Genomic DNA, 70,796 nt, shown 5'->3' with positions numbered 1-70,796 from the left:
GCAATATAGAAAGCTTTATATAGATTACCTAGGATATAAGGGTTACAAATAGAAAAGTCAAGTTTTCAACCCTGGAAATTAGTAGTGAGTAACAGAAAACAAAAACAAAAACAAAAAAACCAAGAAAAAAAAAAATAAAGGCAGATATCAATGAAACAGAGGGGAAAAGAAGGTAATAAAAACACAAGGTGGTTCTTCGAAAAGATTAGCAGGACTCAACGGTAAAAGATTAAAAGAAAATACAAAATAAAACGCATAAACACATATTTTCTAAAAAATTAAATCTAGATGAAATGGGTCTTCCTAGAAAAGTAGAAAATACCAAGATTAGTATGACAAATAATGATCTTGAACAGATTAACATAGATTTAAATACACTGAATTGGTAAAGATTTCCCCTTGAACAACTAGCTTAGATAATCTTTCAGGTAAATTCAATCCAACTTTCGGTAATAACTCCTGTCTTCTATTAATTATTCTAGAAAATAGAAAAGAGTGATAGATGCCTCGCTCATTTCATGAGGTTTCTAGTCTTTATTCCACAACCACATGAGAACAAAACAGGAATAGTCTAATTTCACTCGTAAACATAGATGCAAAAATTCCAAGTACTGTACTGGCTAACCAAATCCAACAGTGTATTAAAAAAATAAAATGTTCAAGTATAGTTTATCTCAGGAAGATTCAACATCTGAAAACCTAATCCACAATTTACCATATGAGTAGCCTAAAGGAGAAAAAGAACTCCGAGCAAGAAACCACCATAATTGACATAGAAAATGCAGTTGATAAAATTCATCATCTATTTATGATAAAAACTCATAGCAAACTAGGAAGAAGAAAGTTTTGGTTTTTTTTTAACATGATAAACTTATGTGCCAAAGGCCCTCAGCAAACATTGGAGTAACACAGAAATTGTAGGTACATGACCTTTAAGAGCCAACATATCGAAAATGCTCATCATCGCCTCATACTAGCATTGCCTCCACACAGTTTGTATCAACTACCACTCCAGCTGTTTAATGTAGTATTAGAAATCCAAGACTGTAAGAAAAAAAACAAAAGCAAAAGCCTAAAATTGGAAGTAACTCTTACTTGCAAACGATACAATCATTACTCAGAAAAATCAACAAACTATGAGAACTAAAAAAAGACCTTAAGAGGTCAGGCAGAAGATCCGCGCACAAAAATCAATACTGCCACTTCTCTACATAAAAACTGTAGCTAACTAAAAAATTAAAATAACAAACCATTACATATGTAGAAATTAATTTTAAAAATCTTTTCACTGAAGTACTAAAACTACATACAGAAAAGCACACAAATCAGAAGTTTACAGCTCAGAGAATTTTCACAAACTGAACACATCTGTATAAGCAGCACCCTGAGAACCCTATTCCTACCCTTCCCATTGATCAAGGTCAGATATGATCATGACATCTAACAACAGATTAGTTCTGCACTTGAACATTTATATTAAACTTTGTATTAACTGTTTTTGAACTTTATATAAATAAATTCATATAGTGTGTATACTTTCTAAAAAAATCAAGAAGGAAAGAAAACAAAAAATGGACGAGTATGATATGTATTTGTGAGACATTCCCCCCTTTTTCCTTCTAAAAAGGAAACTATTTTCATTACTATAAATTGTTATTATTAGGGTAATACCTTACAAAAAAGCCTATTAGCTGCAATTCTAAAAGACTTCAAAGAGTCTGAACTTCAGTTCTTTGTCTATCATTTTTTACAAACTGGAAATGTAATGTCTAGCAGTATCTGCATTTCAGATTTCACAAGAAAAAACCATTTTTGAAATCTTGTATTATTAAGGTTTTACTTTCCTTCATGAATTAATTCCAGAGTTATCACAAGAACAGTAAGAGAACAGAAATAGATTTAATAAAATAAAGTGTCCCTTAGACTAGAGCTGCTCTAGTTACAGATTGAGGAGGGGCAATACCTTGAAATTATGAAGGGACAGAAGCATGTAGATCTTTAGTTGCCCACAAAGAATCAAATGAAGTGATATCTTAAGATCTAATATTCCGTCTACATCACAGCTCTGTCTCCCATGCCCAGAATTTTTGAGATAGTAACTGGAAAAGGAAATCCTATTCATGATTGATTACTATGTTTCCAATGTGAGGATATCTGATGCCAAACTTCTTAGCAGTTCTAGATACCGCAGCGCACTGGGTACACTTCACAATCACCTGCAGTGGTTTGCTGGTTGGTTGTCTAGTTGGATGGTATCGATACTATTATCTACTCCCTCCCTCTCGATGTAGATCTCTAAGTCAGCAGCTCTGGAGGTGAGGATTTGATACAAATCCATGTTTTAAGATTTTCCAAAGCAGTTCCAGCCACAGCCAAACTTGAAAACCACTAATATAGCAAACAAAACAGTTGTCTGACTAAAGATCTCATTTCACATTATCACACACCTGGGAGCCAAATTTTATTTTAAGCCACAGAACAGATGCCCATTTGAAAAATCATTGGTCACAATTTAAGATGGTGGATGAAGCACAATTTACTTAAGAACCCTGAAGTAGGGGATGCCTGGGTGGCTCAGTCAAGTGGCCGACTTCAGCTCAGGTCATGATCTTGCAATCCGTGAGTTCAAGCTCTGCATTGAGCTCTGTGCTGGCAGCTCAGAGCCTGGAGCCTGCTTCAGATTTTGTGTCTCCCTCTCTCTGTCCCTCCCCGACTCATGCTCTGTCTCTCTCACTCTCAAAAATAAACATTAAAAAAAAAAAAAAAAAAGAACACTGAATACAAGTCACAAGACCTGTTTTGATGTCACCTTTGTTACTTACTGTGCAACACTGGACAAGTTAGTTTTCATGGAAAAATAATACTTGTTCTGCATTCCTCATAAGATCATTATATCCATAAATGAAAGAGTTAGCAGTAAAGCCATCTAAAATGTAAGTGAGATGCTAAATTTACCCAGAATCATTTGATTCTTTGCAGTTCCTGCCAACTATATTGACAGATTCCAAATGCTAACTGTCTGAAATTGAAAGCAAGCCCTCTCTTTATTCAATTTAAGTAGCTAACTAGCGAACTCCTGTTGTGTGTGAAAAGACTAAAGCAGCTCTGCCTCTATCATTAAAAACTTCTTGGGGTGCCCAGGTGGCTCAGTTGGTTAAGTGTCCAACTTCGGCTCAGGTCATGTTCTCACAGTTCCTGAGTTCAAGTCCCGTGTTGGGCTCTGTGCTGACAGCTCAGAGCCTGGAGCCTGCTTCGGATTCTGTGTCTCCCTCTCTCTCTGCCCCTCCCCCACTCATGCTCTGTGTCTCTCTCTCAAAAATAAACAAACGTTAAAAAAAAAAAACCAAAAAAACTTCTTGCCCTTCAACTCTCTCAAATAATTCCCTCCAAGCTGAGTTCTAATCACATCAAGAAGCAACAAAAGTACTCAGTTTGTGGGGAACTAGTCTGTTTTCTCGCTAAGCAAATATACCGTGAAATACAAACCTCGGCCACAGTACTACGAATACGATCCACCACCTGCTCGAAGTCCACCAGGCTGAAGAGTGGCTGCTGCTTGAGCCGATGAAGTTCTGCAGCAAAGGTGTCCTCCTGGTTCTTCAAAATGGATCCTGCAAAACAGGAAGGCACCTTCAAAGGAAGGCAGAGAGCGGTGGGACAGGCAAGGATTTACAATCCGGTCAGACTCTTCTCAAGTAAGCCTATAATGGTGCTGCAAACTCGGTACCTAAACTTTACCAGCCACTCACTCTGACCGAGCATTCTTTGGGGCCACGCAGTATGAAAAAGGGCCTTTGAAGACGATATATTGACCAATGAGAGTCTTACCTTTCCTAGTCAGGTTTACATTTTGGTTCTCAAACATCTGGACAGATTCTCCAACAAACAGGATTTTTTCAGCAACCCTCACTGGAATGTAGGATGGCAAAATCTCCACTCGTAGGGAAAACTGTTTTAGAGATGGTGCCAGCATGTTCTCTTCCTCTATCAGGCGCTACTCCAGGAAATAATCCGTAGCAGACATGATGTATGAAGAAGAGGAAAGCAAGAAAACATCACTAATTCTCCCAACCCATGACTTATATTTTCTAGGACTTTAAAATGAAGTCTGAATGCCTAAATCTGAATGCCTAAATTACCACTAGAGAGATGATTACATTTCCATTTTCAGATAGTGAGAGAACATGGTGGAAATCACTGTGGTTGTTTTTAACATGAGGATTTTAGTCCTCACTCTGCCTTTACTATGTAAAACCCTGTGCAGTAGGTCAGGAATTCTGCTTCCTTACCTGTAGGGACTTTATCGTCTTGTACATATGCTTGCTCTGCCCACCTCTTTTTTTTTTTTTTAATGTTTATTTTTGACAGAGAGGGGGGGGCGAGGGACAGAGAGAGAGAGAGAGAGAGAGAGAGGAAGACACAGAATCTGAAGCAGGCTCCAGGCTCTGAGCTGTCAGCACAGAGCCCAACATGGGAGTCGAACACATGAACTGTGAAATCATGACCTGAGCCAAAGTCAGATGCTTAACAGACTGAGCCACTCAGGCACCCCTCAGCTCTTTACTAGTATATAACCCAAGTCATTTAGCCAAGTGGTTCTCCAACTGTAGCTCTTGGTCCAGCAGCATCAGCTGGAAACTTCTTACTTGGAAACTCTGTTAGAAATGCAAATTTTCAAGCCCCTCCCCAGATCTAGGACAGCCTGGCAGATGAGGCCTAGACATCCATCAGTGTTTTAATAAGCTCTCCAGCTAACTCTGACACATACAGACTTGCTTTGGACTTGATCCTTATCCTCCAGCTCCCAGCAGGAACTCTGGGCTCCACAATCCTGACTTTGAGCTCTGCTGTTTACCCTTTCTGGTTTGTGCTCCAGTCCCCTGAGGACTGCCCAGACTCTCTTTTCCTCTTGTTCTCCTCACTCTTCTTAGACAATCACATCTTCTTCTGTCACTGAATTGATCATTATAACAGGTATTTCTAGTCTTTTTACATCATAGGACTCTGCATTATAAACGCTATGGAACTTTGAGACAGTTATACAAACGTACATTTCACAGAACCTCCTGAAGCCACCCAGGGGCCCCAGGTTAAAAACATCTATATGCTGATGACTCCTTAATCTTTATCTTCAAGCTAGACTGTTCTCATGAGCTCCAAGCTCAGCCCACTGAACATTTCCTGCAAGTACCTCAAACTCAACACGTCCAATACTGGAACCATCTTCTTTCCCCCGGTATTTGCCATATACATTCCTTATCATCTCTGCCTGCCTAGCCACTGAAGGCAGAAACTTAGGTATCATTCTTGACTCTTCCTTCTGGACTCCTATCCAAACACTAAAGCCTACCCATTCCACCTGCTAAGTCTCTCTCAAGCCTCTCTATTCTTTTCCATATTTACTGTTACTACCCTCAGTTTAGGCCACTATTATCTTTCACTTGAGTGTCCCCAACATTCTCCTAACTGACCTCCCTGTTGCTAGTCTTAATTTTTTTTAATGTTTATTTATTTACACAGAAAGAGAGAGAGTGAGAGAGAAAGAGCATGAGCAGGGGAGGGGCAGAGAGAGAGGGAGGGAGAGAATCCCAAGCAGGCTCTGCACCATCAGCGCAGACCCTGATGCAGGGCTTGATTTCATAAACCATGAGCTCATGACCTGAGCTGAGATCAAGAGTTGGACGCTCAAAGGACTGAGCCACCCAGGCGACCCTTGATTTTTTAAAAAACAATTTCCCCACACAGTGTCCAGAGTCATCTATCATAAAGTCTCATTGTGTTGACCTCTTGCTGAAAATTCTTCACTAGCTCCAAGCTCTTTTGAGGTTCAAGTCTAAATACCTTCCCATTGATGACAAGGGCTTTCATGATCTTACCTCAACAGTTTCATCGATTACTACTTCCCCCCTCCCCTCCATTGTCCCTTGTACTTTGTATTTCAGCTTTTACTTGACCATTTCAATTGTATTACTGGTTCCTCAAATAAGCCAGGTCTTTCATGGTCTCTGTACTTTGTACACATCCTTCCCTCTGCCTAGAACGTTTCTTAACCTCTCCTTCCAAACTCTGCAATTTAGACATACATTCCACTGAAAAGCCTTCTCTAGCTACTCTAAGTTCTGAGAATACCCATTCTTGCTCTTTCCAGAGCACTTTGTACACTTTAATGTCACTGTTTATTTTTCTAGGTCTTTCACTAAACAATAAGCTCCTTAAGCATAGGGTCTGCTACCTTTTTTTTTTTTTTTTTTAATTTTTTTTTTTACCGTTTATTTATTTTTGCGACAGAGAGAGACAGAGCATGAATGTGGGAGGGTCAGAGAGAGAGGGAGACACAGAATCTGAAACAGGCTCCAGGCTCTGAGCTGTCAGCACAGAACCCGACGCGGGGCTCGAACTCACGGACTGCGAGATCATGACCTGAGCCGAAGTCGGACGCTTAACCGACTGAGCCACCCAGGCGCCCCAGCTACCTTTTATTCATCTACTCAGTTAAACACCCAGTAACTCTCCTAGAACAGTGCCTGGCCTATAACAGGCATTCAATAAAATGCTGTAGCAGGATAAACGAATGAATAAATAGATCGATGGATGAATAAAGACAATATAGGACTTTTAGTACTCTAATGGAAACTCTAAGCTGCACTTAAAAGCTATAGGGTAACTACACAACTACCTGAAAAGACTCATTAACCTCATAAATGCATATACTGGGACAAGGGGAAACAAAGGAATCTCACAAATATATTTTCTATTTTGTAGTCTCCCATTAAGTTAGGTATTAAGAATGCAGTTAAGATAAAGCCAAGTTCAAGTGTTTATGTCTAAAGAATTTCTGAAAGGTGCTTCGACTCTGATGAGCTGGGGACAAGGGTAGAAATCTCCAAAAGGTCATCTAGCTGACAACTTCTCTGACTCGGGCAGGAGTACGCCAGACTTCTTGCCATGTTCTCACCAAGTCCTGGAGTTCTCTCAACTGTTTTCCTGTCAGTCCCCCAATGCCCAGATCCTCCTCGTCCTCTTCTGGCTGGGCACTGACATTCCCAGAAGAAGGACCCTGTTTGATAAAGAACTCTTCGTGCTGGTCCAGGAGGAGTCCATGGAGCATCCAGGCTGAGAGCTGCTTATACATGACCCCATGACACACGGCCAGGATCCTGAGTGGAGAGAAAAGCAGGAGCCTTAGAAGTCCACTTCGCAGACACTGAAGCCTACATCTGCACGGAGACCATGCTCTAAACTGCGACAGGACAAACAGAGGTCTGATGACTCAGAAGGGAAATGACCAATTAGGCTAAAAATAATTGTGCTATTTTAATTTAAATGTTTGTGGATGAACTCAGCGATTAAATTTCCACACTTGTAGCCTACATGCTGAAGTCTGAATGTTCAGTAAGTGTTCTGCTGGGTTTTTAGAAGAGGCACATTTTCTTTCCTCCTTTTGTGTGGAGGAGTTCCAAAACTAAGGATTCTTGTTAAAATTAAATGTGCTTATAAGAGTCTGGCTAACACAGTATTAAATTTGTTTTATTTTTGTTGGAGTCACATATGGAGAGTAGATGCACTATGCGAGAGGCAGGTATATCTCCTACAATCCTATAATCCTTCAAGATGCAGAAAGGTTGTTGGAGAATGGGACATTCTCATGGTCTTAAAGGATCACTCCCCAGATAACATCTTAGTTACAAAGAGGAAAATGTGCCTGTGTTTTTTTTTTTTTTAATGTTTACTTATTTTTGAGAGAAAGAGTGAGCGAGAGTGTGTGAATGGGGGAGGGACAGAGAAGTAAAGAGGGAGACTGAGAATCCAAAGCAGGCTCTGCACCATCAGCAGAAGGCCGATGCAGGGCTTGAACTCATGAGCTGTGAGATCATGACCTGAGCTGAAGTTGGACGCTTAACTGAATGAGCCACCCAGGCACCCTGAAAATGTTCCTCTAAAATGGACTGGTTAGGACTCTTAAAATGTCAATGTCATCAAAAGATTAAAAAGGCAAGGAAGGGCACTGTTCCAAATTAAAGGGGACTAAAAAGAGGTGGCTGCAAAAAGCCACAGGAAAAGGCAGACTCCATCCGGGAATGCAAAAAAGAACAAGGGTAAAAGACTTTTGGGGGACAACTGGAGAAATTCAGATTTATTTTTGGATAATATATTGTTGAATTAACATTAACTTTTTGGGCTATAATATGGTATTGAGGTTATATAAACCAATTGAAGTTATATAAGCCTTTTTTCTAAAGAGATACAAGCTGAAGTATTTACAAGTTAAGCATTGTATCTGTGATTACTCTCAAATGATTTAGCACACATGGTGTCCATGTGTGTATGTTTATATATATTTACATATATATATATATTTCACAGTCCATACAGAGGGGAAAAAGAAAAAGAAATCAAATGTGGCCAAATGTTAACAACTGGTGAAACTGAAGGATATAGTGTTTACTATACTGTTCTTTCAAATTTTTGTAGATCTGAAAAATTTCAAAATAACTTGGGGAGAAATGAAAAGAGCTTGAGTCTGCTATTTATAATAAGCTAACTGAATGGAATCTATCATTAAAAAATCAAATCAGGTGGAGGGGGGTGCCTGGGTGGCTCAGTCAGTTAAGCTTCCTACTTTGGCTTAGGTCATGATCTCACAGTTCCTAAGTTCGAGCCCCGCATCGGGTTCTGTGCTGACAGCTCAGAGCCTGAAGCCTGCCTCGGATTCTGTGTCTCCTTCTCTCTGCCACTCCCCCACTCATGCTGGTCTCTGTCTCTCAAAAATAAATAAACATTAAAAAAATAGTTAAAAAATCAAAATTTACATTTAGTACATTCGAGTACTTGGTCTATAAAATTTGGTCTTGCAAATATATAACAAATATGCACTTAATCACAGGATCTATGTAAGATTTTATATTCCATGCATAAAACTATGTATATGTATAGAGAAACCGTAGAGAATATATATACAGTGAAAGTAATATTGGGTATCTCAAAGATTAGAAAATCTATTTCTTCTCTTTACAGGTCTGTATTTTCTACAATCAAAATACAATTCTTTTATTAGGAAAAAAAAAAGGCCCAATAATAGAGAATTAAGTCCCTGAAGCATGTTCTGGGAAGTTTCCTTTTGCAGATTTTGACAGTGTTTATATTTATAATATTTTTAATTTTAATTTTACCTTTATAGACCATCAAGTGAATATACCTTTATTTAGCTTTCTTCTGCTGCTGGTAGTTTCCTAACGTCCTGATAAAACAGACAACATTCCAGTGAATGTTTCTGCATATGGTTATTTTCTTCTTTTGAATAGGTGTTAGGATAAAATTCCTAAGAATGGCATAATGGGATTATAAACATTTTTAAGGATCTTGATATAAAATGCCAGCTACTCAAAACACACACAGTTTAGGTATAGCGACATTATCTGACACATGTAATAGAAATTCTCCAAGGATAATGATATCCCCAAATTAAAGAGCACTGCTTCAAGGTCATCTAGGTGACTAGATTCTAGCTTTGATCCTCAACACTTCCTAACATTCTTTTTGCAGTTTCTGAGCCATCATACATGGGTCTTTTCTATCCTGGTCTTAACTTTTCCCAGAGGGAAACCTGAGATGACCTGAAAATGAAACAAGTGCAAAGTCAAGTCACTTGATCACCCAACCCTGCCCCCAATTAAGCCATGACTTACTTTTCTAGTGCACTTCGAACAGGGGGCAAACCTCCGCAGCTGTGTTTGTATACCGTTTCCAGGATTTGACAACCATGAATCTGTGCAAAATACAACCTTGTCAAACTGGATTCCATTTTAACAGTTCGCATAGGACAAACTCATATTCGGTATTCAATCCAGAGAGCACATCCAGCAGATAATGAGGCTAAAGATCTACAGAGAATTCTAATTTTGACTCTAATTCCAAAGTGTGCAGGGGCGGTTTTCCCAACACCACAAAGCAATTCTTTAACACCGGCTGGGTGTCCTACAATTCAACTCAATTCTGACACTACCAGAACATCATCAAATTCCACAGGTGAAGGGGTCAGTCCCACAAGACCTCCCCTCCACTTCTAACACCAATCTCAAGCCCAGGGCTGACTGGCTGATAAAATCAGAGGTTCCCACAACCCTTTCCTTGGATTCCATTAGCTTGCTAGAGCAGCCCACAGAACTCAGAAAATCTTAGTCACTAGATTACCTGTTTATTAAAAAGCATACTAAAGATATGAATCAACAGCCAGACGAAGAGATGCATAGTGTGAGGTTCCAAACAAAGGAGCTTCTGTCCCCGTAGAGCGTGGGCCCAGCATTGTAGCCAGAAGTGTTCTGGTTCAGCGACCTACAAGTTCTCTGAAACCAGCCCTTTCAGATTTTTATGGAGGCTTCACTTCATGGGCACAATTGATTAAATCACTTACTGCTGATGACTGAACTCAACCTCCAGCCCCTTTCCTCTCCGCAGAGGTCAGGGGTATGAAGGTCCCAATCCTCCAATCAAATGCTTGTTTCCCCTGGCAACCAGCCAATCCTTAGGTGCTTTCCAAAAGTCACTTAATTACCATAGACTCAGGTGTGGCTAATTATGAATACCAAGACACCTTTATCATTCTTATCACTTAGGAAATGCCAAAGGTTTTAGAAACTACGTGCCAGAAAGGGGATGAAGATGAAATATATATAATTTTTTATTTTTTTTTTGAGAAAGAGCACTAGCAGGGGAGGGGCAGAGGGAGAGTCTCACGACTGTGAGACCATGACCTGAGTGGAAATCAAGAGTCTGGCGCTTAACCACTGAGCCACCCAGGGGCCACCCTATATTTATTATAGATCACAGTATCACAACAGTTATTCTATAAAATATGGACCTCCACTCTACTTACTCTTCCCCACCCCATCCATATGCCCCCAGCAGCAGCAGCAGCAGCACCAGGGAGTTTGTAAGAAATGGAAATTCTTGGGACCAACTCCAGGCTTACTGAATCAGAATCCCTGTGGCAGGGCCCAGCCACATGGTTTTAACCATCTATTCCAGGTGATTCTACTGCACTAGAGAAACCAGAATCATTCAGAGTTAAAATTCCAAGCTAAGAAGAAAGCTCTTTATTTCAGATTAAGGCCTAACTCATGCTCTAAGGTATACAGTTTTCAAAAAAATCTGCTGCTTCTTTCTATGTCCTTCTGTCTCTCTTTTTAAAACTCCTTTATTGAGGTATAATTTATATACCATAAAATACACCCAGAATTAAGTGTACCGCTCAACAACTTTTAGTAAATTTTACAGTGTGTACAACCATCGCCGTAATCTAGTTTTATAACATTTCCATCACTCTAAAGGAATCCCTTTGTGTCTGTTTGCTATCATCCCAGTTCTCACCCCGGCCCATGCTCTTGACCACCTCATGTTTGAACTCTGTAGAGGCAGAACACACTGGCTTCTCTACCACCACCTTGGCAAGAAGGAAGGTTTGCCCATCTCCAACCCCCCTACTCAGTTTCTACTCTCCTTCCTGTGGTCAGTGGAATCTGAAAGTCAACTGAGATGTGCAGCTAAGCATGCAACCCTTACACTACCTCCACGTACCTAGAAGGTCCTCTCCAACCCAGGGGGCGGGGGTGGGGGGTGGGGGGACAGTTTAGGGGAGCGGTTAAGAGCATAGTTTTTCGAGTCAGAGCCGGGTTTAGATCCCAGCCCTACTATTTCCTACCATCCATGTGACCCTAAGCACATTCCCTAACCTACCTGACCCCTTAGAAAACTGAATGTAATGAAGTACGTGAAACACTTAGCATAGTGCCTGGTGTACAGTAAGTGCACAATAAAAGCTGAATATTAATTGATGAGGGTAATCAGCTTTGAAGGGCCAAACAGCACCTCCCTCACTGGCTTTGCTGGCTCCTAATGAACACAGCACAGTGAAAACTTCTACACTTATACAGCAAAAAAATGAAGCGGCAACCTGGCAAATTAAGTAGTTAGCTAGTTATATTTATCAAGGTGAAGACTCCTAATAAGCTAAGGCACAATTACAACAGTTTAAAAACAAAACAGGGTTAAACATATTTAATCCATTTGTCTTTTCTCATCCAATTATGGACTTGCAGATTCTTCTTCTAATGTGAAATCTCAAAGCATTTATCCCTCAATTATTAACTCCACTCAGAAAAGACATTCTTCTGGTATTGGGGACCCTGACTTTTCAGTGCATGTAATAAAAACTTGTGGTAATAGGCGTATTTAATAAAAGAAACATCTGGGTTTTACCCAGTGATCTAATTCTTGGAAAAGAATTAGCACCCTAACCTAAATGTATTATTCTTTCTGAAGATTAACTTTCTGCTTCTTAAGATCCATATCCAACAATCCCAAATCCTTAATGCAAAATGCTCTCACTTTCAAATATCACCCGTAGCATTTTTCTCTTACCAGACAGAATCCTCTTACCAGGGTACATCTATTAACATCACCCCCACCCTCTGGATCAGGAGGTGCTTAAGGGCAGAGCGACAGCTTATTTTTTGCATTTAGCATGATACCCAAGCAGACATTATTAAAAAAAAACAATAAATAAATAAAAACTACTAAAGATTATGGTCTTCAAAAAAGAATGTAAGGTGAAATTAATTATGACTATATCCCTGGCACTTCCCACAGCAAAGATAAAAAAGGAAAGTTCTTACCTTCTGACTTTTAATTTGTTCTACCACAACCATGACAGAGGGGAAAAGGAGCTGGAACTGCAAAGTGGAGAATAATTAGGAGAATAATTAATGAGAACTGGCTCAGGAAATGCTTTTGTTTCTAAATAGTCCCACATCACATAAAGATGGCAATAGCACAGAACAGCCAAGATTCAGTATCTGAGGGCAAGCTGATATGGGGGTTGGCTACAAAGGGAGAATGGCAGATAGAAGCAGTTTCTATTTCTGAGGCTAACATAATTGTTAATATTGAAGTCAACATAGAGTGTTAATATCAGATATTAGATTTTAACTAAATTTGGAGCTTTCCAAACAGCTCTGATCTAGGAAAGCATACAACATATAAAATGCGTAGCTCTGAATCCAGAAGGAATGTCTTAATGTCTTAAGTTAGATTTTTTTTTTAAGTTTTTATTTATCTATTTTTGAGAGAGAGACAGAGAGCAGGGGAGGGGCAGAGAGAGAGAGAGAGAGAGAGAGAGAGAGAGACAGAGAAAGAATCCCAAACAGGCTCTGCATTGTCAGCACAGAGCCCAATACAGGGCTCAAACTCACAAACCGTGAGATCATGACCTGAGCCAAAACCAAGAGCCGGATGTTTAACTGACTGAGCTACCCAGGAGCCCCAAGTTAGATTATTTTTTTAATTCCTCATTTTTTCTTTAAGATTTTTTTATGGTTAAGTAATCCCTCTGCCCAATATGGGGCTCACACTCACAACCCCAAGATCAAGAGTCACATGTTCCACTGAATGAGCCAGCCATGAACCCTGTAAGTTAGATTATTCTAACAATATCAACAGATTTCAAGGCATTTTGTTATTTTTTTTTTTTTTTTAACATTTATTTATTTTTGAGACAGACAGAGACAGAGCATGAACAGGGGAGGGGCAGAGAGAGAGGGAGACACAGAATCTGAAACAGGCTCCAGGCTCTGAGCTGTCAGCACAGAGCCCGACGCGGGGCTCGAACTCACGGACCGTGAGATCATGACCTGAGCCGGAGTCGGACACTTAACCGACCAAGCCACCCAGGCGCCCCGGCATTTTGTTATTTGGACAGCATACCTGATCCAAGGAGTAATTGACATGTGATATGGACAGATGGGGGTCAGCCAGGAACTGCAACAAAAAACACTGTGATTAAGGCTCCATATGAGACATCTCGAATCTATTTGATCTCTGAAAACTAGATGGGAATCTGAGAATAGGCTCAGTGTTAATTTTAGGCTATGGAGAATTGATAGTTTATGGATTATTAATTCTGATTTTTCAGGTGAGAAAAAAACAGGGGCTCTGATTCCTTTGCCATGATCTGCACACCACTTTGATCACGGCTTGGGCAATCACAGAGTACACCCTACCCCCTAGCCACGAAGAAAACAGCTCTCTCTTAGCTATCTGACCACATCCAAGGGTATTTCAAATTCAGGAATGTGCCCTAATCTGCTGTCCCAGAGACGTTGTTCCCAAATCTCCTCTCTCACCTCTTGTTCCAAATCAAGCAGTGCTTGGCGATAAGGCTGCAAAACTGAATCCAGTCCTGTGCAGAACGCCCTTAGGTAGATTCCATGTAACCCACCTTGGCCCTGCTGAGATGGATGGTGATCCTGAAATCAAACAAAGAGAATTAAACCTCACAGCTCAGACTCTAAAACCTGAGGAAGACATTATCCCTTAATAGTATTATTGTTTTTGCTTAAATAATTCCACATCAAAGCAGTGCTTCGGTGAGAGGAAAGCCTGACTAGAGAGGCCGATTTTGAGTTCTGACCTTTTAAGATGTGATAACATTTTAATTTCCCAAGCATCCTACATGTTACAAACAACCAGGTAGAACCTCATATTGGGGCACCTGGGTAGCTCAGTCGGTTAAATGTCCAACTTCAGCTCAGGTCATGATATCACAGTTTGTGGGTTTGAGCCCCGCATCAGGCTCTGTGCTGACAGCTCAGAGCCTGGAACCTGCTTTGGAATCTGTGACTCCCTCTTTCTCTGCCCCTCTCCAGCTCATGCTATGTCTCTGTCTCTCAAAAAATAAATGTTAAAAAAAAAAAAAAAGAACCTCATATTGTCAGTGAAGGTTTTCTACAACTAACCTTATCACTTCCAGCTGAAATCCCTTTGGTGGCTTCCCATTGCCCCAGAATAACATCTCCACTCCCCTACGTGGCATACAATGATTTCTACATTCGGGCCCTAAACTCTCTCTCTAAAATTATCTTTTACTGCTTCCAACTTCACATTCTCATTTCCAAACTACCCACAGCTCACCAAATGTGCCTTGCTTCTATTTCTCACCCCCACGAATGTGGATGTGTTCCACTTATAACCTTGTACTCATCTTTGTGACAAATGCCTACTCTTCCTACAGGACCCAACTCAAGCATCTCTTCTCTCAAAGCCCTTCCTAACTCTCCCTAGGAAACGAATCGCTCCCTCTTTGTTGATTTCATAACATCTCTATGTAGTGCCTGAATTGTTCTTTTGTTTATATGCCCTCCTCTCATGACCAAGAACTTCATGAAGGCAGGACCCACACTTTATTCATCTTTGTATTTCAGCTCCTAGCACAGTTCTTTGAACACAAGGTAAATATTTAGTGAATAAATAAAATCACCTCAATCCTCCTTCTAAAATCCCTTCTCCTGCCTGGCCTGGTAATTCATCAGGAGCATGAATCTGATAGTCAACATGGGGAGTGATAAGACTCTCACTAAGAGCCAATTTACAAATATGGCTTGTCTTTCAGGAAACCTGCAGTTTTTTCTAAGAGCCTCTTGTAGTTTTACCGGGGCAACTGCAGAGGGAGTGGACTAGAGACCACGATGATTGGCCTCTCTGGCTGCATACTGATTTGGGTGATCAGGCTCTGGTGACGTAGACACAATAGCAGAATTCCACAACAAATGGGGTAGGAAGCTTGGACTCAGGGGTTAAAAGGCACAGTGTAGTCAGGGGATGCCACAAAGGATACTAGCAGTTCCTGAAGATAAAGGTTCACAGCTATAATAAGACCAGCATAGGCATGGGATGAAATGGAACAGACTGGCTTACAAGTAGCCAATTTTATTTTGATCTTATGGCATTCCAGAGAACTGAATGTCTTCATTTATCACTAAATGAAAGAGAAATTAAGTATGCTTTTTACTGTTCCAAAAAAAGAGGCACTACAGCTATCTTTAGAATTCAGGAAAGTAAGAATTCACATATTATATAAAATCCATATAGTCACACGAATACAGGGCAGATTTTTTTTTCTATTAAATGTTATATACAAAAAATTAAAATGAGGCCTTTTCATAATGTGTGTGCGTGTGTGTGTGTATAGGTTCCAACTCTGATAATTCATGTGCCCTCTTTAATATTGATTTTATAGCATTGATTAGATTTTCACCTCACATTTAGCTTATGTTTGCAAAAACCAATTTGAGAGAATCAGAATCCCTGTCCCAGAGATGAAAATACAAGGCATTATTCTCCAACTCCTGTGCCCTACAGATGGCCACCAAAGGCCTGACAACCAACTTATATAACAGAGGGTACTGACCTTATTTCAGGAAACTTTCCTTTTCCTTTCTAGAAGTCCCTGCCTTCCTCCTCAACCAGAATCATGGTTTTAAGTGGGAAATAGTCGTCACTGAATGAGTCATACAATTCAGCAATCTTTTTACTTACCACGGACAGAATTACAGACAGTTAAAAACGAAGGGGAACTTTAAAATCTCTCCTTAAAAAAATATGAGTGCTAACACTTTGCATGAATTACCTTATTTATTTTTTCTGACACTATGAGATAGGCACTATTATCCCTATTTGATAGGTAAGTAACTGAGCTCTAGTTTCTGAGCATTAGGTTACCGCCAGGCAGACTATGGCCAGTCAGTGATAGAGCAGGACACAAATCCTTGACCTCTACACCATTAATTACAATTAACCCACCAATTAATGGGTAATATATATTAAGTGCTTGCTATGTGCCAAGCACCTTCTCTGATTTAACTCTTTTATTTACAAATGACAAAAGTGAAACACAAAGATTTTAGTTGATCGCCTCCGTGCGACTAAGGTAGTTAGAAGCAAAAGAGGAAACAGATCTGAAATGATGCTTTATGATCTCACCTCTGGAACTGGAACTCTGGTCCAGCTCAAACTGATTTAATTCAGGTCTCCTAAAACACAGGCAAAGCATATTTCCTCTTATACTAATCTGCCTAAATTGGTCCCTGTGTATATTTTCTCCCTTGTTTGAGCTAGTTACCTAGCCCTCGCTTGAATAATTCCAATGATGAGACATTCATAACATCTTGAGACTTATTTCACATCAAAGTTTGGATTCACTGAAAACTTGACATAGCTCCTGACCTCTGGAGGTGTCCATTCCCTGACAACAGCAGCCTACCTGCTGCTGCACATGGCCCGTGTACTGTTCAATGAACTCGGTGAAGCGAATATAGTCTGTGCCCAGCCGGCAGAGTCGATTCAGGACGCTGGTTTCACTGGGATGGAGAAATGGGAAGTCCTGTGACACCTGCAGGAAGAGGAACAGTCTAAAAACATTGATGCCTGCCTATCTTTGAGGTGCTTCAAATACTTAATACTACTTTTTATTTCCCTTCTCAAGATGCCCATTTAAGCTTGGTAAATTCCAAACTGCTACAAAGGTGTTGTTCCCCATCCTGACCTAATTAGTTGTTGACTGAAATAGGTAGTAACACATGGTAAAGAATTCAAACACTATCAAATGTTGTACATTACAAATAAGTCAGTCGGGGCACTTGGGTGGCTCAGTTGGTTAAAGTGTCCAATTCTTGATTTGGGCTCAGGTCAACCTCCCCACCAGCAGCTACTATTACCTGTTTCTCATGCAATCTTCTAGGCATGGCCTATCAGGATTTGGAGTTTTGGACGTGATTTCAATGGTCTCCAGTGATACTGCTCAAATTGGGATCTGCAGACTTCAGGGGTTTCTCATATTCTTAAGATCTGCAAATTCTCTATAAATTTTTTTTAATTCTTTTTAATGTTTACTTATTTTTGAGAGGGAGAGGCAGAGGATGAGCAGGGAAGGGGCAGAGAAAGAGAGGGAGACAGAATCCGAAGCAGGCTCCAGGCTGAGAGCTATCAGCACAGAGCCTGATGCAGGACTTGAACTCATGAATTGTGAGATCATGACCTGAGCTGAAGTCAGACACATAACCGACTGAGCCACCCAGGTATCCCTCTTTATAAAATTTTAAATTTTATTTTCATTTCAATTAAAATGTAAAATTAATGTAACATGCTATAATCTATAAAAGCACCTCATAACTGGACATATAAAGGTAGTGTTCATATTTTCACTTATATTTGGTATTTCATTTCACTGGGTATTTTTAATTAAAGGCCATAATATAACCTACTATGCTATATAAAGTTTCACAGCATTTCAAAAATAGAAAAAAAAGTTGTAGGAGAATGAATTTATTCAACCCATTTTTTTTTAAGTTTACTTCTTTATTTTGAGAGGAGAGAGAGAATGTGAGTGGGGCAGGAGCAGAGAGAGGAGACAGAGAATCCCAAGCAGGCTCTGCCCTGTCAGCATAGAGCCTGACGCAAGGCTCAATGTCAACAACAGTGAGATCATGATCTGAGACGAAATCAAGAGTTGGATGCTTAACTGAGACACCCAGGTACCTCTCAACCCCAATTTTTCACAAACTGTGAAATATCCATACCATAAAACTTACCATTTTAGCCATCTTTAGATGTACAGTTTTGTGGCATTAAGTGCATTTATTTACACCTTGTGCATCTATCACCACCATCCACCCCCAGTTAACTTTCCCAAACTGAAACTCTGTAGCCATTATTCCTCCCACTTCCCCAACCCCTTGCAACCACCCTTCTATTTCTTGTTTCTATACTTCTGACCAATCTAAGTACTTTCAAAGATTGGAAATAGAATATCTGTCTTTTTATTACTGGCTTTTTCACTTAGCATAGTGTCTCCAAGTTTCATCCATGTTGTAGCATGTAAGAGAATTTCCTTCCTTTTTTTTTTTTTTCCTTCCTTTTTAAGACTGAAAAATATTGCACTGTATGTTTGTGCCACATTTTGTTTATCCAAATCATCTGTCAAGGGACATGTGAGTTGCTTTTACCCTTGTATTTTTACCTTGGCTATTGTGAATACTAATACTATAAACATGGGTATACAAATATTTGTTTAAGTCCCTTCTTTAACTTCTTCTGAGTGTATACCTAGAAGTGAAATTGTTGTTGGATCATCTGGTAACTCTGTGTTTAATTTTTTTGAGGAGTTACCACATCGTCTTCCACAGGCCTGAACCATTTTACATTCCCACCAGTAATATACAAGGGTTCTAATTTCTCCACAACCTCACCAACGCTTGCTATTTTGTTTTTTTGATAAAAGTCATTCTAATGGGTAAGAAGTAGTATCTCATTGTGCTTTTGATTTTCATTTCCCTAATGATCAGCTATATTGATAATCTTTTCATTTGTTTATTGGCCATTGTGTATCTTCCCTGGAGCTTCGACCAACTTTTAATGAACACATACTTATCAAAGGCACAGTGTTAACATATCTAGTTTAAATAGGGAACAAAATCAGAAGTAGTTACTATCCCCAAAGAACTTAACATACTGCATATTTATATTGCGAGTACTGTATTCTGTGGATGCCATCTTTTTTTAAAGTTTTATTTATTTAGGTAATCTCTATACCCCACGTGGGGCTCTAAGTAACAACCCCGAGATCAAGGGTAACATGCTCTTCTAACTGAGCCAGCCAGGTGCGCCCGTGGATGCCATCTGTACATAACAATAAAAGCAGTAATAAATAGGCAAAGAAGAATTTTTCTGTTACTGAATCCACAATAATTTGTTTAGGAATCCACTTAACACAGATTTTAATATCACTGCTAACCATATCTTCCAGTTAATAACTTATGAGGTAACATGACTTAAATGCTTAAGAATCTGTCTTTGGAGGGTGCCTGGGTGGCTCAGTCAGCTAAGTGCCCTACTTGGGTTCAGGTCATGATCTCAAGGTTTGTGAGTTTGAGCCCCACATCAGGCTCTGTGCTGACAGCTCAGAGTCCTGAGCTTGTTTCAGATTCTGTGTCTTCCTCTCTCTCTGCTCCTCCCCTGCTCTCACTCTGTCTCTCTCTCAAAAAAAAAAAAAAAAAAAAAAAAAAAAAAAAAAAAAAAAAATTAAAAAAAATTTACAATGTCTTTGGGAGGCCAGCCTAACTATTCTGTTAGTGCTATGTGTCCCTTCAGGCTGGATCTATAGCCCCCAGTAAAGCCTTGCCTGTGCCTTTAGGAAAAAAAAAAAAAAAAGAAGTCACCATGAGTTGCCTCATAACTTGCTTGAAATCTTAGGCAAGTTATAATACCTGCCTGTGCCTCAGTTTTCATACCCATAACATGGAGATAACAATTGTGAAGGTTAAATGTTAATGCATGTAAAGCCATGCACATAGCAAGTGCTTGATACACGTAAGCAATTTTTTATTATTACTTTTTAAAAAATATTTTTATGTTTATTTTTATTTTTGAGAGAGAGAGAGAGAGACACAGCATGAGTGGGGGAGGAGCAGAGAGAGAGGGAGACACAGAACCTGAGGCAGGCTCCAGGCTTGGAGTTGTCAGCACAGAGCCTGATGAGGAGCTCAAACTCACAGTGAACTCACAGACCGCAATATCATGACCTGAGCCGAAGTCAGACGCTTAACCAACTGATCCATCCAGGTGCCCCAGTAATTTTTTATTATTAACACAGATCTACCCAGTTATCAAGTGATGCTCCCATTAAAACTGGAATTCTAAGCAGTGCTTTGGTGGCAGAGTTTTACAAAAGTTCAAGGTCTAATTATTCTGAAACAGCAAACAATACCTTGAATTTATTGGTACCATCTGGTGCAACCTACTTACATGAACAGGCATTCTCCATACTAGACTTACTGAAGTCAAAACAGAATATGCAGCCACATCTGCAGCTGTCATACTATTATTAAACTCAATGTTGGGGATTTAGTTTCAGCACAACAATAGTTATGTCACATTAGATCACTGGTTCTCAGAGGCAATTTTTCCCCATTTGGTAAATATCTGCAGATATTTTTTATTGCTACAACTCAAGGGGTACTACTGGCATCTAGTGGGTGGAGGCCATGAATGCTGCTTAACACCCTATAATGCACAGGCAGGACACAACCCCCAACAAAGAATTATCCAGCCCGAAATGTCAACAATGAGAAAGAAACCAGGCTGAGAAACCGTGCATTAGATTAACGTCATTTTGAGTGCATCCATTTGGTAGTTTTGTTTACTTTGTAAAAATATTTGGTTTTACAGGTTTTTTTTTAAGAGCAACAAATTGAGTTTACACTCAAATAAATTCGAGCTTATACTTAGGTTAAGGTGTACGCATATTCAGTATTACAATAAAATGAATTTTGTCAACATTAGGCATTCATGACCATTTTTCCCTTTATTCAAATGTGAAAACACTGCAGAATGTATCAATATTTTCTGTTTTTAGTAGTCTTCTTTTCTTCCACAAATATCTGAACACCTACCAAGTGGCAGATACTGTGCTGGCTACATAGATGAAGAAAACCACTGTAGTCTTCGCTGCTATGGGCAACCTATGTGGGAGAAAGACTATACACAGGTAAAAACTAATATAAACTGTGATAAGTCCTATAAGGGAAATAAGTTGCTGTAAGGGAGAATAATGGCACTTATGCCTTAGGGAGGATACTTAAAGAGATGGTCAGAGAACATTTTTCTGGGGTGACTTTGAAGCTGACACCTTAAGAAGGAAAATATCCAGGGGCACCTGGGTGGCTCACTCTGTTAAGCATCCGACTTCAGCTCAGGCTCTTACCTACGGTTCATGAGTTTGAGCCCCGCATCGAGCTCTGTGCTGACAGCTCAGAGCCTGGAGCCTGCTTCAGATTTTGTGTCTCCCTCTCTCTCTGACCCTCCCCACTCTCTCTCTCTCTCTCTCAAAAATAAATAATAAGTATTAAAAAAAAAATTTTTTATAAGGAAAATGGAGACTTGAGACTTTTTTATAAAAAAGAAAGGAAGGCAACTATCCTTCCTATACTTTATCTTTTTACTTCAGTCAAGCACCCACAAATACTTCCTATACAGTTTCTTCCTTTATGCCTGCCATTGTTAGTTTTATAGGGGAAAATAAATAACAAGAGGAATCTGATGTATAGGTTTTATAGAGGAATGTAATTTTTCTGCTCTTCTGCAGCCTATACTGGCAATTCTTATAGGAATAGGCATGACTTTTTCTTAAAGTTTTTATTTAAATTCCAGTTAGTTAACATAAAGTGTAATACTAGTTTCAGGTGTACAATATAAGGACACCCAGTGCTCATCACAAGGGCACTCCATAATCCCCATCACCTATTTAGCCCATCTCCCCACTTCTCTTCCCTCTGGTAACTATCACTTTGTTCTCCATAGTTCAGAATCTGTTGCTTGGTTTGGAATAGGCATGACTGTGATATGACAGAGTTAGACTCAAATCTTGCCATTACCAGGACTAGCCGCCACAAGTTCTCTGAGCTTCAATTTGCTTTTTTGTAAATAAGGGCTAACAATACCTAAGTTACTAAGTTATTGAGAGGACTGGATAATAAAAAAAAAAGCAGAAAAGAGTGGTTCAGACACCATAGCCAAGCAGGCCTGAGGTTCAAGACCAAGCTCGCTAATTACTAGCTACCAGATACAGGAAGTTGATCTGTGAAATGGAGATAGGTGATCCTGCAGATTGAATGAGATAATGCATACAGTACCTAGCCCTTCCTCCTTAAACATTTCTGGTTACGTGAAAGCCTCCCTTCCAAATTCTCCTAGTGGAGAAATTTCCAGCGAAAGGAGTAATGAGGGAAACACTCTCATTCATTTTTCAGACAACAAAAGTAGCTGACCTCTTACTATGTTAGGCGCTACGTATTTGGACGAGCTTTCAAAACTCACTTTAAAGCACTGCAAATGGGTGCGTGAAAATGGGTGAAACTCGCCTTACATCCAGTTCCCCAGCAACACGCGCTCAGACACCTCAACCTTAGGCCCGGTCGCGAGCTCCCTCCCCGTCCCGAAGGCGGGGCCCTCCGGCACCCGCCTTCCATCCGCCAGCCTGGGCCCAGCCCTCTCCAGAAGCAGTACCGCGCGCAAAGGCCCCCTCCCGCACTTCCCCCATTACCAGTCTAGGGACACGCCTCCGAATCGCCTCAGCCTCTGCAAGCTCCACCCCCCGCCCTCGCAAACTCCGCCCCCGGGCATTGGCTTGGGTACGCCCATTATGCGCTCGCGAGTTCCCGCGCTCTGAGTCCGACGGTACCTGGAGGCCACTCCGCTTGTTCCACGTGAAAATGGACCCTGGGTATCCGCTCAGAGCCAAGAGTAGTTCGTGGATCATTCCCGCGGCGGATCTCGAGTCTTTATATCCGTCGCCCCCTCCTGCAGCGCCCCTCCAGAGGACCACGGAGGCGAATGCTGCGTTCTGTGCAAGCGCCCAGGCCCCTGGGACAGGCTGTTCGTCCTGAATCCCAAGTGGCAGGACAACTGCGGGAAGAGTGGAAGGGAAAGGGTACGGGATAGGCACGCCGCGTCCCGGAAGTGTGCCGCGCTCGGCTGGGCTCACTCACTCGCTGCTGCAGGGGCTCTGCTGGAGGAGTCTCCGTAGTTGCCCTTGCGCATGCGCCCGAGGCGCCCGAGGCGCCCGTTCGGACTTCCGGTTTGAGAGCTGGACTGGGAGGCTGCAGAGCCGGGTTGGGGCCCGACCCTAAGAGGGTGAGGCAGGCCCGGGGGCAGAAATGCAAGTGGGTTGAGGGTCAGCCCCGAGAGGGAGACGCCCCCACGGGTAGTCGGAGGGTGCTCTCAGGGCGCCTTGGCCTGGTCGGAGGCCTCTGGAGGGACTGTACCACAGCTCCGAGAGTGACCTGGCCGGAGAGAGCGAAGACAAAGAGGCCGGAATCCCGCACCCGCCGCTCTTTGAGCTGAGCCCCACTCCCGCGAACCTCGCAGCCCTCCGAGCCCCTGGCCAGCAACCGAACTCGTCATCAGAAGACCCACTACTACTGCCCTCTCGGACTCCCTGTCTCCACCAACTGTGTGTGACTCCCTACGCCCACCGGCCCTTCTTCAGGAACCAAAACCAGTCCTCCCAATGCGCGAGGTTTCCCGTCAATAATTCCCGAACAGTTGCTGATCGTTTACTTCTGCTGTGAGGGAAAACAAAGACCAGTATTCAGTACTTGATTTTTGTCCCGGGTGGGAACTGGTAGTTGTGGAGTCTGAGGGGGCGGGGAGGATGTAAAGGGCCTCTGGAAGGACTTGCAGAGGTACTGGGAGAGATCAGCTGCGACCCGCTGGACAGGGGCTTTTTGTTGCCTTCAGCAGGATGGTGACTTGCCTTTAGATCCTCTCAAGCTCCAGGTTTCCCATATGGTTCAAACTCAGTTTGCAACATTGGTCAGGGGAGCTAAATGGGATCAGATTTGGGGGGAGGTGGAAGAAGAGCAGACAGTACTTTATTCTCTGCTGCTTCCCCGGGGCTGCTGTGGAAGTCACCCGGAAATGCAGCCTTTGAAAGGTCTCTTTCCTTCATGTTCAGTTTTGGCTTGCTATCCTGAAGTTGGTGCTACCTCAGATGGCCATGTGGAGTATATGGGAAAGCAGGCCAGCTCTTGGCGAGACTTTAGACCTATGAGTATATTTCTTCTGATAGTGCCATCTCTCTCTACCCTAGGAAGAAACTCTTCTTACAGTGAGAGACTCATCTGCAGGTGATTCTCCAAGGACATGGGAAAATAGGTGTAAGCCCTCGAACCCTTAAGTGGAGGGGAGCTGCTTTCTGCTGTGAATGATGGCCAAACCCACTCTGAGAGGGAATGGCCCTAACTCTGAGACCTTCCGACAGCGCTTCAGGAGATTTCACTACCAGGAGGTAGCTGGGCCCCGGGAGGCTTTCAGCCAACTCTGGGAACTTTGCTGTCGTTGGCTAAGGCCGGAGGTGCGCACCAAGGAGCAGATTGTAGAATTGTTGGTGCTAGAGCAGTTCCTGACCATCTTACCTGGGGAGATCCAGGATTGGGTACAGGAGCAATGTCCAGAAAGTGGAGAGGAGGCAGTGGCTCTGGTGGAAGATTTAGAAAGAGAGCCTGGAAGACCTGGAAGTTCGGTGAGAAGGGAGGGGGAATTCTAAAGTGTGTGACTGGGAAGGGGCAAGGATAAAGGGCCCAATTAAGATATAGGCAGGTTTAAAGAGGGGCACAATCTCCTTTGGTGATGCTCATTCTTCTGGTCCTGGAACAGGTAACTTTTTCAGATAGAACTTGTCTGGAGATGCTACCTGGGTGTACCTTTGCTACCCTGTCACAATGAGTTATTCATGGTTTAACGGTGTTTTTACTTATGAGGGAAGAAAGGGGAAGTATTTTTTAGCTTGTAGTTGGGTTTACTAATTTCATCTTTTCCTTCTGGAGTTCCAGCTGCTCTAAGCTCATGGAGTAAGAAAGACCCTTGTTCACTGTTAAACCCTCTCCCCTTCCCCCCAACCCTAGCCATGTCCCAAGAGGATGAGCTCTTTTGGGGTATTAAATAATCTCCTCTGGGAGTGCCCCTCATTATAACCTTGCAGTGACAATTAATGGGGGTTGTTTCTAGGTCACAGTCTCTGTGAAGGGGCAGGAAGTGCGCTTGGAGAAGATGACACCCCTGAAATCATCACGAGAGTTATTAAGTGTTCGGCAGGAGTCAGTGGAACCCCAGCCCAGGGGTGTAACCAAGAAAGAGAGGGCAAGAAGCCCAGACCTGAGACCACAGGAGCAGATGAATCCAAAGGAGAAGCTCAGACCTTTTCAAAGGAGCGGTGAGGAGTAGATTCATATGGGAGGATAGGATGCCATTCTAAATTGGGAAGTAGGGTTGGGAATAGTGAGTGGGAAAGGGATTTTAGGAATTGAGTTGAAATTGTAGAGTATGCAGTTGTTGGAGACCTCCTGAAGGTATGTAGTTTAGCCCTCTGTTATAGTATTCTCATATTTCTTCTTGACGAATCTGCCAGAGGATGGCTCCCCAATTTTTTTCAGAATTGGAACTATTTTATTTCCTCTTGGCAATGATGATACTAGGTCAGTATTTTCTAGATAAAAATTCTTTTCTATACTTGAAGGCACAGCCTCCTTTCAGTCATTTTCCTTCTCCAAATTAAACTGTATATTATTTCCTTAAGCTCTTCCCCAGAAGTGCCATTCTTTAAACTTACTAAGTTTTTGTTATTCTCCCTTGGAACCTTTAAGTCTTCCAAATATTATGTTAATTGTGGAGAACTAAATTATATTATTCCAGGGAGGGGCCTGGTAGGTACAGGCAGAATAGGAATTTTACTTCTGAATTTCACTACCTTCTCTTTCAGTATAGCTCAACTAATTATTTGGTGATCATTGTTTACTTGGTAACTCCCAGGACTCTTACAGCTTTCCCATTGTCTTTGTGGCTAGTGCTTATTGTTGTACCTGATTTTGTAGAACTCGTTTTTCTTCTTTATACTTGGTTGAACTCCATTTTTTTGTTTTTTGTTTTTTTAATCATTTAACTTGAAGTTGTTTTGAATTTTGATCTTATCGTCTAAGATGCTAGCCTTCTCAGCAGTTTGTAAGGGCCTGTTTAGTAATTCAGATGCAATTCTACATAGAGACTTGCAGAATTAATCAGTTATTGAACACCTACATGTATTCTAATGCCTTGCAAGGTACTCTGCAATAAGCAAAGGTGCCTATTCTCAAAGAGCTTATGGTGTGATTGAAAGCAAATATGTGTTCAACTTAACTGTATTGAAACCATGCCAGACAATGACTTGTTACTCAAGTTGTGTGAGTACAATAGGGGTTTGGCAGAGTGGGCGATGAGGGAGGGCAGTAGGGAAGGCTCATGGGGGGCTTTGGCAAATATAGCTTCTCATAGAATGGGTTCCATTTGGATAGGAGGGACTTAAAGGAAAGGCACAAAGTGATGAATAAATGTATGCTGCATTCTGGAGGGGAGTCTGATATGAATGGATAGTGCGTGGTAGGCATTCAGGTTAAGGTTCAACAGTATAGTGTTTGAACTGAGGAAGCAAGAACCTGGAGTCAGGCAGGACAGTGACTGTTGCAGTTATCTGGGTGTGAGAGGATAAGGAGTCTAGACTTGGATGGTGGCCGGAGGAACAGAGGACATACTAAAGTGAAAAACTTTTAGAACTTGGTGATAGTGTGAAGGAAATGGATGAGTTGAAGTCCCACCCGCCCCCCTTCACGCCTGCTCCTCTCTCTCTTGAAATCACTCTTGAGTTTAGTTTTCTAGCCCCAAGCAGAGAACTTACAGGAGACAGGAGGTGCCTGTTCCCAGCAGTGCCAAGACCTGCCTGTAAGTGGTGAGGAAGGCTAGGGAGCAACATGGAGCATAACTGTTTGCTCTGAACACGCAAACAGAACCTTTTCCTCTCTTGTCACCTGCACTGGAAAATATTCTCATTATTTGAGGTTTTGTGTACTTTCTCCAACCCACTGAACTTTCTGAAAACACTTCCTTAGACACTTTCTTTATAAAAGCCTCTTGGATTAAAAAAAAAAAAGGCAGATCTGAACTCAGAGGTGTTTTTATGATCAATCCAAATTATGATATCCTTTGTTTGCTTCCCTGCAAGCAGGATTTCCATTTCCTAAATCCGGTGTGGTCTCCAGATTGGAGCAAGGAGAGCCATTGGTCCCTGCTCTGGGCTCCAAGGAGAAGGAACTTTCAAGAGGCAGTCACACAGGAGATATGCATGCTGATCTGTTATCATCCAAGAGAGAGAGAAGGACCTGGGTGGAACAGGATCACTGGGGCTTTGAGGATGAGAAGGTAGCAGGTGTGCACTGGGGCTATGAAGAGACCAGAACTCTCCTTGCAATTCTCAGTCAGACTGAGTTTTATGAGGCTCTCCGAAACTGTCACCGAAACAGCCAAGTGTATGGAGCTGTGGCTGAGCGGCTCCGGGAGTTTGGCTTCCTTCGGACCCTTGAACAATGTCGGACCAAGTTCAAAGGTCTCCAGAAGAGTTATAGGAAAGTCAAGAGTGGTCACCCACCTGAGACCTGCCCCTTCTTTGAAGAGATGGAAGCCCTGATGAGTGCCCAGGTTATTGCCTTGCCCAGTAATGGCTTGGAAGAGAGAGCCTGTTACTCTGGCCTGGTGGGCAGTGATGCTGAGACTGAGGAGCCAGGGCAGGGGGGTTGGCAGCATGAGGGAGCAGAAGAGGCCATGGCTGAAGAGTCTGACAGTGATGAAATGGTCCAGGAAGCCACCCCTCAAGACCCCGACAACTTGACTGCACCTGTTCTTTTTCGAAGCCCAAGTGGTAAGAAGTTTTCCTTTAGGGGGTTCTGTGGTTAGATCTGAGGAGTTATGGGACTGAATGTGCAGTCAGCAGGTTTAATGTCACCTGTCGGCTTTGTCACTTAAACAGAACAAAGAGGTACCTTCTCAGTTCTATCTGTATTTCATTCTCTTTTGTGGGAAAATTAGATAATAGTAAGTAGGGAATAATTTTAGATATTTTAAAGAAGTACACTTAGAAAATTCTAGAGAGCTCTTAAAAAGAATATCATTCCTGGGGCCCCTGGCTGGCTCAGTCAGTGGCGCATGTGGACTCTTCATCTTGGGGTCATGAGTTCAAGCCCCACATTGGGCATGGAGCCTACTTTAAAAAAAAAAAAAGTATCATTTCTTCCATTTCCTTATTAAAATGTATTTTTTTTCCTGATTATAAAATAATTTACTGCTGAGAAAAACCCAGAACTATATTAGCTTTAAGGAGAATATTTACTGAGCACCTTACACAAACTGGTGTTTTATCTTTTATTTCCCCACTTCTCAATGTCAATTTATTATGTGTTCCTTTCTACATAGCCTAGCCTAGAGAAGGACTGCCTGAAGTTAGAAACGTTTTCTAAGACTCCTCTATGAGATTTGCAACACACATAGTAAGAAATCTTGTTTTAACACTTTGTTGAAATATTATTTGCCTATGGAACTGTTTTTAAGTGTTATTTATTACTGTTGATATAAGTTATATAACTATGTTGTTATGGAAAGAGCACCGAAATATGAGTCAGGAGGCCTTGTTTCTAATCTTGACCACTCATCACCTAGGCGACCTTAGTTATCTGACCATTTCAAAGTTTGTTTCCTCACATGTAAAATGGGGCATGGCAGCAGGACTACATCTGTAAAATTGCAGTTTCACTGTGAAGTGATTTTTTTCCTTTCATTTTTCTACTATATGTGTTACTTTGTGTTCTACTCTTGTCTTCCTATCTTCCACTTTTTCCTTTCTCAGAATCTTTCATTCTTTTTGTCACTGGAGTAAGTGCAGGTAAACCACAGATGTGGCACATGTGCTAGCTGCTATTTTCATTATCTTTGTTCTTTTCATCTTTTTCCACTTTTTCTGTTTTTCAATTCTTTCCCCCACTCCTTTACCTGCAGTAAGCGGAGGATAATGGAAGCAATGTCCTCTCCAGTTGGCTGGCCAGTGGGAGGAAGACTCTGTGAATCTCCTTTCCCTCTACCGTGGGGACCTTCAGGGAGCAGAGTCTGTAATCATACTGAAGTAATATTAGCCCAAGGCAGGGCGGGGGGGGGGGGGGGGGGGGGGGGGAGTGCAGCACTAGTAAATGTTCAGGACAGGAGATGCTGTCTGCGCTGCTTCCTTCTTTCTGGCTTCCAACCAGTCCTTCAGTCTTAAGGATAATAAGGTGCATTACTATCAGGTCTTCTCTTGTACCCTTCAGGTCTTTGCTGTTACTGGGCTTGCATTTTTGAGACCGTGGCAAATGAAGAAGGGTCCTAATAGGGATTACGCAAGTGTGAAAGTGTGAAAGAGACTGTTCTTTGGGGTCTTGAGTCATTCTTTGGAAAACTTAATTCATAAGGAAGTAGAGCTGGTGGAAAAAGAATGATCTGAGAAGTTAGGGATGACTCATGACAGTGATTGACTGGGTCTTATTCCTTTGACCAGTTATTTTCTAGTTAGGATCAGAATTCCAGAGAATCCCCATACTAGAAGAATGGGGAAAGGCATCCTGTACTCTTGACTCAGTGTATGTAATGACTGTTTCAGTGATCTGGTGGAAAGGTTTGTTTGTTTAACAGAGAGGGAGAGAGAGAGAGAGAGAGAGAGAGAGAGAGAGAGAGAAAATCCCATGCTGACAGTGCAGAGTGGGAAGCAGGGCTCAAGCTCACAAACCGTAAGATCATGACCTGAACTGTAGTCGGGTGCTTAACTGACTGAGCCACCCAGGCATCCTCCTTTTTTAATGGCTAAACAGAATGTAGGAATAAAGGTCCCTGTGAAATTGCTATACAATATAGAGAAGCAAAACATTCTATAATGAGTTTGTATAGATTTGGGAAACATGAAGTGTTTTTATTTTTTCACCTAGAAGCCCAAGCTTAGGTGATTTTTCATCATGCACTTGATAGGGCTGAGGAATTAAGGCTATAAAGCCTGCATTAAGTGGTGCTGAAATTTCTTTTCTGGTGGCAGGTGTACACTGGGGTTATGAAGAGACGAAGACTTACCTTGCAATTCTTAGTGAGACTCAGTTCTACGAAGCCCTCCAGAACTGTCACCGCAACAGCCAGTTGTATGGAGCAGTGGCTGAGCGGTTATGGGAATATGGATTCCTTAGGACACCAGAGCAGTGTCGGACCAAGTTTAAAAGCCTACAAACCAGCTATCGGAAAGTCAAGAATGGCCAAGCACCAGAGACCTGTCCATTCTTTGAAGAAATGGATGCTTTGGTGAGTGCCAGGGTTGTTGCCCCATCCAGTGATGGCCAGGAAGAGGAGACAGCCTCTTGCCCCATCCAGGAGGTCAATGAGACTGAAGCTGAGAAGCAAGCTGAGGTGGCAGAAGAGACCATAGAAGAAGATTCTGAGGATGATGAAGAGGATACTGAGGTACCCTTAGAGGTTGTCATGACCCGTGCTCCAGTCTTATTCCAGAGTCCCAGTGGTAAGATCCTTTTACTTTTTTTTCTTTTAATTTTTTTTTTTAGTGTTCATTTATTTTTGAGAGAGAGAGAGACAGAGACAGAGCGTGAGCGGGGTAGGGGCAGAGAGACAGAGAGGGAGACACAGAATTTGAAGCAGGCTCCAGGCTCTGAGCTGTCAGCAGAGCCTGACGTGGGGCTCAAACTCACAAACCGTGAGATCATGACCTGAGCTGAAGTTGGACACCCAACCGACTGAGCCACCCAGGTGCCCCAATCCTTTTACTTCTTAAGATTTAAGTAGCAAAGGGGAGGCAGTGGGATTTAGGAGAAAAATCCACAAACTGAAAACCAGAAAACTGGCCTCTATACCCAGCTCTCATGAATTCTTCTTGTGACCGCTTTATCTCTTCTCCATGTTTCCTTCTTATTAAAACAGCTCAGAGGGTATATAAATGATTCACCTGACTTGCCTTCTCACACTACAGCATCAATCTGATGGCTGCAGACTTTATAAATTTGCTGTCTACATCTGAGCTGTTAGACAGTTTACCTAGCAGGGCATATGAAAGCTAACATCTCCCAAATAGCATGCTGTATACTCATAGTGCAATGAAGTTGATTTTAAAGTTCATTCTTATTAATGCTTTTTCCTCTAGTTCCACTATGTATTACCAGTTATATATCTGCTTTATTCACACATATGAAAACCTGATAACCTCTTTCTTCAGATACAGCTGGGCAAAAGTCTATGATTCCTGAGGGAATTGACCCTTTGAATCTTAACTGCTGTGTCAGAAAAAGAAATATTTCACTATGGCTTCCCTCCTTGTGGGAAGAATAATTCTGATTTTGGAGTCATACATGTACGTGAATCTGCACTCTCATGTCCATTAGTCAGCCGAGTGACTCAGAGCGAGTTATTTAACCCTGTAAGTTTGCTTATATATTAAGACCTACCTTATTAAGATTGACATAAACGAGGTACTATGGTGAAGCACCTAGCACAGTGCTTAGGCACATAGTAAGTATTTAATAAGTAATAATTTTCTTTTCCAAAAGTTCTTTAGATCTGCATTCCTCAAGGGTGTTCTGTGGAGCATTATGTCCATGGGGATATTAGTATGTTCCACTAAAAAATGCCTTCTACGTTTAGGAAATGCTTGATTACTCTCCTTGGAGGCTCATAGTACATACTCACATATTTAAGGTTTTGAGGTTAAACTGAATCTAACAAATCTCTATCTCATGGGGCATCTCATAAGACTGGGCTCCTGGGTAGAAATACTGTCTTTCAGGGGTACATAAGCAGGCTGACACTCAGTATTTCTTTGCTCTCAGAGAATTTGGGATCCAGAATTTATCTGAAACATCTGAAAATTCAAAGTCCATTCACAAACTGAAAATCTGCAAGTATCTACAAATTCACATAACCTGGACCTGGGAAGCCTGGTGTTTGGTTCTTAGAAGAATATTAAAGGGGTGTCTGGGTGGCTCAGTCAGTTAAGCATCCAACTTTGGCTCAGGTCATGATCTCACAGCTCATTGAGTTTGAGCCCCTCTGAGCTGTCAGCACAGAGCCCGGAGCCTGCTTTGGATTCTGTGTTTCCCTCTGTCTCTGCCCCTCTCTCACTTGTGCTCTCTCTCTCTCAAAAATAAACATTAAAAAAAATTTTTTTAAATTTTAAAAATGTATTAAAAGCTTAGCTTGGACATTAGAGTAGTGCTTTTGGAACATTACATGATTATTTTTCCATGGGAAAAGAGAATGTTTTAGGGAGATACTTTCTAGCAAAATTTCTCTCTCAGAAAGCCTTCTGTTCTTTGAAAGACACCAAATATTTTTCTACTCTGTTTTTATTCTCAACATAAAGGAATTTGAGGGGAAGGGGACTCATGTAGCTCTTTTGGATATAGGTGTTTCTCAGGGTTTTCCTGGGCATTTATGGACATATCTTAAAGCTGGTAAGTTTTACTTGTTATACTGAGAGGATTTTCTGAAGATCGTGGGTATCCAGGGAGAGTTAAAAGAATATATTAATCAGTCCCTGTAATAGATGAGAAGCATGTGATAGGTTACTAACTAGAGGAGTAAAAAATTGGAATTTTAATTGATAGTAGTCATTTGGGATCTAGTCCTTCCTAATTTTTACCTTTAATAATCTAATGTGATACTTGCCTAAACCCTGGCACGTAATATTGAAGAAATGGATAACTTCTAAAATTCTATTTTCATATCAGGTTTTGAGGCTGGATTTGATAACGAAGAGAATGTAAAACGAGATATTTCTGAGGAAGTACAACTACATAGGACATTACTTGCAAGGTCAGAAAGGAAAGTTCCCTGGCATCTTAATCAGGGTAAAGGCAGTGACACTGAATGTAGATCAGAACGACAGTGGGAAAAGACCCCAGGGGAGAGAAGAGGAAAATCAACACTCCCAGAAAGGAGTTTAGGTAAAGTTCTAAATCATCAGAAACCTTATTTGGGAGAGAGACCCTATAAATATCTCAGATACGGCAAAAGCTTTGGTCCGAACTCCCAGCTCATGCATCAGATATCCCATCAAGTGGAAAATCCATATAAATGTGCTGACTGTGGGAAAAGCTTCAGTAGGAGTGCACGCCTCATTAGACACCGGAGAATCCACACTGGAGAGAAACCTTATAAATGTCTTGACTGTGGGAAAAGTTTCCGTGACAGTTCAAATTTCATCACCCATAGGAGAATCCACACAGGAGAGAAACCGTATCAATGTGGTGAGTGTGGGAAACGCTTCAATCAGAGCTCAAGCCTTATAATTCACCAGCGAACCCACACAGGAGAAAAGCCCTATCAATGTGAAGAGTGTGGAAAAAGCTTCAACAACAGTTCTCATTTCAGTGCACATCGGAGGATACATACAGGAGAGAGACCCCATGTGTGTCCTGACTGTGGAAAGAGTTTCAGTAAGAGTTCTGACTTACGTGCACATCATAGAACCCACACAGGAGAGAAGCCCTATGGGTGTCGTGATTGTGGCAAGTGCTTTAGTAAAAGCTCTGCTCTTAATAAGCACCGAGAAATCCATACACGAGAAAAACTTCTGTCACAGTCGGCACCTAAGTAAGCTCCTGAGAATTTAAAGAAAAGAAATATATCAAAATGGTTGGAAAAAGTCTGCCAATAGTGAGATCCATCTCCTATTCTCTGCCCAACTAGCTTAGGAAACACTCTAGGATTTACCCCACCCTTTGTTCCTATGTTTTTCCTGGATCTATGAATTCCCAACGCAGTCATCTTAAGAATGAGAGGATGATTTCAGTCCCTCTCCTTGCCTGTATTTGAAACGACAGATGACACCTTTACCTCTCAGTGCCTATGTTGTTCCCTTAATAGACAGGACTAGGTAGTAGATCCTATAGTTTTGATATATACCCTTATTTATTCATCCTGTTATTCAGCTGTATTTCAACTGGAAAAACTTATCACAGCACCATTTCAGGGAGAAGTTGTGAGACTTTTCTAATTGAGTGGGTCTAGCTCTTTATATAGTAAAGGAAATGCAAGTAAGAATGGCTCTTCGTGTTCACATAAGCCTGTGCTCAGAATGACATTTGTCATGCACACTTCATTTACCTTACACGAGAATTTAATGTCCACCTTGACTCTGACCTATTAAAGAATTTGTCAAAAGCCTAGGTGTCTATATGGGGAAACATTGTAAACCTTGTATAAATATTGAGTTATGAACCCTGAATTTCTTAGTTTCTTCCAAGTCTTAGATGTTCTCAAATAGAGTAATATTTAGAGCATCTAGTTTGATCTTTTTTTCTTCTTCCATCTCATCTGAATTTCATCTATCTCTTGTCCAGACGTGCAAAGAGCAAGACAGCTGGATATGTTGAGAGAGAAAGCAGTTAAAGCTGCCAGTAGGGAATTGGCTGTGTTCCACACACTCCAGACACCTAGTTTAGTGTTATGTACCCCATGGGCGCTTAATACTAACCTGCACTGAGCAGAAGCCACTGCCATGTTCCCATGGATTAGGAAACAGACCACTTTGTGCCAACAACTCTAGCCTAATGGCAGGGAGGACAGATTATTTTTGGTCATTGGAGTTGCCAATACTTGCACACATGCACACGCACACATTCAACTGTACACACCTATTTTTAGAAGCTCTCAAACACAAGTATAATTCTGATCTATGTATAACCAAATAGTATTGAAATTAATTGCCCATATATTCATAGTAGAGCACAAGGTAAACAGACTCTGTCCTTGTCCTTACAGTCTAAAACAGATGACACTGACATGGACAAACAATAAATGCACACGTAGAGCTGCAACAGTTTTAGAGAAATCTAGAAATATAGTAACATTATGCATAAATGTTAAGATCTAATGCAGTATAGTTTTCTATAAGAAAAATCTGGGAGGTATTTTTTTCTCTTTATTCAGGAAGGCTTCATGAAACAGCAAGTGTTTAAAGGAAGGAGGGTTACTAGGTAAATTAGAGTGGGATAAACTTTCCAAAATAAATCACAAAACTGAGTTCTGAGTGGGTGAGAAATGGGAAAATTGGGGAACAAGGTATTATGATAGAAGAAACACCAGTCTAAAGCAGTGCCTCAGGATCTGAGATGGTTTAGTAAGTGTGCTAGAATGTTTCTGAAAATGAGAGATTACTGTCTTTAGTATATTTATGTGTAGTTGTGTGTAAAAAGCACCGGTTGGTGTATCAGCAGATATGAATTCTGGTTCCAGATGTCTTGTGTGTAAGTCAACCTGTTTGTATCCATCTCCCTTTCTGTAAATCAGAATAACGTTTACACCTTAATCTGCCTCTCAGGTATACCATGTTAATAAAAAATTACGTCTATAAAGTACCCAGTGTTTCTTTCTGGTGTTTCCCCCCCCCCCCACCCCCCAAACGTACATGTGCAAGTTATTAAGTTGTTGCTGCGAGGAAAAGATACATTTTTACCTGCTTTTTTAAAGCTCCCTATGTGGGCATACTAGAAATATGCCTGTTTGAATCTTTATGTTCTAGACTGAGAAACAAATTAGGAAGTGGTAAAAGAGAAATTAGAATACAAATCATTCTTTGGTATCTGTATCTCTATTCATTGGGACAGTCCATTAGGGCCTGTGTCATACTGGGCATGGAGAGTAAATCTTATTTTAAAACACCCAGGACCAGCCCTCCAACCTACAGATGAAGAGAATGTACAAAAGGAATAGGGCAAAGGCAAACTCTTACTGGGAAATGCCTATTTCATCTCAAACTAGCTTACAAACCATTTTCCGCTACCCAATCTGCCACTCCTGAGGCAAGAAGCAAGAAATAATAGTCTTTACACATTCTAAGAGAGAAACCAAGGCTACTGTAGGTGGAGCAAGAGGATCTGTGCACCCTAACCTGCCCTTTTATTTTTTTTCATTTTTTTATGTTTATTTTTGAGAGAGCAAGAGACAGAGCATGAGTGGGGGAGGAGCAGTGAGAGAGGGGGACACAGAATCTGAAGCAGGCTCCAGGCTCTGAGCTGTCACCACAGAACCCGACGTGGGGCCCAAACTCATGAACCGTGAGATCATGACCTGAGCTGAAGTCGGACGCTTAACCTACTGAGCCACCCAGCCTACCTGCCCTTTTAATACTTATAAGAAAACATTTGTGGAGACGGAGCGGCATGTGTACAAAGGAAGCAAGAATGTATTAGCAGGAGCTAGATAGTCCTATCCTCCTCAGTTGTTTTCTTTTTCTTCATTTTTCCCATGCTATACTTTTTTTAAAAAATAATCTCTACCCCCAACGTGGGGCTCAAACTCATGACCCCAAGATCAAGATTTGTATGCTCTAATGACTGAGCCAGCCAGGCACCTGTCATTCTTCCTCTGATTGCTTGCTATGGCCAGTGCCACAGAACTTAATAACATAGGTTTTCTCTGTGTTGCCATTTCTCTTTTACTATAATCAGAGTAGGGAGGCTGAGTCTTATCAACTCTGTAGAGAACCAATTAGGAAAGGGACAATAAGAGAGGGGCACTTGGCTGGCTCAGTCAGTAGAGCATGTGACTCTTGATGTCGGGGTCGTGAGTTTGAGCCCCATATTGGGTATAGAGATTGCTTAAAAATAAACTCTTTAAAAAAAAAGGGCGGGGGGGGGGTGCACCTGGGTGTCTCAGTGGGCTGGATGTGTGGCTTTGGCTCAGGTCATGATCTCATGGTTTGTGAGTTCGAGCCCCTGGGCTCTATGCTGACAGCACAGAGCCCACTTCAGATTCTCTCTTTCACTATCTCTCTCTCATTCTGCCCCTCTCACTCTCATGCTCTCCCTCTCTCTCAAAAATAAACATAAAATTTTTATGCGTATCTCAAAGTTTTCACATATATTCTCTGATATCACAGTGCTTAAATAATAACAGATGTTATATGGAAATATTTTAGTTAGGACCTTAAATTTCTCCTACACCCACTGTGGGGCTCTTTCAGAAACAAAACTCTGGAACAACTGGAAGTCAGATTAAAGGCTGGATTGAAGCCCAAAGTACCTTAGAGTTCAAGAAATATCTGGCTGGCATAGCTCCATTATGGTCAAAATAAGAGAAGGGTAAGGTAGGAACATTTTAAAGAACCACTACCTTGATTCCATGGGAATTAATCATGAGAAGGGCAAAGTCAGATCTCAGAAGCTAGCTTTATCTGTCACTAGGGTCATTCAAAGTAGATTAACCCTGACTACTGGATATTCACAAAAATCCATGGTATGTAGTATAGCCTGGGGTTTCAGGGAATACTTAAATGAAGGGAGTCTGATTAAAACAAGCACAACAAAATACAGAGAGCTGTTGCCACAAGCTACAAGGCTTAAAGGTTTTGGTGGCAATCTGTTTTCCCCTCTCCTCATCTTATTTAGATTAGTAACTCCAAAATTCTTCCTGATGAGAAATTTCTTTGATTTTCCTTAAGTTTTATGATCACTAATGGAAAGGAACTGGTGGAATGGGGAGTTTAGTTAGCAGCCACTTTCAAGTCCCTTCCAGTAAGCAGCTTAGAGGTAAGCTCTGTAAGACCTCAGAGTCTGCAGTCAGTTTAAGACATGTTTACTGAGCACCAACCACAAATATGGTGCTGGTGATGGAACCTATGGTAGCTGGCTGCTGTGCTTCAAAGGGAGCGGTGGACGGTTTACTAAGTGGGATATGGCAGGAAGATCCTGGTTGCAGCACATAGTCAAAAGTAGTTTATTTCACTGCAGCTTAAAAATGTAACACTCTGGGTTTCAGATGATTCCACTTCCTCCTCAGTTCAGACCTGGTGCTGTCAGAAGCAAAGATGTAGTTGATGGATTCATAAGACAAATCCCACACTTGAGACTGGGTCAAATTAAATGTTTCAGCAGCCAGCTGGTACTCTTGAGAAAGGTGTGTTGCAAAAACACCCTTATCATCGGTCTGCCAAAAAACAAAACAAAACAAAACCAAGAAGTTTTAAAATGAACAAGAAAATAATTTTTTAAAAAACTTTTGTTTACACTCTATTTTCCTAATATTTACCATGCTTCTTTTAAGAGCCTAAATAGGCCTATAAATGCATTCATGCATATCTATAACGAAATAGGCTTATTTGTCCTTTTTAAAACAAACACTATAAACACCAGAGTAGTGGCTCTCAACCATGGCTGCATATTAAAAATCACCTAGGAAGCTTTTAAAATGTATCTGTGTACAGGACTCACCCCAGATCAAATAAAACAGAATCTCAAGGGATGGTATTGGGCATCAGTATTTTTTTTATGTTCCCTTGGGTACTATCCAGGACCCTTTCCCATAGAGCCAAACCTGAGTTCCCTTGGCCCTCTGCAGCCCCTCCTGCCCTGATCCCCTCTTACTCTTCTACTTGGGTGCTACCCTCAGGCATGCAAGGCATTCAGCTAGGGGTGAATGTCTGACCTAATGCACCTCTGGAACTAAAATGGAGCAAAGTACTTCAAAAAAAAATAACCTTACACAGATCACAGAAGGATGGGCAATGCTGTACCAGAATCCAAAATGATGCTGATCGTAAGACGGAACCGTCTGACTTTTGATGTTTGAGGTCAAACAGAGTTCTAGATGAAAGGAGGAAAAAGTCTCTTATTAAAAGCAGATTAGTAGACTCACTCATCAGTGTTCATCAAGCAGACACATGAGAAATCTTTCCAAAGTATGCTAATTTTCAGTAGTTCATGAGTTTACAAAATTGACCTTATGTGTGAAAATTCGTAGTTCAAATAGTGTAGTTGTGTGGAAATATATGCTGCAACTTACGGCAGCAACTGTACCAGGCAGGGAACTCCTACCCCTCCACAGCCATGTGGAAATGGAGTAGGAAGAGGAAAGTAAAAGGCAGTCAGTCACCTTGGAGAAAGCAGGGAAGTAGGATGAAGGAACTGTTCTTCTTTTTTTTTTTTTTAAGTTTATTTATTTATTTTGAGAGAGAGAGAGAGTGCAACTAGGGGACAGGTAGAGAGAGAGGGACTAAGAGAGAGAATCCCAAGAAGGCTCTATGCCGTCAGCGCAGAGCCAGGTGTGGGGCTCAAACTCACAAACTGTGAGCTCATGACGTAACCCGAAATCTTGGACACAACTGACTGAGCCACTCAGGCGCCCCTGATGAAGGAATTTTTGAAGGGTTGCTGCACTTGTTCCTCATCTTACAGTAGAGGCTAAGACAAAATGGTAGCACTGCTTGAGGGCTATAGCATTAAAAAAGCCAAGAGCAGAAATGAACTTCAAGAAAATCTCTAAGCTTCTTTATTCAGACAACTGTCTATTCACTGTCGGCTGCAAGTAAGTCCATCTTAAGAATGACACCTAGAGGTGCCTGGGTGGCTCTGTTGGTTGAGCGCCAACTTTGGCTCAGGTCATGATCTCACAGTTTGTGGGTTCAAGCCCCAAATCGGGTTCTGTGCTATCAGCTCAGAGCCTGGAGGCTGCTTCGGATTCTGTGTCTCCCTATCTCTCTGCACCCCCGCTTGTGCTCTCTCTCTAAAATAAATAAACATTAAAAAAAAAAAAAAAAAAAGAATGACTTCTATTATTAGCAAATTCCTGCCTTGACACACTGTACCCAGCTACCCCAGCCAGAGCAGAAATACTTCACTGACTTGACTGATGGTGACTGCTGAGTAGGGTAAGGCAGCCTCCCACTCAGTCCAAGGGATAGCCACTTGCTCCCTCACTCTGCTGGGTGCAGAGCTGGGCCACCACACGAAGATCACTAAGCAAGTGGTTTCCATTTTCTCTACTTTTATGGATGTTTAAAAATGTCCTTATGGGGCGCCTGGGTGGCTCAGTTGATTAAGGGTCCGAGTTCAGCTCAGGTCATGATCTTACGGTTCATGGGTTCAAGCCCTGCTCTGGTCTCTGTGCTGACAGCTCGAAGCCTAGAGCCTGTTCCAGATTCTGTGTCTCCTCTCTCTGCCCCTCCCCTGCTCACGCTCTGTCTCTCTCTTGCTCTCTCAAAATAAATAAAGATTAAAAAAAATTTTTTAACATCCTTAGTAAAAAAAAAAAAAACTTATTAATTGCTGAAAACTCTTATCAGTAATTACAAAACACACACCCACATGTTTTTGCCAATTGATCAATTTGCAAATTTAGCAAGTTGGTAAGTTAGTAAAATAGTTTTCAGCCAACTGCTTTTTTTCCCTCTAGAGAAAAGGCCTTTCCTGACCATCCAATTGAAAGTGGTTATCTCATTACTATTATACCAAACTGTTTAACTTTCTTCAAAGAACTTAACACTGACATTTTCTTGTGTAACTGTTTACTGCCTCTCTTACCTATGCTAGAATATAAGTTCCTTGAGAAAGAAATCTTGCCTGTATTGTTTACTGCTCTCTTCCCAGCAATTTGAACAGTGACTAGAAAAGAGTAGGCACTTCATAAATACTTGTTGTTAAATAAAAGCAACTCCAGGGATACAGATGTAGACAAACAAGTATGTAATAGTCAACACTCATATAAAAATTGGACTTGGAATCATCCATAATTCTTAACTTTTATTTTTTATTTTTTTTTTAATGTTTATTTATTTTTGAGACACAGAGAGACAGAGCATGAACAGGGGAGGGTCAGAGAGAGAGGGAGACACAGAATCTGAAGCAGGCTTCAGGCTCTGAGCTGTCAGCACAGAGCCCGACGCGGGGCTCGAACTCACAGACCATGAGATCATGACCTGAGGCGAAGTCGGACGCATAACCGACTGAGCCACCCAGGCGCCCCTTTAATTCTTAATTTTTAAATAAATGTCACATATTTTCATAACACATATTAATTTGGTTAAAGTCGTTTAAAAATACTAGATGACCCTTATTCCTTCAATATAATACTGAGTTTCCGGAACTAGGGAATGTAGCAGTGAACAAGACAAAGGCCCTGCTTTCATGGAGCTTATATTCTAATGGAAGGTAGTAAAACTTTCTGTTATTTAAATGAGGCTCAGGAAGCACATGCACCATGCAACTTTTTATTTCTAAATGACACTTACATATTTAGAACAGTACTCCTCTACATTTGGGTTGCATGCAACCTGGTGGCTGGGGACAAAGGCACAGAGTGTTGTCTGGAGGACCTAAAGCCCTAAGCCTTACCCAGTGGTATCTGGTGTTGCCTCACAAAATCTACCAGTTCCAGCGATCCTCCCTCAGAGGAGTTGAGAAACGTCCCATGCCCAATTCTGTCGGGAAGTAGATCCAGAAGTAATTGTGTTTCTTTTTTTTGGTTTGGAATCTCAAAGAGAGAGAGAGAGAGAGAGAATGAATAACCTTTCCAGTGGTTCTCCAAAGTACTTTTTTTTCTACAGCCAGCTACTCTGTCCCTCAAAGAAGATAATGCTGACACTCTGGAAAGCTGAACTACTTGAACCTTCCCAGCTCTCTTCTTTGCCTTTATCTTTCATTTCCCAATATTCTTCTAGATTCACTTCAATGACAATAATATAGTTAACAGCAAAGGTAATAACAACAAACACAGACCTGCTCTGCGCCTTTTCACATAAATTCTCCTTTAAACCTCACAAGAATCTTACAAAATATTAACATGAAGAAATTAAAGTTCAGAGAAAGTAATAGGATCAATGTGGGAGCAGAACTGAAATGGGAAAGTGGACCTTCCATTTTTAATTTTTTTCCTTCTACATTACACCTCTCTATACTTGGATTTTCTTCAGATACACCTAACTTTTGCAGTTAAAACATAAAGCTGGTTTTTTGGGGTTTTTTTTTTTTTGTCTTTTTTTTTTTGGTCTAAGGTCATGGAGCTCTGACTTTAGGGCTCAGATGTGCATGTTTTATTTTGACAAAGCTAGACATTCCCCAACTACCATGAAAAGGTCTAGCTGTGCTCTTTATCTGCTGGATAGCCTAAAATACAAATGACCATAACATGTTGAAATGTTTTATTTTTTTATTAAAAAAATTTTTTTTTGAAATGAAATGTTTTATATCCAATGGATCAAACAAGAAAAGCAACAGAGACTAAGGTAATGAGAAGGTTCTGATGCAGTTGCCCAAAACCAGAGATAACCAGTCACAGTAAAACATCCTGGCTGTTCCATTATATTGACCTGTAGCTAAAAATCAGACATCAGTTAGGTCAGCTAGAGGCTAACCTATGAGTGAGAGAGGTTTTTGATCAGACTGTGGAAACACAGATCCTAGATTTTAAGTTCTGCCACTAGATTACTGACTCTTTGCTTATAGAAATGAAAAACATCAGTATTGACAAGAAGCTCTAATTTTTGCCTCAAATCACAATGCTATTCAACCTTTATATATTACTGAACCTAATACAATAAACCTGTGAGATAAGTAGCTTAAGTATTATTTCCTGCACTCAAGACAATAAACCCCAAACTCATCAAGTTGTATACAATAATTATGTACAGCTTTTGTATGAAGAAAGAAAGAAAGAAAGAAAGAAAGAAAAAAGGGAGGAAAGGAAGGGAGGAAAGGAAGGGAGGGAAGGAGGGAAGGAAGGAAGGAAGGAAGGAAGGAAGGAAGGAAGGAAGAAAAATTGGTAGAAGTGCTGAGGTACAAAGTAAATCCATCTGTAAAATGGGGGAAAGTGTAGTAGACACCCTTCTTTGCCTCACAGGGATGTGCTTATGAAAGTGACTATTCTCCCATCATTATCTGTACATTGTCTGTCATTGTGCTCATGTTGCCAAGGAGCTGAGGCCCAATGAAGGGCACCTGATCTTCTGATAAGCCTTATAAAATAATGATGAGTTACTTCCTTTCTTACTAGTGTATGTCATACATTCAGGTCCCTTATCCTACAAAGACAAGTGAGATGAACTGGTGCTTTTCTCAGTGTCTGGCCAATGACAAGCCTGATGATGAAAATTTATGCATTTTCTCTAGTAAGATGTCATTAAGCTGCTTTAATAACACAGCTGTAGTGCAAGTCAACAGCCACCCCCAGGAACCACAAAGACATAAAAACAGTAACATGAGGGACTAAAGAAAGTCATGCCTTTACCATTATAATTTACATTTTAAAACATTTCTATGTTCCTCCTCTAAAAAAATGTTTTTCCAAGGCAGGTTTACTTTTAGCCATTTACAAATGATTATTATTTTCATTGTAATCTACCTTCTCAGCCTAATTTTACACTATTATTTACCTCTGAAAGGTGCAATGCCAACTTCAGACCTGCTTTTTTAGCTTCTAAAAGAGGTTCCAAGAAGTCTTTTGCTTGTCCTACCTTGAAGATAAAAGTTAAAACAAAGATTCATTAACATTTTAGGCAAGCTAAAGAATTGGGTACTCTGTCTCAGTAAACAAAGGAATAAAAATAATGGCAAGAAAAAATGGCAGATTGATTCATTTGAAAATTTCATTCATAAAGCACCTATAATGTGCTAGACACCTTAGGGAATACAAAGCTGGCAAAGACACAATCCCTGCCCTCAAGAATGTTAAGTCTCGTGAACCTGAGGTCAGTCAGCCAAGCTAGGTAGGGAGGTCACCAAATTTTATTTCTGAAAGGAAATCTAGATATCTAGCACTAAGGAGGAGAACTCACCTGATTCAGGAACCTGGATGATTAGAGCAAAGAAAGCTTCTACCAAATAGATGAATGAAACAAGAGCAGAATAATCCAGGTTTAGACAAAGCCATAAGAACCAGTTTCCTGGGACTCCCTAAGTTCAATGGTTTTTAGTTAGAGGCAATTCTGCCACCACAGGGGACATTTGGAAATATCTAGAAACATTTCTGGTTGTCACAACTAGGAAGGTGCTTCTGGCATCTAGTGGATAGAGAGACCAGGGATGCTACTAAACACCCTGCAATACACAGACATCCTCCCAAGACAAAGAATCATTTGGCCCAGAATGTCAATAGTGCCACAGGTTAGACATTGTTCTTGAATTTGACATTCAAGAAGCTGTAGGCCAGCCTCTCTCAACTGGGGGTTCTATGAGATAATTAAGCCCTAGTCATAATGAAGTATTAATTAAGCATTAAACATGCATTGTATGTAATAAATTAACTTCTCTCCTATGCATATAGAAAGATACTGGGTAGCATCTTTAGAAGAATGGAGAAAATAATCATATTGCCATGCTAATCATTTTCTTTTTTCTGTTTTAGAGGCCTAATTCTTTCCCAGAGTCCTCGTTGAGAACAGTTGCTACAGACATGATGGTCATCCAGGGCAGAATAGGTCTTCATCCACACTGAGAGTCTGCTGGACCTCTGGAAAATGCAGGATGCTCCAAGCTAATCCTTACCCCACAAACTGATTCTACCTTCCAGAAATAAAATGCATTTAGGAAAAGTAGCTTACAGTAGGGTCTCCACTGAGGTCAAGGCCAAGAACTGTATCCTCAGTAGAGAGACAGAACTCTTCAGCAAGTTTAACAGTCTCCTTGGCCACTGAAGGGCCACCTCTTCTGTCGATTGCTATCAAATACCTTTAATATAAGAAAAACAGTTGAAAACAAATATGGTGCAGATAAAAAAGACAACTCTGAGTATAGCCAGGGAGGTATAGCAGGCTACATGTGAAAGTTAGTTACTAGGAAAGGTATAGCCTGACTGACAGGACAGCTTACTTTGCCAGAAGGCAAGAGACATAAATTCCTAAATAGCACCAAACACCTAGTTAGTATTCATATTTCTAAATGTCTCATGTTTTTGTTGTTGTTGTTGTTCATGTATTTTTTAGTTTTTTTGATTCAGAATTCAACAAAAGTCCAAGTATTATGTTGGTCAATGTATCCCAAGACTCTTTTAATCTAGAGGCAATCCCTTCACGCCCCACCTTACCCCTTCTCCATACCCCACACACCACCTCTTTTTTTGAATTTATTTGTTGAAGAAACCAGGTGCTTTGTCCTATAAAGCTTCCCACAATATGTATTTTGCTGAATGAATTCCTGTGTTGCTAACCTGTTCTCCCGTCTCTTATATTTCCTATAAATTGAAAATTAAATCTAGTCTACAGGATTGATCAGATTCAATTTTTTGGCAAGAGTATTTCATAGATGGTGGCATGTTCCTTCATCAGGAAGCTTAGATCCATTATTTCATTAAGTGTTACAAAAATAGTAATATTCTAATTCTAACACATATTCAACAGCTGATACAAATGCATTCTTCGTATGTTAGCTTGCATCTAACACCCAAAGAACCCCTGTTAATATTGCATAATTTTCCTCCAGCATTTATTGATTTATCAATTTTTTACACACATACAAAAATAAATTCCCCCAGCATTTATTTATTTACAAAATTTGGGTCAACTATATATAAAATGCAGTCTTTTTTTTTTAACTTAACGATTTCTCCTGCCATTAAATAATGTTAGAAAACAACATAAATCATATGAACATAACAAAATATAACTGTCTTCTGATTGCTGAATGTTTAAGGAATTTTTCCAATTTTTGTTATAAATAACACTATAATAAAGAATCTTACATATAAATCAATTTATTTCCTTAGGAAAACATCTCTAGAAGTGGGATACTGGGTCAGAGGGAAAGATTTTTATACATCTGAATACATATTGCTCTTTAAAGAAGTTTTATTTATTACATATGCTCACTAGCAGTGTGTAAGTTCACAATTGGTTATTACCCTTTTTGGGGAGGGCCTACTGAAATGGCATTGTAATATTTCTTTTTAAAACTGTCTGATTAGTGAGATTAAACAGTTCCCTATACATTTACTGGCCATTTGTAAGTCTTCTTTTCTGAATTCTCTTGTCTTTTACCTGCTTTTTTTGGAGGGGAGGGGATGGTGTTAGTCTAGTTAAGGTTAATTTGGAGAGATTTTGTAGCCAGAAACTATACAGGTAGCTTTCTTCCTTCAAGGATTTATGGAGCCCTGATTATGTCACCTCTGTTCTAAGTACTGGAGGGGTAGTGGAGAATCAAAAGAAAAGATTCCTACCGTCATGAATTTACACTCTAGTGGGTATATATGTACAAATAAAACAAGACAGTGCTTGCTTCAGCAGCACATATACAAATAAAACAAGATAATTTCTGGTCCTGTTAAGAAGAATGCCAGAAAGGAAATAAATGGGGTTACTAGAGGATTTGGGGGGCACTTTAGATAATGTGGTCAAGGAAGGCCCCTCTGAGCAAGTGACAAACAAATGGAGAAGTGAATAATGAAAAGCCAGCCATGCAAGGATATGGCAGAAGTGTGTTCTAGTACAAAGGTGTTGAGGTGGGATAGTCTTGGTCTATCTGAGGAACAGACAGCAAACCAGCATGTAATAACCAGTGGTCCAGATAAGGCTGTTGAAGAGAGGCAACCGGATCACATGGGACCTTATTGGCCACAATAAGAATTCTGATTTTAGTGGAGGCAATAGGAAGCCATACTTCTCTAGAGCAACAGTACTCAGAATTTTACTGCCACATGAATAAATTAGAGTTGCATTCTCAACTTTGAGCAATAGAGTTCTTGACTCTTTTTTTCTAAGGTAAAATCAGTTACCGTTTGATATATAAAATTCTGTTACACTCATGATCAAAATAACAACATTTTCACATTCTAGTTTTTAAAACAGTGACCACTAAGGTACAATGCTGCTTACCTAACATCGATGTCTATGTTTTCTTGTTTGGACTGTTTAATACCCTCAAGTACAGATTCCACATAAGTCTTTTTAGTCATTCCTGGAGAGGACATAAAGAAAATATTTGTAAAGAGATCATCAACTATTTCATCCTTCAACATTAGCATCCCTCTAAGAATAATTACATTTTTACTTTATGTTGTGACAGGGTATGATTAAAGATGAGTTAAAACATGGCCCTTACAGGTACTTTTTTTTGTAAATACTAATTATGCTTTTTAAATGTTTATTTATTTTGAAAGAGAGAGAGAGCCAGAGTAGGGGAGGGGGAAAGAGAGACGGAAATAGAGAATCCCAAGCAGCCTCTGCACTGCCAGTGTGGAGGCTGATGCAGGGCTCAAACCCACACACCGTGAGATCATGACCCGAGCGGAAACCAGGAGTTGGACGCTTAACCGACTGAGCCGCCCAGGTGACGACCCTTAATAAAAATTTTTTAAATGAAGTACTAAAAAAACTGAAATGAAAAAAAAAAAAAGACATACAAAATAAAGCCCTTTAAAAATTTTCTTAGAATAAAAATAAATAAATGTTAAAATTAAATAAAAATTTTCTTAGATTCAACAGACATAAAACTACTCTCACAGAGGCACCTGGCTGGCTTAGTGGGTAGAGCATGAGACTCTTGATCTGAGGGTCATGAGTTCAAGCCCCATGTTGGGCATGGAGCTACTTAAAAAAAATTTAAACAGGGGCACCTGGGTGGCTCAGTCAGTTAAGCATCCACCTCTTGGTTTCAGCTCAGGTCATGATCTCACAGTTTCGTGGGTGTTGAGTCCAGCATCAAGCTCAGCACTGTTGGTGTGGAGCCTGCTTGGGGTTCTCTCTCTCTCTGCCCCTCCCCTACTTTCTCTCTCTCTTAAAAATTAAAAAAAAATTTTTTTTAAATAAACAAACAACTACTCTCACAAATTGCTATGAAAATTTGAAGTGCTGTTCTACAAACACAAGAACAAGCCCTTTCTAAAGGCCTGTCCTTAAAATAACAAAACCATTTTTCTCTATTAGCAGAATGTTTTCCTGCTGGTCCAGAAAAAAATCCCCTCTTGGGCTCTCACCTCAATCCTGGTCAGGCTCGATGTTTCCAGTCTAGGCACTAGAGCAGTTCTTCCAGTTTTGGGTGCAAAAGCCCTCCTCTTCTGAGGGGCTCTGAAAGAACACTCTCCAGAACAACTTCCTCTAAAATATTCTCATACCCCAATCATAAAATACTTATTTTTGATGAAAAATCTCTAATAAATTTTTTTCTAATTTTTTTTTAACGTTTATTTATTTTTGAGACAGAGAGAGACACAGCATGAACGGGGGAGGGGCAGAGAGAGAGGGAAACACAGAATCGGAAGGAGGCTCCAGGCTCTGAGCCATCAGCCCAGAGCCTGACGCCGGGCTCGAACTCGTGGACCGCGAGATTGTGACCTGAGCTGAAGTCGGACGCTTAACCGACTGAGCCACCTAGGCGCCCCACTAATAAATTTTTTTAAGTTTATTTATTGTTGAGAGGGGCAGAGAGAGAGGGACAGAGAGAGTCCCAAGTAGGCTCCATGTTGTCAGTGCAGAGCCCACTGCAGGGCTCAATGAGGGGCTCGTTCTTACGACCCTGAGATCTGAGATCATGGCCTGGGGAAATATCAAGAGTCAGACGCCCAACTGACTGAGCCACACAGACACCCCAGAAAATCTCTAATAAAGCACAGAAAATTATAAAGAAAAAAAGTAAGAGTTAACCTGTAATCCCACCAATCAGAGATAACCACTGTCTTTGTTTTTCTAAGTATACATACGTGTTTTTTTTTAATAGATGAGATGCTACTAGGTATATGTGTATCCAGTTCAGTTGTTTAGCACTATTCTGAGCTTAGGCCCAAGTCTTTAAAGTATCCTTGCAAATATTTTTAATGGTTGTCTAATATTCCATTAACCCTTATTTACCCATTCCCCACTATTGTATTTTAGGCTAACATCCCGTTTTGAATCTCCATTCAAAGAGCAAACTAGCTCTAATAAGTGGCAGGTTTCTTCTCTCCTTCCCTTCCACTATCCTCACCATCATAACTTGGAACTGATTCTGCAATTTAAAAATGCAAGGTAAGAATTTTCTGCTTGTCGCACCTCAATATTTACATTATGTAGTTTTAAAATGTTTACCCTCTGAGTGATCGGGCTACACGTCAGGGCACAAGATGACCTGACAGGGCATTTTCAGGTCACACACAACATATTACGAGGGACCCAATGACACTACATAATATCTCTCAATGTTGTCCTTATGAAAAGAGGGTCCCAGGAATTCAGACCACACCACATTCAGATCCACTCATCTCCATGAAAAGAGGTTTTACCACCTTATTGCTACTTGCTCCTGGCCTATCAGTGTCCGAGAAGTGACTGAAAAATCTTCATTTCTGGGACCGTCATAAAACATGAGTCTGCATCGACTCAAGTGGCACTGTCTCAAGTGCCCTTGATGCAAGGACTGAGATTTAGCCTCTCTCTCTCTCTTTTTTTTTTTTTTTTAGCCTCTCTTTAAAACAATGTAACTATAAGGAGCAAGTATCCTTTTCTCAGAGTGAGAAAAACAAATAAGAACAAACAAATTTTTTGCAGGTTTTCTTATTTCCCTTAAACAGATAATCCCTGATCTGATTTTAACTTAATACCTCACTCATTAATAATGTACATCATAAGATTTGGACTGTTAACTCCTTAACAGTGTAAAAGTAAATGCTTCATATTCCCAAACTTATAAACACTTGAATCATCAAAGCATGCAGGAAAAAAAAAGTACATTTGCCAAGAAGCAATTAAATTCTACCTGTAGCATCTTCTCTTCTGGGTGTGCTCCTTAGTTCCAGGTACTTGACACCATCATTTGCAAATTCTTTAATGACATCTTTTGTCACCTGACAATTAAGGCAATGGACACAATATTGATAACGTTAGTGTAAGGGTCCCAACAAAAACGTTGGTGTAATGTCCCAACACATGCTACAGCTTTATCACATGCATTAAACTTGATTTGCAAAAAATGTTGGAAGTCTCTCATGCAGTCAAGATGACCTGCTTTGTCATACCCTTGCGGGAGACTGACCGAACTGTAACACTTCCTACAGCTCCCCTCACAGCACTCATTCTCACATTAAATCCAAATATACACATCATGCACACCTTTCTGCTCTTTTCTCTTTAGCATTTCTCCATTTCCTAGTGTTCACAACAGCAGTTGATAAAACAGAGAAATAAGGCAAAACTAAAACTACCTATGAGTGCATAGTACTAGGGAGGTACATATGTAAATAAATGGCAGGGCACCTGGGTGGCTCAGTCAGTTGAGCATCCAACTTTGCCTCATTTCATGATCTTGTGGTTCATGAGTTAGAGCTCTGTGTCAGGCTCTGAGCTGACAGCTCAGAGCCTGGAGCCTACTTCGGATTCTGTGTCTCCCTCTCTCTCTCTCTTCCCCTTCCCTGTTTGCGCTCTCTTTCTCTCTCTCAAAAATAAACATTAAAAAAAAGAAAGAAGTGGCTAAAACGATTAGGTATTACTGAATCACCATTTAAAGCCATGGCTTAATGTTCTTATTCAAGTTATTTAGGAATAAGTTGTACTTTTCAAGAATTTCTTCAGGCAGGATTAAATCTGCCCCAAAAGTACTAAGAAAAATTTCTCTTTGGCAAAGAAAATGGGTGATAAATATGCGTAAAATGGTATCCACGTTAGCACAAATTTCAACAATCCAAAAATGGTTAAATGACCAGGGCAAATGATATCAAAAGGATAAACTCATTTTTTCCTTCTCTGCCATCAATCCTAAAAATACCAAATCTAGAAGAAAAAAGGACCAGGTTGGAAATGCTGTGACAACCAGCTCTAGTTAGTCCTTGCAGTTGGTACCCTAATCTTAACCCGCTTCAACTACAAGCACATAGGCATGCAAGGGCAGTGTCCTGGCAAAGGAATAAAGGTTGGCTGATTATGTAGACAGCGCCTAACAAGGTGGCACTACTTTGGTAGATTCACTGTGATCCAAGGTCTGGGCTTCATCTGGTTTTGCGCGTGTGTATTTAAAGCCAAAAAGGAATTTATTATAATATAAATATACAAAGCTCAGATTCAGCATGTCTGGAAAATCAGCCTCAAAAAGCATTCAAAATCAGGTGACACTCCTAGACCAAGCAAGATACCATTGTTTCTTCCACCACTAAGCATGACCCTGTAGCTTCTGTATGATCATCACAGGTACTGGACCCCATGGCACTGCTGCCCCCAAAACTCCATGTTGCTGCCAATGCCACTACCAGAATGTGGGCCTCATCTACACAGACCAAGGAGCTTGCATCTTGTCAGTGGCTCCAGAACTGAACAGACCCACAGAGGCCAACCCACTCTATCCCAGCTCACATGTAGCTAATGCAGAAGCCTACTTGCTAATGTATGCATTGACAATGAGGGTGGAGGTGAGGGTATGAAGTGGTGGTCCTCACTGACTGAGACCACATCTACTATCCAAGTACTCTTTCTTGGTTTCTTGAGGTACCTGTGAAACTAACTAAAACAGAAGGACACTGACAAGCACAGAATGAGAGCAATGAAATGATTTATCTAGGCCATGTTGAGGCCTGTGGAATCATCCCTATTCATGTTCAATAGTACTTCCCTGGAGTCCACAACTGTGTCTGCCAGATTCAGGCCTTTCTGCTCCATGCAGCAACAGGTACTGAGGACAACTCTTTTTCAAGCTCCTTCTTCAGATACGACACAACACAGTTAAGTTTCTGCTTACTCTAAGGATGGTGTAAGACTGCATCTCTTGAATGAGAAAGAATACGGGTTCTAGGTGCACCTGGGCGGCTTAGTCGGTTAAGCATCTGACTTTAGCTCAGGTCCTGATCTCAGTTTGTGAGTTCGAGCCCCGCGTCGGGCTCTGTACTGACAGTGCGGAGCCTGGAGCCCCCTTGGAGTTCTGTGTCTCCCTCTCTCTCTGCCCCTCTCCCGCTGACGCTCTGTCTCTCTCTCTCTCTCTCAAAAATAAATAAACATTAAAACATTAAAAAAAAAAAAAAAAGAACACAGGCTCTGGAACCAGACAGTCAATTCCTCCACTTATTCTGTGAGTGACCTTGAACAAGTTACCTTTAACCTACTTAAGCCTCAGGGGTTTTTTTTTGTTTTTTGTTTTTTTTTCCACCTGCAAAAAGGGAACAGTAAAAATACCTACCTCAGAAAGTAGTCTTGGATGTAGTGTCTGGCACATCAATCACGTTCCAATCCTTTTTCTCTTTGAGATTACACCCAGGTTACCTTGCCTGGACTATTAAGTGATCCCACACACTTGATCCCACATTTACAAACAATCTCTCCACATACTCCCGTACAGCGTTCATTTATTATATGTAAATGTTACTAATTTCACTCTTGGCGTCCTCCTTCAGAACCACCTAAAGTTATTCATTCTAGTACCACTAAATCAAATCATAGAATCTTAATTCCTCACCTTGCTTTTTTTTTTCATTTCAAATTTTATTTAAATTCTAGTTAGCATACAGTGCAATATTGGTTTCAGGAGAATTCAGTGATTTATCACTTACATACAACACCCAGTGCTCATCATAACAAGTGCACTCCTTAGTACCCATTCCCCACCTAACCCACCCCCCACCTCCCTCCCTTCATCAATACTCAGTTTGTTCTCTATTTCCAAAAGTTAAGGTTAGTTTCCCTCTCTCCTTTTTTTCCTTTTTCCCTCCATATGTTCACCTGTTTTGTTTCTTAATTTGCACACATGAATGAAATCATATGGTATTTGTTTTTCTCTGACTTATTTCGCTTAGCATAATATTCTCTACCTCCATCCACATTGTTGCAAATGGCAAGATTTCATTTTTTTTTTTTGATGGCTGTGAAATATTCCATTGTGTATATATACCATATCTTCTTTAATCCATTCATCAGTCGATGGACATTTGGGCTCTTTCTATAGTTTGGCTATTGTTGATAAAGTTGCCAAAAACACTGGGGTGCATGTACCCCTTCAAATCTGTATTTTTGTATCCTTTGGCCTTATCTCATTTTAAGAAAGCTTTTTAACAACTTTGAAAGGAATTAAATAACGAACATGGGATTATTATAGCCAGAATGTTAAGCTCTTCAAATCCAAAATTTCATGAGTTTTGCTCTGTTACAATCAACAACAGAAAGTGAAACATTCCCAGCAGTATTCAACGCTATTGAGTGGCTGATCAGACAATGCTCCTTTGGGTTCCTATAAATCCCTGTGTATATCTCTAACACACAGATTACCTCATTATATTGGATTTATCTACTTATGGGTCTGTCTCTCCAACCTAAATATAAATTCCTCACGGGCAGGAACCATGTCCATCTATCTTCATACCCCCCAGTCTTTCGCAGAGTGCCTAGAACATTGCGGACACTCAATCAACTTCTGTTGAGCTAAACTTTTAGAGTTAACTCTCCTTCAAAAGATGATTACTTATAGTTATCATGAGGAGCAGTCTCAGCCAGCCAAGGAAAATTCTTTCTTGACCAGTCAGAAGTTAGTTCTCCAAAAACACAGGTTATACTTCTTAATCTGCAATTTTTTTTCTAATGGTTAAGAACACTGGTAGGATTTACTTTTCTCCATTTACAAAGAGTACATTTTAAAATGCCATCCTGGTCAGACAATGATACAAAAGCCAGTCTTCTGTATCAGGCTCTAATATCACAGAGCTTCAGATAAGAGAACACAATGGTGTCCTCTAGTCCTTCATCCCCAGAGGGAAGGCACACTTTCTCTAGGGATTAATCAGTCATTCAATCTCTAAGTACTTCTTGAACTTTACTGTCTATACTGCGCACCTAGGCAGTTAAAAGTATCTCAAGCAATACAGATAAAGCCTTATCAAGAAAATGGCCAGATATGGTCAAATATTTCATATGGTAAGTAATATATGGAAAACAGGACAGGATCTTATCCTCCATTTTATCCTGTATGTAACAGAAAATGATGATCTTGGTTCTTTTATCTTTTTCAATGAATGTAGTCTTTTGATATTAGTTCTTGGCAAATGTCAGATGTTGGTTTTGAAAACAGTTGCCATAAAAAAGCAGAAAGCATTTCTCATTTGATTCTTGATCAAAGCAAGTAACACCAGAAGTGCACGAATTACTTAATAGTTTTTAAACCACTCTAAAAATTGCTTCATTTCTCACCATTAGAATATCTTCAGGGCTAGTAGTAAGCTGATGAATAATGTGAAACATCTGGAAACATCTGCAACATGAAAAGTTTTAACATACTCTAATCATCAAAAACTCGTCACTCAAGACAAACCCATTACGTTGAATTAATATATTTTAGGCTAATACTAATTATACATCTATAAAGAATTACAGACTAAGTTTTTCAAAAATTATACTGATCTGGAAGGATAATCAAATGACTAAAAATAAAACATTATTTTTAAGCGGGCAACAGTAGCTTCCCTTCGCCACACCTCCTACCCTCTGCTGATAACAGCAAACAGGGAGACAAGTCAATAAGCCTATATTTTTAAGTCTAAAGAATATTCCAGGGGCACCTGAGTGGCTCGGTCAGTTAAGTGTCTGACTCTTGATTTCGGCTCAGGTTATGATCTCATGGTTCATAAGACTGAGCCCCCATCATGTGGAGCCTGCTTGGGATTCTCTGTCTCTCTCTCTCTCTCTGCTCCTCCCCCGCTCTCTCTCTCTCAAAATAAATAAGCTTTAAAAAAAGAAAGAAAGAATATTTCAATATAGTACAACTTTACAAACAACCTAAATCACTAAAAATACTGTCAACAGTCTGACAGCTGGAAAAAAATTCTGTATGTCAAGTTATACCCTCCATACCAAATGGCTACACATTTCTAAACTACAAAAATCTGGATTCTTACATACTATTTACAATCTCAAAACAATAAAAGAGAAAAAAAAGAAGTATGTCCACAACCTCCCCAAACTCACTCTTCTAAAGTTCTTTTCTTTCCCTTGTCAATCATAGTCATCTGATCGTGGATTTTAAGATCTGGCTTCTTGGCTATCAATTTCTTCATGGTATTAGAACTAATGGATCCATTCAAGTGAGCATGAAGTTCCTAAAAACAAGAGAATACAATCAGTAAAAACTTCTCAAGTATCAACTAGATTCATAGCATCATACCAGGTACTTGATGTTTGTATTCTGTACCAGGTAAACTACCTACCAGATGTAGCTACATGACTCTTATAGTTTACAAAGTTTAAATTCTACCTATAAAATTTACTTCTCTTTGTGAAAACAACAACAACAACAACAACAACAACAACACAGATGTCCGTATAATTAGTAACCACTCCAGAATTCTGTGGCTGAATTCTCACCACTTTAGGTAATTCTGAATAAAAAGCTGTCTTCCATGGTTGCTGGTGTTCTTCTGCTTCCATCATGGTGTAGTAGAAAAAGATCTTTCTCCAAATACTCTCGTTCTTGTTATAAACAGTACAATGTACTTTTGTAAGTTCTGTGGTCTTGAATTCCTTCAGATTGTTTTATGTCCATACATTTTGATAAGATAAACTGTATATGTAGCTCTGGACTCAGCTTCACCTATGTAAACAAATGTGAACATTTTCAGGTGTTGACATAAAAGCAAAGAAACAGAATTTTGCCACTTTATTCCTTAAAAGATGAAAACCCTGGGGCGCGTGGGTGGCTCAGTCAGTTAAGTGTCCAACTTCAGTTCAGGTCATGATCTTGCAGTTGGTGGGTCTGAGCTCCACATCGGGTTCTGTGCTGACAGCTCAGAGCCTGGAGTCTGCTTCAAATTCTGTCTCTCTCTCTCTCTCTCTCTCTCTGCCCCTCCCTTGCTTGTGCTCTGCCTCTCTCTCTCTCAAAAATGAAATAAACATTAAAAAAATTTTTTTAAAAAGATGAAAACCCCTTCAATGCTAATTTAAGCAAACTAACAATCTGAACTAGAAATAAGAAAATGCCTCAAACTGGTAGAGGTGAATTAAAATCTGAAATTTACTAAGGTGGGGTGCCTGGGTGGCTCGGTCAGTTAGGCGTCAGACTCTTGATTTTGGTTTGGGTCGTGATCTCACAGTTCATGGGTTTGGGCTCCACGCTGATGGTGCAGAGCCTGCCTGGGATTCTCTCTCCTTCTCTCTGCCCCTTTCCTGCTTGCTCTCTCTCTCAAAATAAAAAAATTAAAAAATAAAGGAATTTAGTAAGGTATTGAGTATTCCTTACCTATTAGAACTTTCTATGAAACTACTTCTAAAAGTAGAAATTTATAAAGCCTATTTTGGGTAAAAGTTTATGTTTTTGAGCTGCTTAAAAAATATAAAGGAAGAGGGGCAACTGCGTGGCTCAGTTGGTTAAGCATCCAACTCTTGGTTTCAGCTCAGGTCATGATCTCATGGTTTCCTGAGTTTGAGCCCTGCATTGGGCTCTGTGCTGACAGTGAGGAGCCTACTTGGGATATTCTCATTCATTCTCTCTCTCTCCCCCCCTCCTCTTTCTCTCTCTCTCTCTCCTTGCCACTTCCTCACTCATGCTGTCTCTCTCTTAAAAATAACATAACATAACATAAAAGGAAGAGCAGAGGAACTGGAGTCACATGTACCTAGATTAATTCTTATAGTTCTGCCATCTAGTAGCTGTATGGCCTTCATTACTTAGTTTCAGTTTTCTTATTTATAAAAATGGGATACAAATGCAGAGTAGCTCTTAGGATTAATAATCTACTTTCCCTCTACTACTGTCCCATATAATCCAGTGACTACCTTTAAATCAGCACTTTGTCACACTGTATCTCAATCACTGACTTACTTGTCTTTCTTTCTCACCAGATTATGAACTTCAGAAGAAACAGGCCTATAGCTTATTTTACCTCCCTAGAACCTAGGACAATGCTTAGCACATTGTAGATGATAAATAAATCTTCATTTCCCTTCACCTCTGAAGGTGGCTTATAAATTAAAATTTCAAATGAAATTTAGTGATTTTCAGAATAGACAACCTGACCCTCTGGGTTCTCACATCTTAATGATGATGATATTGATAAGACGAATAGTTTCCATTCAGACCCTACCAGGTAAGTAGCAAGTGCTTTTACTATTACTTTTAATTTTCCCAACAACCTTGCAAAATAAATTTGCCACATTACAAATCAAGTTGATACTGAGAGGCGTTAAATAAGTTACCACAAGGGGCGCCTGGGTGGCTCAGTTGGTTAAGCGATCGACTTCGGCTCAGGTCATGATCTCGTGGTCCATGAGTTCGGGAGTCCCGCGTCAGGCTCTGTGCTGACAGCTCAGAGCCTGGAGCCTGTTTCAGATTCTGTGTCTCCCTCTCTCTCTGACCCTCCCCCATTCATGCTCTGTTTCTCTCTGTCTCAAAAATAAATAAATATTAAAAAAAAATTAAAAAAAAAAAAAGAAGTTACCACAATATTAAAATGGTCAATAAACAATAGCCAAAGTATGGAAAGAGCCCAAATGTCCATTGACTGATGGATAAAGAAGATGTAGTGTGTGTATACACACACACACGCACACACACACACACACACACACACACACACAATGGAATATTACTTGGTGATCAAAAAGAATGAAATCTTGCCATTTACAACATGGATAGAACTACAGTGTATTATGCTAAGTGAAGTAAGTCAGAGAAAGACAAATATCACATTATTTCACTCTTAAGTGGAATTTAAGATACAAAACAGATGAACATAAGGGGAGGGAAGCAAAAATAATATAAAAACAGAGAGGGAGATAAACCATACATATACCTGGGTGGAAAGGATACATAGAAGTCTTAAGAAAGTGGGTTGGAAATGGCAAATGTCAAGGGAGACAATTTCACTTTTATTTACCATACACAGTTTTGTTCAATTTGAAGGTTTCACAACAAGCATGTTAATACTTGATTGCTTTCTAAAATAATTTTAATAAATGAAAAATTTGAATAACAAATTAGATAGTTTACTAATAATTTAAAAAATTAAATAGTTAATAAATTAATTTTAAGTAATTATAAAATAATTAAATAATTTTTAAAACTTGCAAAACAATTTTATTATTATGAATTGTGAGAGGGAAGAACTTTTATGTTTAGACAACAGAACAACAACCTAAAAAAGCACTTAGGACATTTTTCACAGAGGGCTGATAATCTGACAGGTGGCTAGCCTTTCATATACATTTTTAATCCTCTAGGATTGATTTTATTGACTGGTCAATCCTCTAGGATTGGCTCTAGGACCCTGATTTTATTTTGTGCTACATTCAAGCCACCCTCCAGATTGAGCTTTAACTCATTGTAAATTTACTGACCCACTGGCTACAATGTTAACCTGAGGAAATGTGAAAGCCACCAAAAAGCACAATCTTTACACACTGAAAATATTGTTGTTTTCAGGTGCTTGGCTGGCTCAGTCTGAAAAGCATGAAACTCTTGATTTTGGGGTTGTGAATTTAAGCCCCACATTGGGGATAGGGATTACTAAAAAAAATAAACTTAAAAAAATAAAATAAAAAACCTGTTTCACTGATCCATGCCTAAGATACTGCCGTCAACAATACCATGCCCTGTCACATTCTACCTTTCTGGGCTAGGTGTGGCATGGGCCAGAAGAAGCTGGGATGGGAGTGAGTAGCCAAAAGGCAACACATTGAGTTAAGATCTTTCTACATTTGTATTACATTTCATCAAGTTACCAAGATCAGAACCAAGTCTCCTGTCTCCCAGAGAATATTTTTCACACCAAAAAAATAAAAAATAAAAAAAAAAGGGAAGTCATAATAATAAAGACATTTGTTACTATTTATTAAGTACTTATCATGAGCCAAACACTCTGCTAAGTTTCTTAGGTGGTTATTTTACTTAATCCTCACAACAATCCATGAGATATTATCATCCTCATTTTACATGAGAATAAACAGATTAAAAAATAATAACCGGAAAACAATTGTAAGGTACCCAAATCACAAATTTGGCTGCATTGTCTTTTTTCCTGAATCACTTTTCTTGATCTGTTCTTTATCAAAAAAGTACTGTTTCTAATGTATCACATATATTTTACTAACTTATAATAATATACTTCTACAGTACTGTATACATATTTTAAAGTCCCACAATTCTTTTTTTTTTTCTCTTTGGCCGTCAATCAAATCTGAGACAACTCAGAAAGCAGCACTTACTCTTCTTATTTTATTTTATTTAAAAAAAAATTTTTTTAACGTTTATTTATTTTTGAGACAGAGAGAGACAGAGCGTGAACGGGGGAGGGTCAGAGAGAGGGAGACACAGAATCTGAAACAGGCTCCAGGCTCCGAGCTGTCAGCACAGAGCCTGACACGGGCCTCGAACTCACGGACCGTGAGATCATGACCTGAACCTAAGTGGGCCGCTTAACCGACTGAGCGCCCCTACTCTTCTTATTTTAGAGATGAGGCTCCCACAGCCGAGCAAGCTCAGGGGAGCTCCCATTGCCATCAGAGGCAATTCCAAACACTTGAAGCACCCCTCCCCGCGCTCCCCCCGCCCCCCGCCACCAATCCCCTCACAATGAACTAACAACCCAGCTGCCAGCTTTTGAGAGGTAACAGAAGCCATCAGGTATGGATTCCCTCTATCTCTCTCTGCCTTCACCTACACCTATACTTATCTGTATCTGTGCACTTTCTTCTCTCATAAGTCAGAGATAAAGGATTCATTCTTCTGTCCTCAACATCAATTTGTGCCCTAAATCCCATTCCCTCCTAGCTATTTCAAGTCATTACTCCACTAGTTAATCTCACTTTTCTGTTCCTCCAACCTCTCTCTCCACTGGCTAATTTCCGTCAGGGAACCAACACGCAGGTACATTATTTGCTTCCACCTAAGAAACAGGCAAACAAAACCGTTCTTTCATCCCATATCCCTCTTTACTGCCTTGTCTTTCCTTAAATTCTAAGCTAAGGTCCTTGAAAGCATAATATAGACTGGCTGCCTCCATTTACTTATCTACCATTCACTGAAACATAAACTCTGCCCTTTCTGCTCCACAGAAATTGCTCTCCCTAAAGTCATTAGAAGCTCTTCCACACCAAATCGAAAGACACTTTTCAATGACCGAAACTTTATCCTGACTCAAACTTCTGAGTTCCAGTATCCAAATCCAAATCAGCTGAACTCCTAAACTCTTGCTCTTAATCATTCTGCCACATTGCTTCAAGGTCACCACAGTGACAGTAATCCTGATTTCCTTCTCCCCTCAGCCCCTGCAGTCAGTCACCAAATCCCAATTAAGAAATTATAAATCTCCCAAATATCTCTGGAAGCAGTTTCCTACTGGTGATGACTTCCAAACACCCAACTTAGAAACTCGATGGTTTTTTTTTTTTTAATTTTTAATGTTTATTTATTTTTGAGAGAGCGAGCACGAGCAGGGGAGGGGCAGAAAGAGAGGGAGACACAGAATCCGAAGCAGGCTCTAGGCTCCGCCTGAAGCGGGGATGGAACCCATGAACCATGAGATCAGGACCCGAGCCTACGTCCGACACTCAACCGACTAGGCCACCCAGGCACTCCTTCCATGGTTATTTTATACACCGAACAAGTCTCAGACCATTTCAGAGAGAATAATCACCTCTCTTCTGTGATTCCCTCTTCTGTGGATATATTCAACACCACCCTAGAATCAGAGACTTTCAGAAGTGGAGGGGAATGTAATTTTATAACTGAGAACAGAGGGGCGCTTAGGTGGCTTAGTCGGTTGGGCGCCCTACTCGGCTCAAGTCATGATCACTGTCCACGGCTTCGAGCCCCGCATCAGGCTCTGTGCTGGCCGCTAAGAGCCTGACGCCTGTTCCAGACTGTGTGTCTCCCTCTCTCTGCCCCTCCCCTGCTCACGCTCTGCCTCTGTCTCTCTCAAAAGTAAATAAACATTAAAAACAAAAAAAAACCTTTATAACTGAGAAACAGAGGCTGAGTGGCTTACTTATTGTCAGCTTTGCACAGAGCCGGGAATACAGGTGAATTAACAGTATATGTCTGTGGGGAAACATTTATTAGATGAATCACAACCTCTGTAAAAAATTTTTCATTTTGCGCCTGGCCTCACTGACTTGTTTTCAGATTTAAATGGGATCTGTTTTTAAACTATTAAAGCATTACATAAATTAGTAAGTACTAGTAGTTAGCATCTGAGAAACGACCCCTTCTCCTTGCCCCCCAAGGTCAGAGGTTCTAACCCTGCTGTGCCCCTACCAAATTACTCAATGCTGACCCTGCCAACCAAGGAGGTCTGGTTGTCAGTCCTCACAGACTCACCCCTTAAAGATTCTTGTCAACAGTTGAGACAGCTATGAGGACTTAGCTAAATTTCCCCCTCAGACGTAAAGGCTTGTAGAAAAGCGCTTTCCGGACACAGTCCACATGCCTACAATAAGCCACAGCGGTAAGCCTTCCCCAAAAATGCAGACGCAGAAAATCCGTAAAAAAATCAGACAGTCGAATTTTAGCACAAGCGACACCCTCCTCAATTCTGATTGGTGCGGTGCGTTCTTCACGGAAGTGACGCGCACACACGCGGAAGGGGAGTCACGGAAAAGCTCTCTCCGGACAGAAGTCCCCGCAGTGGGTATTAACAGAACGAAAGAGCAGCTCACCACCGTGACGGAGCGCTGCTCCTTACCCTCTTCTTGGCCATGGGCCCGCGGAGCCGCGAGCGTCGGGCGGGGGCAGTACAGAGCACTAACGACAGCAGCGCCCTCAGCAAGAGTTCCCTGGCCACGCACGGGTACGTGCACGACCCCTTTGCAGCGTTGCTCGTTCCAGGGACCGTACGCCGCGCGCCGCTCATCCACCGCGGCTACTACGTCCGCGCACGCGCCGTGGGGCACTGCGTGCGCGCCTTCCTGGAACGGACGTGCGCGGCCCCCGGCGCGCCTCGGGCACAGATAGTGTCGTTGGGAGCTGGCTCCGATTCTCTGTATTTTCGCCTGAAAAGTGAGGGCCGCCTGGCCGAGGCTGCAGTCTGGGAGGTAGACTTTCCGGACGTGGCCCGGCGCAAAGCGGAAAGGATTCGAGATACGCCGGAACTGTGCGCGTTAACTGGGCCTTTCCAGAACGGGGACCCCGCGTCAGCACTGTGCTTTGAGAGTTTGGACTACCGCCTCCTGGGCCTGGACCTGCGACAGCTCCCGCGATTGGATCAGGCCCTGGCCGCCGCGGGCCTCCACGCAGCCGCGCCCACTCTGCTCCTAGCAGAGGCAGTGCTGACCTACCTCGACCCGGACGAGGCCGCGGCCCTCATCGCCTGGGCAGCCCAACGTTTTCCTGATGCTCTTTTCGTAATCTACGAGCAGATGAGACCGCACGATGCGTTTGGCCAGTTCATGCAGCAGCATTTTCGGCAGCTTAATTCTCCCCTTCATGGCCTGGACCGCTTTCCCGACGTGCAGGCCCAGCAGCATCGCTTCCTTCAGGCTGGCTGGACTGCCTGCAGTGCCATGGACATGAATAAATTCTATCGCTGCTTTCTCCCCCCAGAAGAATGCCAGCGAGTGGAAAATCTTGAACCTTTTGATGAGTTTGAGGAGTGGCATCTGAAGTGCGCCCACTATTTCATTTTGGCCGCTTTTAGAGGAGATGCTCTCACCCAAACTCTGGTGTTTCCACCCTCAGAGGCGTTTCCTCGAGTAGATCCTGATTCTCCATCAGGAGTCTTGCCTGCCAGTGTAGTCACCAGTGACAACCAGGGCCCAAACCTTAGGAGATATGGGCACGCTTCTGTCCTTTTGAGCCCAAGCATTATTCTTAGTGCAGGAGGATTTGGAGAACAAGAGGGGCGGCATTGCCGAGTGAGCAAGTTTCACTTGCTGTCAAGACATTGTGACTTTGAATGGAAAGGCAACCAAATACGCAGTTGTGAGACTGGAGCCCAGTGGGATGGGCGCCTTTATCACACCATGACAAGACTTTCAGATACTCAGGTTCTGGTTCTGGGAGGGAGACTGTCCCCAGTAACTCCAGCCTTGGGGATTCTACAACTTGGTGTCTGTAAGAGTGAGGATAATAGCACTGGGGACCTAAATGTAACAGTAACAAAGGCTGGCCCAGAAGATTCCATGTTGTCATGTTGGCGGCATTCAACAACAGAAGTGTCCTGTAACAATCAGAAGTATTTGTTTGTGTATGGGGGTCGAAGTGTGGTGAAACCTGTTCTAAGTGACTGGCATTTCCTACATATGGGGACAATGGCCTGGGTCAGTATCCCAGTGAAGGGGGAAGCACCTGAAGGTCGGCATTCACATAGTGCCTGCAGCTGGCAAGGGGGAGCCCTTATTGCTGGAGGTCTGGGTGCTTCTGAGGAGCCACTGAGCTCTGTACTCTTTTTAAAACCAATTTCTTGTGGATTCCTGTGGGAATCAATAGTCATCCAGCCCCCCATTACTCCAAGGTATTCACACACAGCTCATGTGCTCAACGGGAAGCTTCTACTGGTTGGTGGGGTTTGGATTCATTCCTCCTCAATTCCTGGGGTGACTGTAATTGATTTGACTACAGGGTTGAGCTCTGAGTATCAAATTGACACAACATGTGTGCCATGGCCATTAATGTTACACAATCATTCCAGCATCCTACTTCCTGAAGAGCAACAGCTCCTGCTCCTTGGAGGTGGTGGGAACTGCTTTTCTTTTGGCACCTACTTCAACCCCCATGCAGTGACATTAGACCTTTCTTCCTTAAGTGCTGGACAGTAGGACTGGACTTTTGAAATATTCAAGAATCACTGAAGTACACAATAAAGGTTTCCACAAATAGGATTTGACTGTGGCTATACACACTACAACTCTTTCCTTCCCCATCATTTTCTTCTCTTTAGCACTACTATCCAGTGCAGAAAGTGAAACAGGTTGTTAAAACACATACCAACATTCAGAGAGATGGTACAAAAATAAAACATAAGTAGGCCTGTCCAAAGAGAATGACCATACAGTCCTAGAATAGGAATTGGGGAGCCTTTGGATCCCTATGTGTCTAGTTGATTGGTTTTCCTCATCTAAGTTTATCCATTTATTGTGTTACAATGACCTTCAGCCTAAGTCAAGTGAAAAATTTCCCACTCAGGCTTTGTGATTTGAAATGCTATTTTGAAAAAGTTTAACACAGATTCTTGGTAAAAATACAAGGTTGATACTCTGGTTTCAGATTACATAAATCTTTTGCCTTTTCCTAAAGATTTCCATGGAGAAGTACAGAAATGAGTTTTTACCCAATTTTTGAGGCCTTGTTTTTATGATGCTACCTTAAAAAAAATACAAGGTTGAATGTCACTGAAGGGACATGGTTTGATTTCATTCTTCATGTATGAAATCGGAAGTGAACCCAGTTACAGTTGGATTAAAGCATTGTGCCATTTAGTGCAACAGAGAACTCTGGGATAGCTTTTAATAAGACATTTGTAGGACTTTATTGAAAAATATGCTTTTAATTTTTTTTGCCACTTGTTCCATTTTTTTAGATTTATTCATACTAATAAACCAGACATTTTATGCCTCAAGTCATTTTGTACATGGTATGATAATGTTTTACTCCAGATCTAGTCTCCATCCTTCACTATGTTCTGTGCTGACTCTTATGGACTATATAAAAGTTTTCTTGGTCCTCTAGTTTCTGGTGAGCTCTACCAGTCAGAAGCATCAGAGGGGGGTGGTTGGGCAGGAAGAATGAGAGTATTCTCAGTTTCCTCTGCCAGTCTGTAAGTTATCAGTGGCTGCATTCTTCTGTCAAAGTCCACATGACTACTATCATGTAGTTCTCTTCTATAAGCTCTAATTCTGCATTACTCCAGGTTCCAGTAATTGTTCCTTCTTACCTCTCTAGGCCTAAGAATTGTAATGGTTCTTTGTTAGACCTTAGCTGCACTGTCCAGTATAGCAACCATTAGTCACATGTGGCTATTTAAAGTTTAATTAATTGAGATTAAGTAAAATGAATTCTGTGGCTTAGTTGCATTAATCAAGTTTAAGTGCTCAATAGCCAGCTTCATGAGGCTAATATCCATGGTTATTAGGCAATGTAGATGTCTAACATTACCATCATTGCAGAAAGATTGGGACATTTCTGAGGTATTTCACCATCCTGATTTGGTTTCCCTTAATCCTGCTCACCCTTTTTTAATTAGTATCTTCATTAAATTCTTCTCAATTATCCTCTTTAAATGGGCCATTTTTCCTGTTGAGCTTTGTGAAGTTAATGAAATGTTTTAGGTATTCATCCTTGAAATTTGAGCCTTGATTCATCATCTGAATTGTGTATACCTTGTGAAATTCATATAAGGTATTGGCTTTGTTGATACGAAATTACCACTTTAGTATTTCTTGTTAGTCCTCAATCCTTGAAACCTTAATATCTTGAGATTCTATAAGTACCTAAATTTTAGAAGTACTATCAATGTTAGCATCTTGCTGGACTTAGTATGACAGAGAATCCCTTCTCCCTAAATATTTTTATTAACAAGTTTGCATATAAATGAAAGTGAATGGTTTTTAATATTTAAAAAAAAACTGAGTAGTAAACACAAATCTAGGTGCAAAGATGTTGGTTCTGTTAGATAAAGGCTCCCAGGAGAAGAGAGGCAACTTCCCTGAAACTACAAGAGCCCTTTCTGGGGACGTTATCAGGTATAGACATGAGTGAACCCTGGGAAACAAAGGGCTTAAAACTAGGCATCTGGCAAAGCTATGGGTGGGCCAGATACTAGATAACTGGGAGGAATATGATCAGAAGGAGAAAAGGTTGCTCTGTATTTCTTGTTTCTAAGTTCACCACAGGCTCTCCCCAACTTTCAGGAGCAGATCAAAGCAGAACATTGGTGAAATGAGTGTTCTCAGCTATGTAGTAGTTAGTTCTAGAATTCTAACCTAGAAATGACTCCAAAGCCCAGGTAACACCTTCCATTATGCTACCTCTCAGATGGTGCCATCAACCATTATTATTTCATTACCTTTGGGGGGGGGGGAGTGGAGGGGGTGGGAGTGTATTATCAAGAGAATGTATGCCAGACCTAAATTTGTAGTGCAGTGGCACCTATTGAGCACTGCCCAGTATGGTGCATTATGAGTAATTGGGGTTGTTCTCCCCAGAGAAATTACCCACATTTTCTATAAGCGATTACCAGATTAAACATGCCCTCCACCTTTAACCCTATAAATGCATCATACTCAGTTAAGGAATTACTCACTTCTCAAGCTCTCCTCATTAGAACACTTAGAAGTTTTGTCAGCAACATTTACCCTGTACCTCTGGAGCAGCACTCAGTATGGACTAGTGCTGGATTCCCAGTTTCATAACAGTAATCTGCAGCAGTTAGAGATGTGGGCCAGATTGAGAACTGAAGTTGGAGAGTGATTTTTGCTTCTCCAACTCAGCTCCGAATATTTGTGTTCTAAAATTCTGGTTTGGAGCCTGGTGTAGTCATGAAAGTTAATGAAAGCCTTTTTCTTCATTTAGTGATTGTACTTACTTACTTACGTACTTGTTTGTTTATTTAGAGAGTACAGTGGTGGAGGGGCAGAGAGAGAGGGAGACAGAATCCGTAGCAGGCTCCACCCTGTCAGCACGGAACCCAGTGCGAGGCCTTGAACCCATGAACTGTGAGACCATGACATGAGCCAAAATCAAGGGTCAGACGTTTAACCAACTGAGAGGCATACAAGTACTTTTTAAACTTTTAACTAGGAAAACCAGTTAAGGAAGGAAGACAATTTCTTATTTTCTTTATTTTTATTTTTTTAATGTTTATTTATCTTTGAGAGAAAGAGAGAGAGAGACACAGTGTGAGTGGGCAAGGGGTAGAGAGTGAGGGAGACACAGAATCCTAAGCAGGCTCCAGGCTCTGAGCTGTCAGCACAGAGCCTATGCAGGGCTCGAAATCATGAACCAGGATATCATGATATGAGCCGAAGTCGGATGCTTAACCGACTGAGTCACCTGGGTGCCCCAACAATTTCAATCTCTACCAGGGTCTCAAAAACAGTGTATCATACCAGTGAGGATATGAAAACAAGGTTAAGAACAACTCTTCTAGGATATGTTCTTCAAAGGCCAGTGCTGTCACTTCTTTGTGTGCTTTCTGGATTTTACCACTGCCCATTTTTCATCTTTCTGCAGATTTAATCCTCCTTAGTGATGTTAGGAAGTTGACATGTAACAGATATATTTCAGTGCCCAGACATTGCTTTCTTCTTCTCTTTCTGTGATCTCAGACCTTGAAGTCCTGGTTTATTCTATATGTATTTGTGATCCCAAACCCAGCCTTGAACAACCCATGCCTACTCTGGGACCCATCCCATATGACATATTTTAGAAAACACTCTCATATGGCAGCCCCAAATGTAGCCAACCACTCTTTCCCTATGGGAGAGAAGACTATGCTCTTTGGAGAATCTGGTGAATAAGAAAACTAATCACTGAGGAGTTCTTAATCATAGGGAGCATCCAATAATGTCTAGTGTGACATTAAAACTAAACTCAGCTTTTTGACTACAGTAATGAAAGGGACATAAAATAGTATTAGGCTGGCAAAGTAGGTCATGAGTCCTGGCTAATCATGTTCGGATTTGATATTTAAAGAGGGTGCCTGAGTGTCTCAGTTGGTTAGGTGTCCGACTTCAGCTCAGGTCATGATCTTGCAGTTTGTGGGTTTGAGCCCTGCATCAGGTTCTGTGCTGACAGCTCAGAGCCTGGAGCCTGCTTCAAATTCTGTCTCCCTCTCTCTCTGCCCTTCCCCTGCTCGTGCTCTGTCTCTCTCTCTCTCTCAAAAATAAATAAACATTAAAAAAATTAAAGAGGGTGAATACAAAGAGAAGTTATGAAACTTATAATCAGCTTTAGAGTAGACAGATTTCCTTGGATGTCGATAATTATGTAATTAAACAAAACATTTCTGTCATTCCACAGTTTAAAGACTGTTCACTTACCTTTCTTGGTCAATGACATAACACACTTGGTTGGGAAGGGGCAGTTCCTTGGCTGAGGGAAGGAATTGTGTCTGTCTAGTTCACCTCGCTATCCCCAACATAGTAAATGCTTAATAAATACTCACCAGATGAAGGTCCGATATGACACTCAAATAAATTATATTCGAATATTACTATTGTGTATACCATGCACAAACGTATGTCAAAATTCATTTACTTAATGTGTGGTAGGGGAGTATTAAAGTTTTAAAGACCTTCTCTTTAAGAGTTTTTAACATTCAACTCTTTTAACCTGTGTTAAATGTGGTAGACTTCCTGGTGTTACTCCTAGCTTTATAGAATACACCCAAACCTTCTCCCTGATTGCAATTTCCAGCTGATCTTCATCCTCTTTTGCTCAACAATGGACCATGGTTACCCCATATCCTTTGCAAATGAAGTGAGCTAACTTTGCCAAAAGGTTAATCTGAGGATGTGGGAACATGCAATTAAATGTCCTCATGAGCACATACACTCAGGATCTTGCTAGGATGTGGTGATGCTTCGCTGGGCATGACTTGGTGTGTAACTCTCAAAGTTTCATAAAGGGAGAGGAAAAACCTTGCCCTAATATTTATTCATGAAGTCACTTGTCACCTAAATGGCAGTCTAAGGCTAGAAAACAAACTATAAATTTAGGATATTACACTACATCTTGTTTTTCTCATTCCCTAGCCTTTGTCCACATTTTTAGGCTTTTCATTAGAACCTCTCAACATCTGATTCATATATAGACTTACTATTTCAGAAAAAGTTAGCAAAACCAATCTTTCTTATGTATGGATACATCAGCAACTTAAGCAATACTTAAGAGGAAAAAAACAACTTTGCCATCATCTTCCCTTCCCCCCAAAAAAACTCAACTGAAAAAGCAGAGTTTAGACCACAATCCACTGAATTTAAATTTGCACAATTGAGTCCAGCCAACATATTTTTATTTCCAGTGCACAACACATAGTAAATATTCAAAAATGTCACATTAATGGAAATGTGTTTGATTCAGGCTAAAAATAGTAATAAATAGTGACTTGTAATGTTAAGAACAGAGATAACCCCAAGATAATCAAAATATAATGTAAAGTCACAGTGATTAGTTTGATATTTGTGCCAGAATAGACAAATAGATTGAAGGAACAAAAAATTCAAGAATAAACTTTATAGTAAGGTGACATTCAGACCAGTGATGAATGGCTGGGTTCTTTTGTATATGTATGATTTGGGATCAATTGGCTAATCATTTGCAAGAAGTGATGTCAGCTCCCTACTTCTCACGAATCACAAGCATAAATTCCAGATGGGTTAAAGACCTGATCTAAACTTAAAAAATAAAGCGAAACTAAGTTATTTAAGTGTGAGAACAAGTATAAAGAATATGTTTATAATCTTTGTGATAGAAAAGGCCTGAAAGGACACATACATATAAACAAATTTTTAAAAATCTGATAACTTGGGGTGCCTGGGTGGCTCAGTCGGTTAAACGTCTGATTCTTGGTTTCAGCTCAAGTCATGATCTCATGGTTCATGAGTTGAGCCCCATGTTGGGCTCTACACTGTCAGATTCTTGGGATTCTCTCTGTCTCTATCTCTGCTCCAACCCTTGCTCTCTCTCTCAAAGTAAATAAAAAATTAATTTTAAAAAATCTGATAATTCATTTAAAACTTCAGGACAATAAGAAAATACATTAAAATGTTAAAAGATTAGTGGCTTCTTCCCTCTCCCCAGGGTCAGACCATAGGGAAACTTTTGTTTTCCTTTTTCATTCAGTTCCTAGAATTAAGATGCCTGTGACTCATTCCTCTGTTTAGGTTAACAATAGGAAATTTGGATAATGTAAGTGAAGCTTTCAATTGACTATAATAACTCATTCATTCATTCATCCATTCAACATTTAGTGTTCTAAGCTGGGTAGACCAGTGAATCAAATAATCCCTTGTGGAAGTTGCAGCCTAGCAGGGGGAGACAAGAAACTAAATAATAAAGATAATAAATACATTACATATTATATTAGAAGTGATAAGGACTGTGAGAAAAAGAAAAAGCATATAGGATAATGGGGGTTAGGAGTGCATGGGGATAGGGGTAACAGGTTACAAAAACTAAAAAGGGTGGACAAGGTCACTCTCATGGAGCTGTGAAATTTGAAAAGGTAAGAGAGTTGGCTAAGTAGATTACTGGACAAAGAATATTTCAGGAAGGGGGACTAGCCAGAGCAAAGCTCCTAAAGAAATTCATTCTAAGAACTTTGGCTTTAATCTGAGTAAAAAAGGGAGTTGTTTAGGGTTTTGGGTGATGCTACTTGATTCACAGTTTTAAAGGATCCCTTTGGACATCGCAGGGAGAACAGATTGTAGGAGGTCAAAAGTAAAAGCAGGGAGACTTGTTGGAAGGCTGTTGTGGTAATCAAGATGAAAGATGATGTCGATTGAGCTGGAAATGGTGAAAATGGTGGGATTAGGGGTATATTCTGAAGGAAGAGCCAACAAAATTTCTTAATGGACTGGGTATGGATATGGGGAAGAGGGAAGAGTGAAGGATGGGCTCCAAGACTTTAGTCCTAAAGAACTGGAAAGTTGGAGTTGCCATCAACTGAGATAAAGGAGACTACAGGTGGTGCAAATTTGTGTGTGTGTGTGTGTGTGTGTGTGTGTGTGTGTGTGTGTGTCTTGGGGGGCGGTAGATCAACAGTTCAGGTTGGATATGTTAACTTTGTGATTTCAGTTAGACATCCAAATGAGGAACCACTTACTCAAATATCTGTAACTTCTTTCCTTATCCTCTTCATTCACTTTTTTCTTTGCCTTCTGTAAATAACCAGACCAAACATAGGAATGAGACTGGCAAATAAAAATGGCTGAATTAGAAACACAAATTGTAGCTTGAACAATAAGAGGG

General features: G+C 40.8%; 4 protein-coding genes and 1 pseudogene across 7 annotated transcripts in view; 3 read left to right on the top strand and 2 right to left on the bottom strand.

Moving 5' to 3' along the window:
* Positions 1-23,374, bottom strand: part of TUBGCP4 (tubulin gamma complex associated protein 4) — a 35,230-nt gene extending 11,856 nt beyond the window's left edge. The window contains exons 1-9 of the mRNA XM_049613489.1: positions 23,066-23,374; positions 17,093-17,221; positions 14,178-14,300; positions 13,759-13,812; positions 12,672-12,728; positions 9,687-9,766; positions 6,956-7,157; positions 3,829-3,994; positions 3,487-3,611 (exon numbers count right to left, since the gene is read on the bottom strand). Of these exons, the coding sequence (XP_049469446.1) occupies positions 3,487-3,611; positions 3,829-3,994; positions 6,956-7,157; positions 9,687-9,766; positions 12,672-12,728; positions 13,759-13,812; positions 14,178-14,300; positions 17,093-17,221; positions 23,066-23,143 (1,014 nt within the window). The 5' untranslated portion in view covers positions 23,144-23,374. The remainder of the gene's footprint in view (positions 1-3,486; positions 3,612-3,828; positions 3,995-6,955; positions 7,158-9,686; positions 9,767-12,671; positions 12,729-13,758; positions 13,813-14,177; positions 14,301-17,092; positions 17,222-23,065) is intronic.
* A 48-nt stretch (positions 23,375-23,422) lies between these two features.
* On the top strand, positions 23,423-35,647 carry ZSCAN29 (zinc finger and SCAN domain containing 29). Of its 2 annotated transcripts, none has more exons than XM_049613487.1 (6): positions 23,423-23,950; positions 24,476-24,907; positions 25,393-25,597; positions 27,419-28,108; positions 30,299-30,769; positions 32,988-35,647. In XM_049613487.1, exons 2-6 carry the CDS (start codon positions 24,590-24,592, stop codon positions 33,854-33,856), a joined length of 2,553 nt encoding a protein of 850 aa, XP_049469444.1. In that variant the 5' UTR covers positions 23,423-23,950; positions 24,476-24,589; the 3' UTR covers positions 33,857-35,647. The 2 variants fall into 2 exon arrangements, with proteins under 2 accessions (XP_049469444.1, XP_049469443.1); XM_049613486.1 differs by having other exon boundaries at positions 23,423-23,977.
* Positions 35,648-37,953: 2,306 nt separating this feature from the next.
* Positions 37,954-61,630, bottom strand: ADAL (adenosine deaminase like). 3 transcript variants are annotated; one of them, XM_049613490.1, is made up of 11 exons: positions 61,547-61,630; positions 55,262-55,487; positions 54,866-54,996; positions 54,092-54,152; positions 49,692-49,779; positions 46,838-46,919; positions 44,573-44,699; positions 43,406-43,486; positions 41,370-41,508; positions 38,743-38,843; positions 37,954-38,187 (listed from the first exon to the last, which is right to left on the bottom strand). In XM_049613490.1, the coding sequence occupies exons 2-11, from the start codon at positions 55,325-55,327 to the stop codon at positions 37,993-37,995; spliced, it is 1,071 nt and encodes a 356-aa protein (XP_049469447.1). In that variant the 5' UTR covers positions 55,328-55,487; positions 61,547-61,630; the 3' UTR covers positions 37,954-37,992. The 3 variants fall into 3 exon arrangements, with proteins under 3 accessions (XP_049469447.1, XP_049469449.1, XP_049469448.1); XM_049613492.1 differs by having other exon boundaries at positions 61,573-61,630; XM_049613491.1 differs by lacking the exon at positions 61,547-61,630 and adding an exon at positions 61,209-61,368.
* Positions 61,586-64,443, top strand: LCMT2 (leucine carboxyl methyltransferase 2). The gene has a single exon (XM_049613488.1). The coding sequence runs from the start codon at positions 61,586-61,588 to the stop codon at positions 63,641-63,643; it is 2,058 nt and encodes a 685-aa protein (XP_049469445.1). The 3' UTR covers positions 63,644-64,443.
* On the top strand, positions 64,077-64,185 carry LOC125910432 (uncharacterized; annotated as a pseudogene).
* Positions 64,444-70,796: the final 6,353 nt, after the last annotated feature.

The sequence above is a fragment of the Panthera uncia genome, assembly GCF_023721935.1.
Source record: "Panthera uncia isolate 11264 chromosome B3 unlocalized genomic scaffold, Puncia_PCG_1.0 HiC_scaffold_1, whole genome shotgun sequence".
NCBI lineage: Eukaryota > Metazoa > Chordata > Mammalia > Carnivora > Felidae > Panthera > Panthera uncia.
The sequence above is the reverse complement of the archived record's forward strand: the minus strand, read 5'-3'. Positions and strand labels throughout refer to the sequence as shown.

What these genes read in the sequence shown, in the direction of transcription:
- ZSCAN29 (XM_049613487.1), top strand. Translation starts at nt 24,590, where the DNA reads ATGATGGCCAAACCCACTCTGAGAGGGAATGGCCCTAACTCTGAGACC. An exon ending in CAGACCTTTTCAAAGGAGCG is followed by an intron (nt 25,598 to 27,418) that starts GTGAGGAGTAGA and finishes CCCTGCAAGCAG; the next exon opens with GATTTCCATTTCCTAAATCC. An exon ending in CTTATTCCAGAGTCCCAGTG is followed by an intron (nt 30,770 to 32,987) that starts GTAAGATCCTTT and finishes TTTTCATATCAG; the next exon opens with GTTTTGAGGCTGGATTTGAT.
- ADAL (XM_049613490.1), bottom strand. Translation starts at nt 55,327, where the DNA reads ATGATGGAAGCAGAAGAACACCAGCAACCATGGAAGACAGCTTTTTAT. An exon ending in CAGAAGAGAAGATGCTACAG is followed by an intron (nt 46,920 to 49,691) that starts GTAGAATTTAAT and finishes TGTCCTCTCCAG; the next exon opens with GAATGACTAAAAAGACTTAT. An exon ending in TGGCATTGCACCTTTCAGAG is followed by an intron (nt 41,509 to 43,405) that starts GTAAATAATAGT and finishes TCTCTCTTTGAG; the next exon opens with ATTCCAAACCAAAAAAAAGA.
- LCMT2 (XM_049613488.1), top strand. Translation starts at nt 61,586, where the DNA reads ATGGGCCCGCGGAGCCGCGAGCGTCGGGCGGGGGCAGTACAGAGCACT.